This window comes from Rhipicephalus microplus, chromosome 3, assembly GCF_043290135.1.
Source record: "Rhipicephalus microplus isolate Deutch F79 chromosome 3, USDA_Rmic, whole genome shotgun sequence".
NCBI classification, from domain to species: domain Eukaryota; kingdom Metazoa; phylum Arthropoda; class Arachnida; order Ixodida; family Ixodidae; genus Rhipicephalus; species Rhipicephalus microplus.
Window position 1 is genome coordinate 135,049,703 of NC_134702.1, and position 72,089 is coordinate 135,121,791.

General features: G+C 45.3%; 1 protein-coding gene and 1 pseudogene across 2 annotated transcripts; both read left to right on the plus strand.

Annotated features, from left to right (window-relative positions):
* Positions 1–23,760: 23,760 nt before the first annotated feature.
* Positions 23,761–35,181, plus strand: LOC142803938 (uncharacterized). Of its 2 annotated transcripts, none has more exons than XM_075890273.1 (5): positions 23,761–24,125; positions 29,115–29,169; positions 31,324–31,412; positions 34,575–34,734; positions 34,832–35,181. In XM_075890273.1, the coding sequence occupies exons 1-5, from the start codon at positions 23,979–23,981 to the stop codon at positions 35,092–35,094; spliced, it is 714 nt and encodes a 237-aa protein (XP_075746388.1). In that variant the 5' UTR covers positions 23,761–23,978; the 3' UTR covers positions 35,095–35,181. The 2 variants fall into 2 exon arrangements, with proteins under 2 accessions (XP_075746388.1, XP_075746389.1); XM_075890274.1 differs by having other exon boundaries at positions 23,986–24,125; positions 29,107–29,169.
* A 14,450-nt stretch (positions 35,182–49,631) lies between these two features.
* On the plus strand, positions 49,632–66,456 carry LOC142802967 (techylectin-5A-like; annotated as a pseudogene).
* Positions 66,457–72,089: the final 5,633 nt, after the last annotated feature.

The window sequence follows — 72,089 nt, forward strand, 5'->3', positions numbered from 1 at the left end:
TGTGCCACGCACAAACACTCGCGTTGTCGCGCAGCAATGCCTTCCGCTTCCACGCCCTCTTCCACTATACGCGGCTTTATCTCGACATGCTCCTTTTCGCGGAACTCCTCGGATGCGCTTGTATCTTCTGCCCGCCGCTTGCGATCCATCGGGTGACGCGCGGCTGCCCTGGGGTTTGTCGTCGTCCCCGCTCCCTAGGACAACATGCGTGATCATACCCTTTATAGTCGCGGTTTACTCCTGACTCAGGGATCTCGGCTTCTAACTGCCGCACTTTGCCCGAGTTCAACGGGCCACTTTTCGGCGTCAGCTCTGTGCCACCCGTCTCATCCGCGCCTTTCAATATGCTCTCGGAAGCGCACTCATCTTAAAGCGATTTCCACGATTTTTCTGACAGCAGGCAACCCAACCCGCTCATGCTGTGAGTCGGTCAGTTAACGCGCAAAGCACGGGAACCGTCCCCTTTAGGTTAGCGCTATCGCCGCTTTCGCTTGACATCTTCAACGGCACCATCGCGAGCTTCGCTTTCACTCTACCACCGAACGCAGATGTTAAACTGATAGTGCCTTGCGGCTTCGCCATCTTTAGTGGGATCGCGCTCTCTCGCAACAGGGTGATGTCGGCCCCCATGTCCAAAACCACTCCGATATGTCTATTCTTACAGTCGAGTGACACGGGGATAAGGTCACCATGCGCTATCAGCGGCTCCCACATCGTAACGGGTGCCACTAAGCTCTCGCTCTGAGCGCCCGAAACCTCATCAGTCGGCTGTTTCTGACGCTGAGGGCAATTCCATTTTTGGTGTCCTGTGCTACCGCAACTGTAGCATGCCCTGGACTTACGGTTTCCTTCTGCGCCTAGGCTTTCTCCGACACTGCTACTCTTCGCTGTCTCATTCTTATCTCTAGCTTTGCTCGCGCCCTGCAATTCCACTAGCTTTTGATTCGCCTGTCTCGCAGCGCTGTTCGCACCCTGCGCTTCCTCAAACCTTCGCAGCAACGCGGATATCTCAGGGGTGCTCATCCACGTCCTCTCTTCTGGGAGTGTCACATACCGCACAGCCTCCTCCGACATTTTTTTTAATTGGTCGGCAACCAAAAGCTTGACCAAGCCCTCGAATGTCGACACCCCGCTCGCCTCAAGGTAATAGTGGAGATGGTTCCCTAAATGTGTCAAAAAAGGTCTTCACCCTTCGTTTGCATGCTCCTCTGACCCCAAGAATCTTCCTAAATACTCCTCAACCGGAAGTGTGAGCTCGTCTCGCACCGTTTGCTTGATTACCTGGTAATCTTTGTGCTCTGCCGGGCTTAGTCGTGTGGACAAAAAAGGGACTCTCTCCGTTACTAACGAGAAAACCAAATGCCCCCAAAACTCTCCGGGTACCTCGTACGCTTCTAGGGCACTCTCCACGGACTCAAACCACACCGGTGCTTCAGCCTCGGCTGGAACTTTGGGTAGCACCCCTGTGAGAGCTTTCGAGTAGCGTCTCAGTTGGCTACACAGATCCCGCCTCCCGAACTCAGGTCCACTCCACCGAGAGCTTCCTCCCATCATCTGCGACTGTCTCTCCATCTCCAACCGCAACTTCTCCAGTCTACGCTCCGGCGTGAGATTTCCGAACCGGCCATCTCTCTGGCTCTCCCGCGCACTACCCTCTTCCGGGTTTGCCACGTCGCTCCCGTCTCCCAACTCACGACTCATGACCTGCGATCACCTGTCCGAGCTTAAGAGGGCAAACCTCATGTTCATAGGACACCTTAAAACTCAAGACAGGCAGCGGCACTCCTGAGATGTAAGAACACCAGAGGATTCACCACTTGTGAAGTTGCTGCTCGCTGCTTTCTTGCCTTGCCCGCCGTCAGACGCTCGGCATCGCCCGATGTCGCCAGGGTTGTCGCCGGACCGATGAATTTAGGATGACAGTCGCTGGACCGCTGACTTCCTCGGGTCGATGGCTGCCGCACCGCAGCCTCTTCACTTCAGCTCAGTGGCTTGCTTCTCCGTTGGACAAGCCGATGTCTCGGCTTTCGTCTTCCGTGTCCTCCGCAACACGACAAACTCCTTGGTACGCAGAACGTTCCTTTTCGACGTTGTTTCGATCGTGTCTGACTGCGCAAGTAAAACCCAACCTTCTACTCACTCTCTCTGTTCCCTTGAGCAGAGCTCTCTCTGCTGCGTAGTGGCCGTTACTAAAAAGGATTGGACGGTTGGTTGCATGGTGTCCGTGTTGTCTTCTCTTAGCTTCTGCGGCTTGTAAAGGCTGGAGACCAGCGCCTTTCGATACGTTGTAACAACTCGACCTTGTATACAGGAACTTATGTACAAATTTACGAGACTCTTCACTGTTGGAACCGCCGCATGTTGCCTCGGCAGAGCGGATAGTTCAGAGCACTGCTTGCTGCAACCAGAATGACCATGAAGAAACGGGAGCCCGGTTTCAAGTCCTCGTTTGCCCCTCCTGATTCTCCTCACGGCCAACCAAAGCAATTCAGTCTGTTTATTGGACAGAACAAACACTTTTCGCCGTCCTCTCCCCTTGACCTTTTATTCAAGCACTTGACCTCTCGTTCAGAGCGAGAGAGATGAAAAGACCGGCCTGCACACTACGTATCGCGAACTGTGCGAACGCACGCAATGGTGGCGCCGTTGTGGCTGCGGGCCCATACCATTACTGCGAGATAACTACGCATTCCAGCGTGACAGCCGTCCCGCGGACGCTAATCCAGATGGATGGGTGTCTATACACCGGATGCCCTCACGTCGCCCGCCGGCACTCCACTGGTCGGGGACCACTTAAGGCCGTTACACGCGCTTCCCGCACAGCCGCAACGCACGTGCGGGACCCCTGCCGCACGCAAGCGGAACACAAATAAGCCAATTGGCGACGCTTTTTCACCCTGTGCAGCGTCACCTATTGGATTATGGGTCCCCCGCTTGCGTGCGGCAGGGGTCCCAGCACGTGCGTTGCGGCTGTGCGGGAAGCGCGTGTAACGGCCCTTAGCTGGAAGTTATAAGCGGCAACCGACCGCGGTCTTCTTGCCAGAACGGGCATTCTTGCCAGAACCGGTATTATCGTCTTCCGAGAATCGGCTCTTTGGGAAGCGCACCCTTTTGCGACAAAGAAGACTAACCCCCCCACCCCCCCCTGGCCTGCGACGCCGGACCTTACACCTGCTAGACGACTGTGCTCTGACGTTGCCAACAATGGCACGTGACATGACGGAAATGATTTAACATGACATGCGTAGTTTATGTATTTGTTGCTTGAAGATATTAAGAAATCTCTAGATAAATAATGAGACGCAGTAAGGGGATCCGAGCGTTTTTTTTTATTTTTCTCCCCATGAATCGCAACAATATGCGGGGCTAATGTGCTGGTGTTTCGCATTCGTTCTTTTGCCCACGGCTCCGCGGTCAGCACATCGAGCAGTTGACAGCCGTGAAGGAGGAGGAGAAAAAATTGGCGTATCTCACGTACAGTGGGAATCGATTATATGCGAAGCACGAATGAGAAATGTTGATATGTCACTTTAAAATCAGTAAACGTTTCGAGGTGGGGATCAATGATGCCGTACATAACTTCCGTGTCATGATTATCATGTTTGAATGTGTTGTTTACCTTTGTCTTCTATTCACGCCAAGTGATACTAAATTTGGTATATTTGGAGTTAGCAAAACGGCCGCAAGCACGCTATAAGCGTGGTATGCTGTTATGTTCTTACATGACACGCGTGTCAGGATTATCGTGTTTGTACCACTCATATATTTCATCATTCATTGACGTCACGTAGCACCAAATTTAGTATATCTGGAGCTAGCAAAATGGCCGCGAGCGCATCATGAAGGGTCCAATATACTCCAATGTAGCGCTGACGCGCGCGCACGCTGGACACAGCTACGCAACTTTAGCAAAACGCGAGCACTCTAGAGTCTTACGCCAGGCTCGACCATCGTCCTTCGGCGTGGCCCAACGGCAACCGGGGCGAAATGTGACATGCTGCATTTCCCGCCGATGCGTTACCCAAACAACATTGCGTCTACCTCTTTTCGTCACGGAGGGACGCCGGACACAATGAAAAGTGCATGCGTCAACGCAGCGTGGTGCGCGCCTGCAAGTATATGGCAGGACCGGAACCTGGCGTGGTAATGCTGGCGTGACACGACCAAAGGAACGCTGGCGAGAAGGCGCACCACGTCACGTCGAAATGTATTGGCGCCTTGACTGTGGCATGTAAAGTGATGTTCTCACATCACACGCATCATGTTTGCACCAGTCAGATATCTTCGTCATCTATTGGGGTCACGTAATACCAAATTCGGCACGTGAAGCTTGAGAAACTGGCACAAACGAACCATTCGAATCATCCGTGTGACATGTAGTCGTGTTGTTACATGACACGCATGTCGTGATTATCATGTTTAGATGTGTCATTTACTTATGTCGTCCAGTCGTGTCACGTAATACCGAGTTTGGTACATGTGAAGCCAGCGAAATGGCCGCGAGCGCATCATGAGCGTAACATGTAGTCATGTTGTTACATGACACGCATGTCATGATTTTCATGTTAGGGTCTGTCACTTGTGTTCGCCATGCAATCATGCCATAACATTCCAGTTATGCAACATGCCATGTGAACGAAACTACTGCAAGAGCTGCATGGCCCTGAAATGTAAATCATGGCATTCATTACATTCATGTCATGATTTTCATCTTATGAGTAGTCAAATATTTTCTTCATAGAGTCATGTTATGTCAAATGAAGTTTGGTGTCGATACCATTATCTAAACAGCCAGGAGAGCTATAAGTCGTAGGCCGATAGATTGATAGATAGATAGATAGATGGATAGATAGATAGATAGATAGAATGACAGATAGATAGATAGATAGATAGATAGATAGATAGATAGATAGATAGATAGATAGATAGATAGATAGATAGATAGATACGCTCAAAGTCGCCGAAGTTTGCTAAGAAATGCTTTGCATTTAAAACTATTTATCCAAAGAAGGAAAGGTGTGGTGGTGAAATATCACAGGAGCCTACCCAGCGTAGGTCTCCGCTACCCTCTTGGCCCAATCGCAGGTCTGGTGCTGAACCTCGGGCGCCAAGCTGCACTAAACAAAGCAGCCTCCCACTGCTTCTTACTGTTTACATGTAGAGAATTAGGTCGTAGGTTTCGAGTACACTCCCACTTGATATGGTCTAGGTCTTTGTTAACAGAAAATGCACAAGAGGGAGCGATATATCGCAGAGTGTATAAAATGGCGAAACAATGGGGTAGGAAACGTACGCGTCTGTAACTGGCGCCATAGTATTTCGTGGTAGCGCGAAGCTCTATGATGTAAGGAGGGTATATAGTGCGCTGTAGGTGGTAGTGATTTGTTATATCGTGGAAGGTCAAAAGACGATCTTTCATGCTGAAAAAGGCTGCGTAGTCTAAGACACCATCAGAGGCATGCGCTCGGGTGGTAATTCCTCGAGCACAGGTATCAGCCCGCTAAGTGCCACTCAACCCCGCATGCGCGGGCGTCCATATGAGAGCAACGTCTTGCGTGGGAGGATGTTTCTTAAGAATTGAAAGGGCAGTTGATGAGATGCGACCTGCACTGAAGTTACGTATGGCAGTTTTGGAGTCACAATCATAGTGATATTGAGGATGAATAGACCTAAAGCGATGGCAGCCTTTTCTGCCTCCTCCAAAGAGTTGACAGTGATGGATGCCGTTGTGAGCACCTTGCCGTTATAATCGGCAGCAGAGAGGGCATAGGATGAGGAGGATGGGTATCCTGCAGCATTGACATAAAGCAAGTCATTGGCTCCATGCAATTTTTTTTCTGAGTAGCTTTTGCTCTTTGGATTCGACGCTTAGTATGATACGTTGGATGCATGTTTTAAGGAAAGGGCGGTGTAAGTAATTGTGTATGTGATGGGGAATGTTATATTTAGCATTGGTGAGGGAAGTGAAGTTAATTCGGGTAGGCGATAAAATGTGGCGACCTGCGCTAGTGGTCGCGAACCTTGCGTATTGAGCTGTTAAATGGGCTTCACGGATTTCACATAGCGTATTTATGACTCCGGTGTGGTGGAGTCGTGCGTTAGAGGTATTGATTGCAAGGCCTAGTGCGTATTTGTAAACTCTGTGGAGGAGGGTGTTGACCAATTCTTCCTTTGCTAACTTAAGGAGAAGGTAAGATAGAGTATAGGTAATTTTACTAACCACAATAGATTGTGCTACACGAAGTAGCTCTGACTCTCAGAGCCCTCTATTTTAAAGACAATAGTCTTTCTTGGGGACCTTCGACGCAAAAATTTAGGTCTGTCTGTCTGTCTGTCTGTCTGTCTGTCTGTCTGTATGTATGTCTGTCTGACAGTCTGTCTGTACAATTGTCTGTTTGTCCACCCTTAACAGCATCGGGTACTTGAAACGGCCGACCCCATCCGCAGCGCCCACCTATGTTGCTCAAATTTAAGCATTCATGCTTGTGCAATTGTCGATTAAAAAGCAATTGTTGTGCATGTCTGAGGCACCATAACAGCAGGTATATATTCTGCACGTGCGTCTCTTACTACAAAAGGCGTACATAAGTAATGTTAAGGACCGTAGTGCTTATCACGCTGCGCTGACCATGCACGGAAAGGCGAGTGTTTCCAACGCTTTGCTAAAAGGAAATGGTGGTGGCACCTACCCGTCGCCTTGTGTTCTACACCTTATCACTTCTGAGATAGGTGTGCACACCTGTCTCTGAGCCACGCGCTTTATTTTCTAAGACAACTGCCAGATGGCGCTCATGTCTCACGTGTGGCGTGACTTGATGAGCTCATTCGCCTCCGCTGCAGGCTCGAGGCACTCTAACGCAGCGCCTCCAGAATACCATTCACCGATTTTCTTGCGCAGAACATCAAATAAATGTCTTGTTCACACTCCCCACACGCAAGACTATCGTGTTTAGACGACTTATGCAGATTACATTCAGATACGGGGCCAATTTTTAAAAACGATAGCCTTTCTTGTGGACCTTCGACGGAAAAATTTTGGTCTGTCTGTCTGTCTGTCTGTCTGTCTGTCTGTCTGTCTGTCTGTGTGTCTGTCTGTCTGTCTGTCTGTCTGTCTACATTTGTCTGTTTGTCCTCCATAACGATATCTCAAATGGCACCAAACGGCCAACCTCATCCGCAGCGACCACCAGTATTGCTCAAGGTTTTGCGTTCATAGTTGTGCGATTGTCAATTAAAAATTAGCCCGAATCTACATGTTACACTGTAAATGTCGTCGAAAGACGATAGTCTTGCGCCTAGAGAGAGTGAACAAAACGTTTATTTGATGTTCTGCGCAAAAAAACTGGTGAATAGTATTCTGAAGGTGCTGCGTTAGAGTGCTTTGAGCGTGTAACGGAGGCGAACAAGCGCATCTAGGCACGTTAGGCACGAGCACCATCTGGCAGTTATCTTCGAAAACGAAGGCGTGTGCGACTGCGGAGAAAGATGCGCGCCGGCCACAGAGGGGAGAAAGTGTAGAATGCAGAACGATGGCCAGGTGCCACTATCCTGCCGTCGTAGCAAAGCGTTGGAAACGTCTTCTTGAGCATCTCGTTGCACTGTCAGCGCAGGGCGTTAAACGCTATAGTCCTTAGAGTTACTTGTGTGTGGTTCTTCTAGTATAAAGGCAGCCATACAAAACATAGACATGCTGTTATAGTGCCTCAGATATTCGCAATATTTGCTTGTTAGATCGACAATCGCACAACGATGAACGCTTAACCTTGAGCAATATTGGTGGGCGCTGCGGATGGGGTTGACCGTTCGGTGCTGTTTGAGGAATCGTTAGGGCGGACGGACAGACAGACCGACAGACAGACAGACAGACAGACAGACAGACAGACAGACAGACAGACAGACAGACAGACCAAAAGACGCCGACTGCCTCTCCCGCTATCCCGTAGACCCACCTGACACCACCAAAACTTATTCAGACACAAGTATTTTGTCGCACGGCGATTTAGTACACTTCAACGACGAGCAGCGCCACTACCCCTATGTGCGATTCCTTGTACAACGCCTCACTTCAACATCACGGGACGGCTCCTACCGTATGTTTATTCTGCAGTACAGTACTTTATATCAACGCAATATGACACAACATGGTGCACAGCTGCTTCTCGTTGTTTCTCAGCAGTTGCGATCAACTATAGTCTGATAATTACGCTAAGCTCCCACCACTGACCATTTGGGTGTTTACCGAACTCACGATCATGTGCGCAGACGTTTATTCTGGCCTGGCCTATACCGCTCGGTTCGGCGCTACGTCGTTTCCTGCAAACTCTAGCAACGCCGCAAAAAGCCTTCTCTTTCTCCTGCTGGGTACCTATCCCCATAGCTATCCCCAGGGAACCATTCTTTTGTGTGGACTTGGACCTCCTTGGTGTTTTCCCGACGTCGTCTATCGGGTAACAAGTGGGTAGCCGCAGCGACAGATTATGCGACAAGTTATGTCATTACGCGAGCCCTTCGTATCAGCTGTGCAACGAATGTCCACAGCAAAACAGTTAAAACAGAACAAAACAGAACAGAATGTCATTGACTTTCTTCTCCATCAAGTCATCTTACACCATGACACCCCGCGTCAGCTGCTGGCTGATCGAGGTCGATCTTTCCTTTCGAAAATTGTCGATGACCTTCTCTTGTGCAACGCCTCGCAAGTTCAGCACCGCTAACCATCCGCAAACAAACGGACTTACTGAGCGTTTGAAGCGTGCACTCACGGACATGTTATCCATGTACGTGTATGAGGACCCCCTGGATTCGGACTGGACGTTACCATTTGTGACAATCACCTACAATTCGTCACGTCACGACGTTACTGGTTATTCCCTGTTTTGTCTGTTGTATTGCCGCAACCCACTCTTGCCTCTCTACTCACTACTTCCTTCTAAGGCAAACTCAATCACATTGTGCACTCACGACGCCATCATTCGCGCGGCTACGGCACATCGCGTGGCCCGTGATCGACTCCTGGCATCACAGGCCAACCAAAAGCGCCATTACGACAGTCACCACCGTCACGTGAGTTTCAGCCCTCGCTCCCTGGTCTTGCTCTGGCTGTCTTGCGTCGGGTTGGCTTGAGTGAAAAACTCCTGCCGTGCTACGTCGGGCCTTACCGAGTTCTTTGCTGAGTTACCGAAGTCACATACGAGATTTCGCTGCTAACCCCCAAACCATCGTCCACCTCACCAGTTACTGAGACTGAGCATGTGTCCCGCCTAAAGCCCTACGTCACGTTCGCTGATACGATGCACTGAGACGCATTGGTGGATTATGGAGGGTTCAAAAGATTCAAATTACTGGGCCTGCCAGTATTAGGTGGCCCTCTTAAGGTAAAAAAATTGCCCACTTCATTGTTTTGTTCAAAAAAGTTTAACCCTCCTACTTGATTATGTATTTATATATATTTCAACACTCAACATACATGATTCAAAGAGAATTTTTGTTGTACAGCTTGCATAATCTTGAGTCAGCTTACACTTTTGCAGTCTGTGGTAAAAGCCTTTTTTTTGCCCAATATTATGCATCGTGTTGAGGGAAGAAGCTGATATAGCGGGTGGACACATTTAGCAGCTGGACGAGGATTTTAGCAGCTACGGTTGATCACGCAACGAGAAGACACATGAAGAGTTGTTCCTGTTTGAAATATTTTTTAATGTGCTGAATGACAATAACTGCAATTACAGTTTATGCAATGCACCATGAAATACTTGCATGGTACGGAACTTTCTGATTGTGCAAGGTCTCTGAAAGAGTAATGGTTTGACTTTTTGCTTCTGGCATCACCGTTCTGTCTTAATTCCTGCTTGGTGGTTACATAGGAAAACCTATAGGAGCCCAGAATTTGGTAAAAGTTGTGCACAGAAAATTTCTACAATATATTGTAACGGGTGAAAAAGAGGAAAAGTCAAAAACTAGTTTATTATGGGCGAACTTGTGCCCTGAAAATTATGTGTGAAAAGATGGAAGAGTCCACTAGAGCGTTCCAAAAACAAAAACTGTTCCTGTGCCCACGCACCTTCTTCTTCTTCGCAGCTCCAACCCACACTGGCTCGTGCCTGTGAACAAGAGGCACGAGTCGTGCGGCCCCAAGCAAGAGTGCACACAAGACTGTGGACGCTGATTCTTCATAATGTCGGATATTGTAAACAGTCTCTGTGGCATTAGTCCCCCTTCGAAATACGCATCGTCCCGATGTGCGACGGAGGGAGGCAAACAGAAAAAGGGAGCGCTTTCATTCCCTCTCATAATAGGGCTTCATACGAACGACGTGTACGACTTCTGCGCTGTTTTGCCGCTTTAAACAGATGTGTCCATCGGCGAAGAATTCGTAGTTTAGGTCACTAATTCGTCGGAGAACCTTACAGAGGCCAAAGTGTCGACAAAGAAGCTTTTCTGATAGGCCGCGGCGTCGGAGTGGTGTCCATATCCACACTCGCTCACCTGGGTTGTACTGAACTTTTCTGCGGCGCAGGTTGTAGTTCCTTTCGTCCTTGTTTCGCTGTTGATGTATTCGATGTCGTGCCAACTGGCGTGCTTCTTCAGCCCTTTGCAGAAAGTCATCAAGTTCAGATGGCTCGTAATTGTCGTTGTCTAATGGCAACTTAGCATCTAGTGTCGTAGTGACAGTGCGACCGTAGACCAGCTGAAATGGTGCGACGCGGATGGTCTCCTGCACTGCCGTATTGTAGGCGAAAGTTGCGTATGGCAAGATTTCGTCCCACAATTTTTGCTCAATGTCAACGTACATCGATAGCATGTCAGCGATGGTGCGGTTCAGGCGTTCTGTCAACCCATTGGTTTGGGGATGGTATGCAGTGGTCCTCCTATGGCTGGTGCTAGTCATTGTCATTAAGGACTGCATCAAATCAGCCGTGAACGCTGCTCCTCGATCGGTAATCACGACGAGTGGGGCTCCATGGCGAAGAACAATATTCTGAATGAAAAACTTCGCGACTTCCGTTGCCGTTCCTCGCTCAAGGCAGCCGGTTTCAGCGTATCGTGACAAATAGTCAGTCGCAACTATTATCCACCTTTTTCCTGATGACGACATTGGAAACGGTCCGAGGAGGTCCATTCCAACCTGTTGAAATGGAGTCGCAGATGGCTCTATAGGCTTGAGAAGGCCGGCCGTCTTGAGGGGTGGTTTTTCGCCTTTGAAACTCGCGACATGTCTTGACGTAATGCTTCACGGACGCTAGCAACTTGGGCCAGTAGTGTTTCTGATGAATTTTTGCGAAAGTTCGACTCACGCCCAAGTGACCCGCAGACGGTTCATCATGGCAGGCTTCTAAGACTTCATGCCTCATGGCTGATGGTACAAAGAGTAAGAACTTCTCCTTGTTGTGTTCGAAATTCCTCTTGTAAAGTGCATTATCTCGCAGGCAGAATGAGGATAACCATCTCTTAAATACGCGAGGAACTTGTTCGTCGTGCCCTTCGAGATACTTTATTTATGGGAGCAGTTCCATGCCAGCCCGTTGATGTTCGGCGATTTCTGAGGTTTTTATCACACAAAGGAGTGGGAAGTCCTCTTCTTCTGAAAGAGTCGAGTGGACTGGTGAACGTGATAAGCAGTCAGCATCATCATGCTTTCTGCCAGACCTATTTACGACCGTAATGTCATACTCTTGGAACCTGAGACTCCATCCCGCAAGCCGTCCCGATGGGTCTTTTAAGCTCGCCAGCCAACAAAGTGAGTGGTGGTCGCTGACGGCACGAAACGGCCTGCCGTAGAGGTATGGCCTGAACTTGCTGATCGCCCATATGACTGCCAAGCACTCTTTTTCTGTTGCAGAGTAGTTTCTTTCTGCTTTTGAGAGGGTGCGGCTAGCATATGCTATTACTTTCTCTTCTCTATTCTGCCATTGCACCAGAACCGCACCTAGGCCAAGATTGCTGGCATCTGTATGAACTTCCGTATCTGCGGTTTCGTCAAAGTGGGCCAGGATAGGTGGAGCTTGCAAACGTTTATTTAGTTCGTTGAATGCACTGTCTTGTTCGGTGCAACAAATAAATGGCACGTCCTCTCTTGTAAGTCTTGTTAAAGGTTCGGCAATTTTCGCGACATTTTTCACAAACCGCCTATAATAAGCACATAAAACCAAAAATCGGCTTACCTCCTTCTTGTCTTTTGGCTTGGGAAACAGCCCCATGGCCACAGTCTTCTCCGGGTCCGGGCCAACACCTTGAGCGCTGATTATATGACCGAGGAAACGAAGCTTCTCGAATCCAAACTGGCATTTTTCCGGTTTAATCGTCAAGCTGGCTGACTGGATAGCCTGAAGTACCGAACGTAGTCGCTCTACGTGCTGTTCAAACGTTGCTGAAAACACCACAACGTCGTCCAGGTAGACTAAGCACGACTGCCATTTGAGGCCTGAAAGGACGCTGTCCATCATGCGCTGGAATGTTGCAGGCGCTCAACACAGGCCGAATGGGAGTGCTTTAAACTCAGATAGACCATCCGGGGTTACGAAAGCAGTCTTTTCCCGGTCCCTTTCGTCCACTTCAATTTGCTGATAACCGCCTTTTAATTCCAATGAAGAGAAATACCTTGCGTGCCGTAGCCGATCCAACGTATCATCAATACGCGGCAAAGGGTAGACATCCCAGTTGGTCACGCTGTTCAGCTTTCTGTAATCAACACAGAATCTCAGCGTGTTGTCCTTTTTCCTGACAAGGACTACAGGCGACGCCCACAGATTATTGGATGGCTGTATGACATCATCCTCCAGCATCTCTTTCACTTGGCTCTTTATGATCTCACGTTCCTTCGGTGATACTCTGTACGTATTTTGGTGTACCGGCCTTGTAGCTTCATCTGTTATTATTCGTTGTTTAACAACCTGGGTCCGCGGTACTTTTGACGAGGTAGAGAAACATCCGGTGAAGTCTCTTAGGAGGTCTTGAATGATTTTCTTCTCGGCTGGGGATAGATTTTGGCTGATTGCAACTCTTGCCACGACATCGGGCGCAGGTTCTGAAGTAGGTGGCCTTGACACCAGACCACACAAATCCGCCACTGTTTGAAAACCGTGCAGGAAGGCGATAGCAGTGTCCTTTGCAACGTGCTGAATTTCGTTTCCGAAATTCGTGAGCAATACATCGCCACATCCACCACGTAATTGAATAATGCCTCGAGCTACACAAATGCCTTTCTTGAGCAGTAGTCCAATGTTTGCATCCGCTATACCTTCAGAATCAACGAATGCTTCATTTCTTACACCGACTATTACGCTGCATCGAGGCGGCACGGTAACATCACAATCTATAACACGTAATGCAGTGTATTCTGGCTCAATTGTGTCTATGGCTCGTTTGGTCGAAAAAGAGACACTAGATTTCTGCAGGTCGATTACAGCTCCATTTGCTAGCAGAAAATTCCTTCCGAGTATTAAATGTCTAGAGCATTCCGGAAGTACGACAAAGTCAGCAACGTAAGTAGCGCCTTGAATTCCGATTCGTGCGGTACATCTTCCCACTGGTGTGATGAGATGACCCCCAGCCGTGCGTATCTGGGGTCCACTCCAAGGCGTAAAGACTTTTTTTAAATCATTTGCGGCAGCGTAACTGACAACCGAATAATCAGCACCCGTGTCAACTAAAACGGTAAATTCACACCCATCTACGGTAACGCGTAAGTCTGAAGAAATTTTGTCTTTACCTAACCGAGCTGTAGTGTTACGCTCGTCGTTGCTGCACTGGGACCTTGACGGAGGATTTTCAGTTGGTCGAACATTAGCGGCCTTGACTCCATAGGTCGCTGGCTTCAGTTTTCCTGATGGGGACTGCTTGAACGACGGTGTGTTGAGGTTGAGGGTGGAGAAGGTGAACTAAATCGTCGAGGACTTGGCGATCGATAGCGAGCAGGCGCTGGTGATCTAGACTGATGCTGGAAACCGGCGGTTGGAAACAGATGGCTGGACAAGTAATCTTCAATTTCAACGGGTCTTTCGCCATTTCGGGGGCATGGCGCGTTTGGAGAAAACCCACGGAGACCAACTCGTCGATTTGGGCACATTCTGTACAGGTGTTCAGCTTCGCCGCAGTGAAAACAGAGAGGTGCCCTGTCGGGTGTGCGCCACACGTCACTTTTTCGGGGCCTCGAGTTAGCTGGATATATTGAGCCACGCGAAGCCGGTCGGTAGCCACTGGGAGCTGCAAACGAAGCAGTATGCACGGCGGGCTGGCGCACAGCATCGGCGTAAATCGGTACGGGGCGTTCCTGCAATAGCTGTTCAAGTCGAACAGGTTGCGCCTCGGGTTCGGCTTGAAGAATGGCGTGGCGAACTTCATCTCTGATCAGGGTAGTCAGACACGAAACTGGCGTTGCGACTTGTCGGGGCAGCAGCTTCTGGAGCTCTTCCTTCACAACGGATCGCACCATTTCCCTCAATGCTTCGCTGCTGCTTCCCAGGTTTGCTGAGCGGGCATCCGCAGGAACACTACTCGTGTCATGATTGTAGTGACGGGAGCGCTGCTGCAATTCTTACTCAATGGAGGTGGCTTCGTTGCGGAATTCAGCAACTGTACGAGGTGGGTTGCGTACCAAACCGGCAAATAACTCCTGTTTGACACCTCGCATCAAGTGACGCAGCTTTTTCTCTTCGTTCATTTTTGGGTCAGCGCGCTTGAAAAGGCGGGACATGTCATGTCCTCAATATACATGCCAACGCTTTCGTTCGTGCGCTGGTTTCTGGACTGTAGAGCGTTCTCCGCCTTCTCCCGACGATCGGTGCTGGCATATGTAGCTACTATTTGTCGTCGGAATTGTTCCCATGTCAGTATGAACGCTTCGTGGTTTTCATACCATGTCCTCGCTGCATCCTCCAATGCGAAGTACACGCGACGCAGTTTCCTTACTTCATCCCAGCTGTTGGTTTTCGCAACCCGCTCGAGGTGTTCTAACCAATCCTCCACATCCTCGAACGTGTCGCCATGGAAGGGCTCAGGCAAGCATGGTGGGGACAGAATAAGTTCCGATGATGTCACCTAGTAAGCCATCGTTCCGTTGTGTGTGGACGCTGCTTGTGTTGCTGGAGCACTAGGGAGGGGTGCGAATTCAGGCGGCTCTCCTCGGAGGCGGCGGCTTGAACGCTGGTGTACGGGAGTCAGTTCGCCAGGTTCCACCCAGGCAGCACAGAAGGTTGGCCCAATATTGGGGATAGATCGGCATTGCCTGGCCCATGAACGGCCCAGTTTTCACAACGTACCGCCAAGATTGGCTATGCCAGCCAAATAGAACGGCGACGTTGGACCAGCGTTGACCGTTGACAACGTACCCCCAATATTGGTTCTGCCAGCCGAATAGAACGGCTATGTTGGACCAGCATTAACAACATTCCGCCAATGATGGCTGTGCCAGTCTATTAGATTGGTTATATTGGGCCAGCTTTCAGAACTTTCCGCCCATATAGGCTGTGCCGGCCAATTAGAACGGACACATCGGGCCAGGTTGTACAAGTAGCAGCCAATATGGGCGGAGCCATCCAATAAGACCGGCATTATTGGCCCGCCGTTTGAACGTTATTGCCGGCGTCAGCTGAAAAGTCAACATCACGATGTGATAATATTAGAATATGAGCCAATTTCTGCGTGTGCTGCTTTTTCGCGCTGTTCTGGCCCCAATTCACGCGCCGATTTTTCAAGTTAGAGAGAGAGTAATATATGTGTCGGGCACAATATTAGAACTATCTTTTCGTCATTAAACCATGCCCCGCCGCGGCGGTCTAGTGGCTGAGGTACTCGGCTGCTGACCCGCAGGTCGCAGGTTCAAATCCCGGCTGCGGCGGCTGCATTTCCGATGGAGGCGGAAATGTTGTAGGCCCGTGTGCTCAGATTTGGGTGCACGTTAAAGAACCCCAGGTGGTCGAAATTTCCGGAGCCCTCCACTACGGCGTCTCTCATAATCATATGGTGGTTTTGGGACGTTAAACCCCACATATCAATCAATCAATCATTAAACCATGCACAGCTCGTTGAAATGCATAATCGTTGGTTGAAGTTGTGCAAGGTAGACTTTTTAAGTGAGAAAAAATTACCGATCAAGTTTCTCTGTCAGACGTGACGTCCGATGCGGTGCTATCCGTACGTATGACGAAGCTGCTGCGGATACCGCTGTCTTACGCGTGCATGTAGACGTCGAATATCTGACGCAAATCTTATCGTATCATGTGTCGGGCTAGCTATCTACGCGACCTATTCGAATCTGTTTTGCGTTGACAGCACAGTACGGTTAACGGCACTTGCTGCTGCTTGACGTGTGGGAAGAGCGGGGGTCGTCAGTTGCGTTATGGTGACTGAATCATACAACATATGCAGTTGCCGTGATCTAACACACAGACGCGCGTGCGCACGCACGCACGCGCTATATTCATGCAACGACCACACGAATTCCCAACAACATCGCAGCGAACGGTTGGTAAGATGTTGCGGAGTGTGTGGGCGTCGTAGGGCACCCTGTCGGTGCCCAGCTCGTTGCGAACGCGAATTTCGGCGTGGAACGCATCTTTTTTATGTACTTTTTTTACGTGTGCCCAAAACGGTAGGCTGCGCGATACGAGAAGTACGACACACACACAAAAAAGAAGAAACGTGAATGCATAGGGCAAATCGTTAATAACAAAAAAAAAAAACACGCACGCTCACGCCACTGCAGTGGCGTGAGCGTGCGTGTTTTTTTGTTATTAACGAAGCACATGTGCTTCCATAAAACATGACAGCCAAGAATGATGAAGTATTCATTTACATACAAATTACTATGAGTTGCTGAAACTCACGCAAAAGAACATAATTTTCTTCCTTGGATATTGATCGAGTGCCTTGGAATTATGCTATGTGAATTTGACACATCAACAGTGCATTATGATTCCCACCATAAGGGGCCACAATCTTGGCAAGTAATAGAAGTACTCTTCCCACCTGATGTGCACCTAACGTAAAAAGGCCTTGTTTCTCAAGTTAGCAATATATATATATATATATATATATATATATATATATATATATATATATATATATATATATATATATATATATATATATATATATATATATATATATAACCACTGGAAAAATATACCAGGTGTAACCAGAAAAAGGTGCACCTGCAGTTTTAAAGTTTAAAAAAAGCAATGGCATGCCAACCATCCAAAATAGAACGCCCGAGAAAGGAGCATCAAGTATTACAGCAGCTAAAAGCCTGCTAACAGCTGAAGGTAGTCATGCTGCTCTTCCATTCAAGTATAGTGTACACTGAGAAAAGATACTGAAGATACACCATCAGCAAATGACAAAAGCAATACAGACAGAGCTTTCTCTTATAATACAAAAAGTCTTTAGCTGAGGAGGCAAATAAGTCATTGGCACACAATAAGTGCACAAAAAAAAAAGCTGTCGCACGAGGCTGTCAGCGCAAAAATACAGTAGACTGAAGAAGGGAAAACCCATAGCAAAAGTTACCATACTCCTGAGTTCTTGCTTTGCGTGCAAATGAAGCTAGCGTGAAGTTGAACACTAGATTAAAGCACCACAATCAAAATCTGGAAGTCAATGCTTTAGGAATAATACAAAGTACTGAAGAAGCATGCAAAGAGCATTCCTGTGAAGGCAAATATAAAAAAAGACTGAAAGCTTTGTGGCCCTGAACAAGACAACACCACAACCAATCGAAGAGCCGTTCGGACACACCAGCAGTTCTGGCCAACACTAAAAAGTCACAAAAACATACCTTTAATGCCTTTTTTACAAGAGAACTTCAAAAGAAATGTGCATACACCAATGCCAGAAGTATCGATAGAAGCTATTACTCATATTCAGCTCTTCATTGAAACACTGACAGAAGATACTTGTACCTGGATGCTTAATTACTTTGGCACAACTCAAGAGCGTCGACGCCAAGTGGCAAAAAAATTATGATGGAAGACTACAATGTGATCAAATGCACACGTCAACCACCAACCAAGGTCCTATGCTAGAGTGAATATCACAAAAAGTCTTGAACGCCTAATGTCACTGGCTCATACTCAGCGTTCTCAATCAAAATCTTGACCTCCCACACAGCATATTATTTACACAACCTGCCACCTCTCACCATGTCATGAAACAAGCTCGAGTATACACAAACCCTCCTCACTGTTAGGTAGTTAGATAGCTCCACTAGTGCTTCACTCTCGGAACACATAGACCAGGGCCGTAACTAGACGGGCAGTGAGGAGGTTCTGAGCCCCTGAAGTATTTTCATGCTCTGACTTTTCGTCAACAATAGCTTAATATGGGCAAGTTGGTTCATCGTGGTTGTGTTCTAGTAACAGTGAGAGAAGTTCAAGAAGAGACAAAAAGGACAGGAAAGAGCGCTGACTGCCAACTAAATTTTATTGAAGGTACTACGCCAACTTTTTTACAGAGTACAAGAACAGTGCTCATGCACAACGACACATGTGAGACCATAATAATATAATCTTAACTGAGGAAAGAATACTCTCTCTCCGAATGGATGAGTGAAGGTATACTGATGCACTGATCCATGGCCTTCCTGACAAGAAAATGCTTTCACAGTCTCTCTTTCATTTCTTGTTCTTGCTTTTTTCAAAAACAGTGTTTTATGAAACATAGAACTGCACTTACATTCTTTACAGTGTATGGCCATGCGACTACCATAGCCATTCTTAACATTTTAAGCATGCTGTCTTGCTCAAACATTGGGGCATTGCCCAGTTTGTCTTATGTTTGCGTTTCCACGTGTCAATAGTATCTCATACACAACATTAAATTGGCATTCAGTATACCTATTCTCGTGACGAATGGTGAAATAATGGCTATTCCTGTTGCTTCTTAGTACACACACTTTTGAAAACTTGCAAGGGATGGCAAATAACAAGATTGTGAAACACCTTATGTACGTACGGTATAGCATGCAAAGATCTTTGGTCATTCTGTTTTTATTTTGGTCCTGTTTTGTTTAACTTAACTTTCTGCAGGAGGGTTTAGCACACGGGTGCGATGGTGCTGTTGGGATATCCAGCATCCTTTAGTCTTTTAATCTGGTTTTTAAGGCTTACCTCATCCTTGTGCTCACATGACTTCTGAAGGGTGGCCTCAATGCATGTGGTGGCAATTCCTCTGTGTAAATTGTGTAAATGTGTAATTATGTGTTATGATGTACTAAAAAAGATGTCCCAAGAATCAGAATAAGTGACAGTAGTCAAAGTTTTTGTCACTGCCTTTATACAAATACCAGTTTATTTGTTGCCTCCTGCAGTATTTTAGGGCCTCTTATATAGATAGGAGGTTTTCTCACTTTTATTACATTTTTGTATTGATGATGCTAATGCTCAGGAGGTAGAATGTCGTTATGTTCTTTCTGATAACTTCTAGCTTCTGAGCAAAGATAATTTCCAAAACCACGATATATTAATGAGAAGCAAATTTTGAACATCTGGTGTTCTTTAACATCTTCACTTGTTTGCAGCGCAACACCAGAAACACAGGACAGGGAAGGAGCAAAAGAGAAAGAAAAGACGGCGCCGACTCTGAAAAAGATGGCACTGACATCATGACACGCACATGTCGTGATGTAAGCTGCCCAAAGAGTGGCCTCCCGTGAGAATAGTGAAGAATTGGGAATAGGATCTACCAGTAAGGGCTTTGTGTGCAATTCACAAACAGTGAAAAAGATCCACCAGGGGTGAACCACAGGTACATGGTGCACTCTGGTTGAGAGAGAGCAGAGTAAAACAGATGTGCCAGACAGGAGATTATAAATGGTTTTGTCTGGAGCTGGTGCCAGACCGAGCTCTGATTAAGCGTAAGGGAGTATTGAGCGCCAGGCCAATCTGATCCCATTCCTGTGATGGGGTGCAATGTGATGACAGGTGCGAATTCCATTTTCTTTTTTTTCCATGGGTTTAGGGAAATAATTTTTTAGGGATCAGATGAAAATACCTCCGACATACATAATAACATGCTTATTCCTGGGCGTAGTCATGCCTAGCCACCAGATTGGGAGAAAAAGGAATGTTTCCCGAAATATGCGATAAAGTGCTTGGTGCTACGCCTTGACGGAAGTATTGATAAGTGCTTTGGAAATCGGTACGCCATTTCTGTAATCGTTAAATATGCAACTGCATGTGCCACTGCTAGGGATAGCGTGACACTCCCAGCCATTTCGGGGTAAGCCGTTTCAATCTACATGAAGATGTTAATGAGCCCGTTCTCCATCACAGCAGTAGCTGTGGTCATTCCTTCAACTAGGCCTACTGCAGCGCCAACTAAACGTCTGCATGAATTTAGCGCTAGTACCGTACATAATAATCAGCACATGCCTTGGGTTCACTTCGATGGTGTTGTGAATTCATCTTGCGTGACAATGGTTTAAGTTGCATACGTGCCTTAATCATTATTGCAATAGGAGACCATGATTTATCGTCACGCATGGTGTTGCTTAGCTCGATCCTCAGTGTTCGAAGCAGGTTCCGCCTTGTGAGTGCATGAGAGAGGCACAAGAGTTGATTTCTGCTCTGTGTTTCTATAATTCCCTAGCCTGTATTATACAGGAAGCGGATAGTGCTGGTGTGCGTCAGCTGCCTCGGTGCGCTCTCAACCGCCTGCCTGGTAAGACTGATAGCTCATTCTATCAGCGCCTTGTCGTACTCCCTCCTCACACTGCGACATGTCCTCCACTTGGAGGACATGATGACGGAACAAGATGATACGAAGCCCAAAACCGCAATGTTTGCAAGCCACAACCCGAGCAAACAATTCAACGGTGAGGCCAGAAAATCTACCTGACTAGGCCTGGAGCAACAAGCCAGAGAGCATATTCTTGGCTGGATAAATGGATGGATGTGGCCGTACCCTTTAGATCGGGCGGCGGCTAACGTCACCTAGCCGTAATGCTTAGTGAGCTAACCACTAGAAGTTGGACGGGTACTTTGAAGTGAAGGGTTTAATTTTCAATCGTGCCTTGACTTTAGCCACCAATCAGATAACCTCCTTCTAGTTAAGTCTACCCGCTTAAAGTCTATTTTGCCCTCCCTGTCCCTAAACACCAGTGCTTTGAAAAACTCTGCGCCATCATCTTGAACTATAAGGTGAAGCCCTTTACAGAGCATTGTCAAGTGTTCGGCAGTTTTTTCTTTCTTTTCGCATGCACTGCATATTGTGTCTACCTCTTCATATTTGGCCCGATATGTCTTGGTTCGCAATACTCTCGTCCTGGCCTCAAACAGTAGAGAACTACCCTGAGTATTATCACAGATTCTTTCTTTGGCAATTTCCTGCTTAAAAGTTCGATAGATCTCTAGTGCGAACTTCTTAATCATGCCAATTCTCCACAGGTCAGTCTCCGTTTCCTGCAGTTCCTTTTTAACCGATAGTTCTTTCTGGTTTGGCCACCTGCTGTTTTCTAAGTATTTACCAGTCAATTTCCTGGTTCGCTTCCTCCATTTTGTATTGACATTCTTCATGTACAAGTAGCTGAAAACCTTCATAGCCCAATGCTCCTCCCCCATTTCTCTCAATCGCTTCTCAAATTTTATCTTGCTGCTAGCTTCCCTGCCATCAAATGATGTCCATCCCATATCACCTTGTACTCCCTGGTTTGGTGTATTCCCGTGAGCTCCTAAAGCAAGCCTACATATTTCACGTTGTCTAATTTCTAATCTTGCTTGAACTTCAGACCTCATGCACAAGACCGCGTTGAAGAACGTCAGCCCAGGAACCATGACCCCTTTCCATATTCCTCTCACAACATTAAACCTATTGTAATTCCACAGTGCCCTATTTTTCATCACTGCTGCATTCCTGTTATCTTTAGTCGTCACGCATATTTCGTGTTCCCTCAGGTACTCGGTCCCATTGCTTATCCATACGCCCAGTTATTTGTATTTATCTGTTATCTCTAGCGTGACTTCCTGTATTCTAAGCTCACTACCTTTGTTATCATTAAAAATCATGACTACTGATTTTTCCTAACTGAATCTAAAATCTAACCTATCTCCCTCATTACCGCAGATGTCCATCAACCTCTGCAAATCTTCCTTGTTGTCGGCCATTAGCACTATATCATCTGCGTAGATTAATGCTGGTAGTGCCTGATCAATGAGTTTTCCTTGTTTGACTAAAGATAGGTTGAAGCCAAGTCCCCTTGCCTCTAATTTGGCCTCTAATCTTTGTAGGTACATCATGAATAAGAAGGGTGACAGTGGGCACTCCTGCCTAAGTCCACGTTTCACCACTGTGGGCTTGGATACCTGTTTTTCCTACTTTTTAACTACCTTGTTAGTTTTATAGATTTCCTTTAAACGATTAGTGACTCCATCTTTTACACCCAGTGTGTCTAGTATTCCCCACAAGTCCTCTTGAACCACGCTATTGTACGCTCCCTTGAATTTCTGCAGGCCGGTAGGAAGCTTCACAGCGCAGCGCCTGATCTTGTGAAACGGCGCAGCCATGCAGGCAGGGCATTCAATTCCCTCCCTATTTTTTGTATACTACTGTCCTTGTGTACATCGTAGAACACATAACAGTAATGATAGCAAACAGATCATTGATTTGGGTAGGCTTGGTGTTTTTATTTAAAATGGAACAACAAGGAAGCTGCTGAAGCTCGTGCTTGTATACAGCTGCTTTATATGGAGATGAAAATTTAACGAAAAAAAAATGTAATGATAAACAGTAGGCTCATAACAAACAACATTTCTCTGAGGGTGCATGGAATATATGTCCCATGCAAGGCTATGCATTGCAGTCCTTACTGCATTAATTATACACACGTACTGCAGGGCATGCAAGTGTATGCAGACACACGCTGACGAAATGACATTTTTTGCTACATACAAACGTGCACCGCACCAATTAAGACGCACGTGTTTGTATAGCCAGGGAACACTCGTGAATATTGATGAAATCACACAGCTCGCTTACAGTATAAAACAAACACAATTGCGAACAATAAAATGCGACGCTGTTTAAAGAGGCGGACCCAGGTTACGAGGAGAATTATCAGTATGGCATACACACCACGTGTCAAGCTTTTGCAACATCTAAAGAGACTAAATATGGAAAGTTGCCTTTGTAAGTTAACATGACAGTACCAAATGGAGAAGCCACACGAGAGAACAATTCATCGTGGGCTAAAGAATCTGTTTTAAATATTATACACAGCTTTGCAAGATAATATCGACGAGTTTTACTCGTCTAGGTGTGGGAGGTGTAGGCCTGATAAAATGCGATGTTGCTTCAGAGCCTTTCTTTCGTAATATTGCAATTTAATTCAACTCTTTCAAACGCGGCACCGTAAATTTCTACTGGGTGCTCGAACACGCCAAGCAGGTCGCGGGGCAAAATCTTTGTAACATTCTATTACCGAAACAGCGATACTAGCAATGCTTGAGCTGCACTTGCTGTTTTCTAAATTGTAACCTCCTCAATCTCATCACTGTGATCAGGAAACAGAGAGGAAAAGTACAGCAGTAGTACGTAGAGAAAAATTCAATTTCAAGCCCTTTAGCAATATCATCTAAACAAACTGCCATTTCACTGTTGAATTCTCGATGGAAACAAACAGCTGATCAGGGACGCAAGCTTGGCTTGGCACTGGCTTGGCCGTTCATACAGAGCCAAAAGCCGCTGCAGGAAACTGAATTGCGGATCGTATTGAGACAAAATATTTTATACATTTTTGTTTTCTTTGTTTCATTTTTCTAATTGCTCTTGTGATGGCGTGGACCGCGCTTCGTGATCTAATGTACCGGCGCACTGTTTTTAAGTTTAGTATGGCGCACGATAATACATGATTGCGTGCTTTAATTTAAAAAGGTTCGCGAGTATGGCAGCAACACTGCAATGTCGGGAAGAGGCACGGGGAAGAGGATAGTAGTAGAACCAGTAGCAGCTGCATGCCCGGGTGGAGCGGCTGATGCCGGGATAGAGGAATGTCAACCCGATGCCTTTTGTGTTGGCCGTTCTGGCAGTTCCGCCGACTTTATAGAAAGAGACGACCCCGTCGCTTGTCCTCTTCTCTTTTCCTTCGGGCATCAGCGACAACATTGACGGACGACGTGTTCGACTTCACCGTGCACGTGAGTATAGGTTGGTTTTTCATTCGAGTGAATTCTTGTTCAGATTTGCAACTTGTCGACTTCATCCTGATCACCTGTCACCGGCAATAAGTCACATACGTGTGATATTTAGGTGAAATAAATGATAATGCACATTTTCTGCTCCATTTGCGTGACTTAGCTACACCAGGACATGAGGTAAAGCCTTTGTCGCCTAGCCACTAGCAGGCAAGATCGATCACTCGCATCCTTCAGTTCACGAATCAACGCGCCTGCCTTAAAATTAGCTAGCTGCTCGCAAAGAAATCATACCGAGGCAATTTTCTTTTCTGTGAACGATGCACCGTAGATTTGTCTTGAATAACAAAAAAAAAACTTGAAAAATAAATGTCGCGACCTTTTAGAAAGCGCCGTGCCTAAGAGCTAGACGCGGCATTTTGTAAAAAGGCTCATTAAATTCGGTATGTTTTCGTAGTTTCTGCTTGAAATTATTATTGTCTATGAATTTCATGGCCCAATCTTTTGCTTTGGCTGAAAATCTTGGCGGCAAAAACTTTGTTCAGTGTCCCTTTAAGGGCAGGTGTAGATGCCATCATTTCAGTCGCAAATCTTTTTGCTAGTCGGTCGGCTGGTTAACAATAAGGGTACTAACTAGAGTTACAGATTTCATCAGCAACACATCGTCATGGCTTCATCAGATGCTGCATTATATACATTCTATCCTCGTTTTTAAATAGGTGTACCGTATGGTCCACTGTTACAGGAAACAAGCGAGCTCATGGACAGTGAGCCATGTGGTGCTAACTGGCAGCGAGGCTTGTGAATGGGACGCATGCGCATAGAATCGGGGTGCGCCCAGTTTTGTCTGCGATTTCTCCGCCTGCACGCATGACAGCATTGGAAAGCGCATCCGTATTTTAGCTGCGCAATTTATCTAGCCCAGTGCCTCCTGCTTCAGGGATTTCCTGTGAGCACAAAAAATGCATGATTTTAATCGTTGCTGCAGTGTTTTGCAAGTTGTCACCGTAAAGCACATCATATTTTTCGCATAATGCTCGCTGCAACTAGCAAGTTTCGATGACTCAAAATGCTGTTCAGGTCTGATGTAGCAAACATTTTAAGCTCGTCCTCGTGACCATGAAATATTGGTTTATTAAATAATGGAAGGAAGAGTTGGTATCAGTTGATTTACAGTGTGAAAATGAAAAGTGCGAAGGACCGTGCCTCGCAAGTAAGCCCCGAGAGCATGAGCAGAGAAGTAGCAGATGAGGATGCTCATGCGCTGCATTTCCAAATCTCACCAGCACTAATGCTTGACGGACTGCTGGCCACGCACTAGCGTGTTCTTTCTGAAACAGGACTTTGGCCCTGTAAGCAAGTTCTCGAAGGGCATAAGTAAAACGTAGAATGGGCCCCCTAAATGCACCCATCCTTGAACCATTGGGCTTATGAATTAGTGCCCCTTTCAAAATACAACTATTCTGAGCTATGAATTGTGACAGAACAGTGCACGAAGTTTATAAATGGGAAAAAAGTCTTTAAATGTCCCCTTTATACATAGTGTTCTTGTGATGTCACTTCTGCCGTTGTCGCCCTCTCCCGCCATGCCCGGGTAACTCCCTGGGTACCTACGGCAGTTCACGTGCTGCAGTGCGGTTTGTTGGGGGCTCGTCATCTGTTGCTGTGAACGATGTGGAAGCATTGTGGTTTTTTGTTGTCTTACTTTAACGAGCTCATTGGATTAGGAAGGGCTCGCTCGTTCACTCGATACAAGACCAGATAATCAAGATGTGCGACACATATACCAGTCACGGCGTACACCGGCTGCCCGCCACAACCTATGAGGGCCTATTATCTTGCTTTCACTACAAATTGCCTGGCCCAAAAACAAGTGAACAAGTGAAAGCTCAGAATTTCTCGAGCCGCAATTTTAAGAGTGGATGTGCGAAGCGCAGCTGCTCCCATCGAAAACTAGTCGTGCAGAGCTAGGCAAGTTTACAAGAGATATAATATTATGAATATATTGTCACGGCCTATGCCACCAAAGTAGCAATGCCCCCCCCCCCCCCCCCCCAAAGTGTTTTAAACAGTGCTGATGTTGAGCTTGAGCCTCTTTGATTGCAATTTGTGGAAATAGTCGAGGAAAATATTATACAAGGCAGATAGCGACTTTGCGTGGTGTGTGCCGCGGTAATGCCAGTCATCACTTTATTTTTCGCGTATGCTTTAACACACTTTTCACTTTGTATTTTGCTTTTGTTGTACGCTAATGTACAGTGGAGTCACTGAACATGATAGAGACCGTGTATGGAATTAATTGACTAATTAAAAAAAATCGTGACGCCTAACTTGAACCGATCGGCTATACTTCAAGGTGAACTAATATTGTTTCCCATTCTTTATAGTTTGTTTGAATGAAATACCAAATCTCCTCGATCGCCATCACGATTTTAACCGCCTTCCTCGCCATCATGATTTTAACTGCGGACAAGTTTGTATGTACAGTATCTTGGTAAGCTATATCTGTTTGCAGGTAAATACTTGGCTATGGCACTTACCCGTAATGAAGTTGCACCTGAAGATGCAAATATTGCAAAGTTTCTTCAAGTAGCTTTTGTTAATCTGCACCAGCCAAATACGCTGGTACTTTTAGGAAAATCGGAATGTGCGTTCTCAATTTCAGGTTATAACTTTCAGCGAAGAAACACCCTAAGCTCTGCTCCCTCTGCGTGGACTACTAAATCAACTTGCCTCACTAGCAGCTCATAATTTCTCAAACTTGCATCGTGAGGCAAAACTAAACGGGTGCAAGCACGAGGAGACAACATGGCAGTTGTAGGCGATAGATTCGGTTGGTGCCCGGGCATGTTGGTGGCGCATTTCGGAAGTGACGAAAAGGCGCTGCGAGATGCACGTGCACACTTTGTATAGTTGCTGTATTGGACAGCAAACTTTTTTTCTTATCTGAGCAGTTTTACCAAAGGAAGCTTCATCATATGGCGTGATAAATGAAGCGAATCCACAGGTTGAACCACATCATAGCCTCGCTGTGCTTTTGTACTTTTTTTAGCTCGCAAAATTTATTTGTACATATAAGTGACAACTTGCCAGTAATAAGGCAGCACTTGTTTCTTTACCATATGATCATCTCCGGTGTGCTGCTGCCTCAATATTTCAAATTCTAAGCATTTACACCATTGTATGCTAACTTTTCCTTCAAAGTGAGACAAGCCACATGTGTATCGTAGATCAACAAGCATGCCAGTTTTACGTACTTGCAAGGTAAACATCAGAAATGCACAGTTGATCAAAAATACTAGTTTAATGGTGCATCTACATAGCAAAGCACCTGTGGCACCTCGGGAACAAGATAATGCCACGTATGTTACAAGAGATAATTAAAAAAGACAGGGGACGTTCCGTGAACAAATAGAAACAAAAATAAAATTGCACGTGGCAGCGAGCGAAGGCGGCAAGGGGGGGGGAGCCCGTGGGACTTCAGCGGATGAACGTAAGGTGTGTGTTTAATATGTGGAAGAAAAAAAAAATTCAAAATTTTGGCGACTGAAATGAGGGTGACTTAGTGAGTGCGCTCATGACGAGAGTAAACACGGTTATTATTATTTTTTTTTTAAATCTCTTTTGAAAGCCACAAAAAATCTGTATGTGGTGCAGCCTAACAGAAGGTCCGTGAAGGCAAATTATGAATTCGTCGTTGTACAAAGGCCTTTTTTTTTTTCATGCGCACCATTCCCGCCGCGGTGGTCTAGTGGCTAAGGTACTCGGCTGCTGACCCGCAGGGCGCGAGTTCGAATCACGGCTGCGGCGGCTGCATTTCCGATGGAGGCGGGAATGTTGTGGGCCCGTGTGCTCAGATTTAGGTGCACGTTAAAGAACCCCAGGTGGTCTAAATTTCCGGAGCCCTCCACTACGGCGTCTATCATAATCATATAGTGGTTTTGGGACGTTAAACCCCACATATCAATCAATCAATCATGCGCACCATAAATAGTGCTCAAAATTTAATTGCATATGTTGTTTTCATCCTCGCTGTATTCCGTGCTGTTTATGATGTAAAAAAAAAAAGTAGCACGCTGAAGTGGTGCTGTTTTTGGCAACAGTTGAAAATGGCGGGGTGCATGAATGCGGAATACTGCCGCTTACACTCAAATCACTCTTGTGGTCACCTCCCACTGTTTGCAGCATGTGTTGTGTATACACAGCTGCATATTTCCTAGCTAGAAAAATTTGATTTTAGGTGTTTCACGCCATTTTCCATGTAACTATTCCACAATTGCACACACTGATCAGCAGGCTTTCAATTGCGCTGAAGGACACAGGTGCCATAAAATTCATAGTCGATTCTTTCAAGAAACTGTATGTAAAGGCTGAAGCTTCATGCGTACATACACACACACATACCATATTGTTTTTTGTACTTTATGAAAGCTGCGAAGGTCTCATGTGCCTCCAAGCGTAACCTGTCTTATTTATTCTCCATCACCGCAAAAGTTTTGTGAGTTTCAAATAAAAGTAGTTTGCGCATGGCCACTTTTGGGTAATTTTTTTGTGTAGGTGTTATTTGAGCAGCCTACAGTGTTTACTTTATAAGCCTGTATGTATATGTTGCATTATAAGGATGCAGAATGTGTGTAGCTGTACAATATAGATGAAGTGTAAAAATTAAGTGTGTCTATTGTAGTGTTCTTGCAACCAATCTTACCCCCGTATTCTAGAACGTCCCTCCACTCAACGCTTCACCTTCACTTGAGATGGCTGATGGGAGCGCCGTCTCTAAGCAGAGAAAATTGCTGCATGTCAGCAATAATCTGCTGTGATTCTCGAGTAGCGCAGCGTCGCTTTCAAACGAGCAGCGGCACAGTGCTCAACTCTGTCAAGTGAAGGGTGAAAGTCGAGTCGGGGAGCGTTTATGAATATGGGGGTTAGTTTTGTTGTCTTGTTAACCTGCCATTAACACTGGATTGATGCTACTTTGCTCTAGCTGTACAGTGCTCTCCAAGGCTCAAGGAGGCACCGCACGGGGAAGGCTCGGAGCAAATCATGCGTGAGTTTCCTTTCATTGTTACACTATGCATGTATTAAGTGATAGACTTTAATGTATGCTATTTGTATTGTGCAAGTTTTTGGGGACATACAACTTCCAACACTTATATGTTCTGACGAAAATCACGCAAGAATGAGAGAAGCTTGTGCAAAAATTATGCAAGAGTGTAAGAAGCTTTTGCAGAAGTCTGTGAAATGAAGTTTTGAAGTTTTGTGGCAATGTGTCATTGTACAGTGGTCAACAGTCTTGCTCAGCATGCTTGACTGCAGGGCTCCCGGCTGCACAGGCGCATCTACGGAGTGCCTGATGCATGATGGGCCAAATGTCAGCCTGCACACTGGTGCCTCTTATCCCCGTTTGTCTGTTACATCAGTGTCTCTTGTAAAGGGGATCAACTGTGCTACCTTTTTTTTTTCGAATGTAATGAGTTCTTTTTCCAGATTATTGTTGTTTTAAGGTAGAGCCTCACATTTCTATCAAATACTGAAGATTCTATTTTTCCTTCTAGATGCTATAAAGTCACTCCTTGTGTTACAATAGAGTGAACACTGTTATGAGAAAAGCTACTTTATGGAGTTAACTCACTCCATATTGACTTAACACGCAGAATTGGTGAAAACTACACTCCATTCCAGCTGCATTAGGAATAATATTCATTTGCATACTTCTGTTTCTTTTGTTTGTTTGTTGGCTGGAGGTTTGGAGTATAGGGTGGCCAGAGGGCACTGTGTAGTCTTTCTTCATCTTCCCAATTTTGTGAACATCAATTGATAGCCGTATGGGAAGCAGCCAGCATGCTGAAACAGCGGTGCAAGCATGCAAGATGTTCACCATTGCATGCAGTCAGTTGCTGTGAGCAACCTACTGCATACAATTAACTGCGAGTGGTGAACTAACGCTGCACTATGTGTGCCTCCTGGAAAGCTGCAATGGTCAAGTGCCACAATCGTATAGTAACATGGATAATATCGCAATTTGTTTGTTGAATAATTTTGCAACAGAATCAATGGAGTTTTGGATAAATTTGTGTATCTGCCTGGTTCATCAAAGCTACAGAGTCAAATGCGGTATATACTCGCGTATTATGTGTACTTTTTTTGTCAATCCGGTCATGTGCGAAGCTAGTAGGAATCGCCGGCCTAAAAGCTCAACTGGGAATATATGTTGCAGGCGCTGTCACAGCTGTCTCAAAGCGGATTGTCATTTGTTTGCTAAGCCTGTTCAAATGCCCCCATTTTCTTGAAGTTCTTCCGAACAGTGCTCACAAAACCAGTTCCCACGACAGGGTTATACCAGAGAACATAAGTACTCTCCAATAATTGTCGGGAACCCAACGTAAAGTAAGATGCAGACAAGGAAGCGCGATGCCAACACAGTGCTGTGTGTGTCGCCCTTCATGTGTGTGTGTGTCCATTCCTTGTCCCAGTCTTCTATTGCGTTGTGTTCCCTCCGATATCTAACCAACACACCCAAGCTTCTATGCCAAGTCTTATTCAACGCACTCTTCTGCTGGCTCCCATACTGAATATTGCATGTCGAAGAACTCCACGCTGAGGTGCTTAGCGGTAGCACGGTTTCAGTTTTCTTCGGTAAGCTTTATAACAGCAATCTGCCTCTTATATAATTATATTAGCCTATCACAAGGAACGGTAAAAACGCAATGGCCGGATGGCGAAACCGAAAAAAAAAATGAGTGCGAAAACCTGCCTCATCTAGTTGATGTGACAGGTCCTTGCACGCGTTCAACATCTGTGCTGTGTCTCGGGAATACATTCTTGCCGTGGAAGAGGTGGGAAGATAGGAGGCAAACCTTTAGGCATTTCGGACTACACATAAACAGGTTTCAGTTTTCAAGTTCGATATTCTAGGGAAAGCATAAAAGTTCATGGAAGAAGGGACCTTGCACTCAGTCCATTTTGTGTAAGACTGCACTCGCCTGCTCGACAAGAGATGTGCCTGACCAGAGCATCATGAAGTCAAATGTGTCTGTGTGTGTGCTGGCAAGGTGGCTCGGACTGGTTGGGGAGGGCAAAGTATGCGAGCAAAAAGTTTCTTGCATGTAGTAAAGCAGGCTGGCTAATTATACTGGTGAGCAAATTATGTGAGGATGCAAATTGTGCGAGTAAATATGGTATGTACTCTTGTATGTTTCAGCTCTATTGCTACGGATCCTGCGGATCCAACTTGGCATCCGGCAGCAACAAAGACAGGTTCTGCAGGAGGTGCGACAGCTGAAGCACAAGGTACGGCTCTTGTCCGTGCCTCAGCACGCCCAGCCAGCACAGCGCCCCTCTGACCTTCCCGGCTGCCTGCTGGTACAATTGGAGAAATGGAGGCAGCAGAGGCAGCTACGCAGAGTAAAGCTGTGGCTGCGGCTTTGGTGTATATTTCTTGATTTTTAATATGCCTATGTAACATGCAGAAATTTAGTACTGCTTTAAGATACTGTGTTTCGGGAAACAAACTAGTCAGGTTATCTCATGAGCCACTGTACTACAGTCGAATATGAATAATTCGTACTCAAAGATGCCAGAAAATTTGTTCAAATTAAAAGTAGTTCAAAATAATGAAAGTTACCGTAATTACTTGAATCTAACACGCACCTTTTTTCCGGTTAAGAGAGTTCATAAATCGCATGTGCGTTAGAATCGAGTACCAAAAAAAAATGAATATGGTCATTCTATATCCATCGCCACTTACAAAATGGCCGCCCCCTACGTGCGTCGGTATGGCGCGTCGGTCATCTCTGCCTATGTGTTTCCCTTGCGCGGCACTTCATACGTGTGCTGAGGAGTTCATCATCTTGTAGTACATTAGCATCGACCGCATGGTAGGGCCGACTCCAAAAACTCGATGAGTGCACCACAATGCTGCTTCTAAAAGAAAAGTCGTCGCGTGTGCCGGAACGGACTGAAATCGGGCCGCATCGCGGTCATTCGGAGTTCCCGAAACGTGCGTGCGGGACTGGCGGAAACAAAAGCAGAATATTGTCGACAGCAAAGATTCACGCAAAGGCTTCAGTGGACCACAGCAGGGTCGGTTTCCACAAATTGAACAGCTGCTCGGCGAGTATGTGAATAAGCAGTGAGCGGCACAGCGGCCCGTGACGACAGAACTGCTCCAAGTGCAGGCTATGCAGTTAGCCTTAGAAAAAGGGCTAATGCAGAGCCATTTTTAAGCGAGCAGGTGCTGGCTAACGAACTTTATGAAGAGAAAAGGCTTTTCCCTCCGAAGGCGAACGGGCATTTGCCGGAAGTTGCCGGAGGAGTACGAAGAAAAGCTTCAGAGTCTTCAGAGGTTCCTCCTAAACTTGCGGCACAACAACGGCTACCTGCTTGGGCAAATCGGGAATGCCGATCACACGCCTCTTTACTTCGACATGCCTGGTACCACAACCGTCTAGGAGAAGGGGGCGAAGCAAGTTTGTGTACTGACATCGGGCCACGGTAAAACTAGAGTGACAGCAATGCTCTGTTGCACGTCAGATAGGCATAAGCTTCCCCCGTTTCATATTTAAACAGAAGACGCTCTCAAAAAGAGTCGCTTTCGCGAGTGGTGTGATCAAGCGGGCCAACGAGAAAAAAGGGTGTGATTGTCAACCGATGTCTTAGTTTTTTTTTTTTGTCGTGGAAACCGGGCGCGCGTTACAATCGAGGGCGCGATAGAATAGAGTAAATACGGTAAACGAGCGGAGGGCTCACCATGCAGTGATGCATGTGCATGGAGAAGTTTTATTCACAAATTACAGGACATCCGTCATTAATTAAAGTAGTCAATACATGTCTGTACACGTTGGCCTTGCAACGAGTCAACAAGTTTTGCGTGCAGTTTGCAAAGCATTTGTACTTCGGCTTCAGTATTCTCCTGGCAAAAGAAGTTGCGCGCGGCAATGTCCAGTGCTGACACTCTTCGAAGACAACTGTGTTTCCACTGTTACCATCTGCGCTGCAGCCGGAGCGTGGCCAGCGCATGATGAGAATGGAGGAGCGTCTCCACCTGGAGAAAAGCAGATCGGCATTCGAGAAAGAAACACTCCACGGCAGCTTTTTTTTTTTTTCTCTCTTCATGCGCGGTGTTGAAAGGAGAAGAGTCTCTACATAGCAGGAACGAAAAACAGGGAAGCGTGACACCGGCGCGTTGCAGATCGGCATGAGAGAGCCAACTCTCTGCGACAGCTTTTTTTCCCCTCTTTCTCTTCATGCGCAGTGTTAAGAGGAGAAGGGTCTCTACGTGGCAGGGACGGAAAAAGCCGAAGCGGGGCACAGGAATGTCGCAGATTGGCATTTGGCAAACATTCCACCGCAGTCTTTTCTTTCCTTTTCTTCATTTTCTTCTTCAAGCACAGCGATGAGGTGTCTGAAGTGCCACCGCAGGATTGGGCGGGGTGCTGAGAGCGTTTTCGGAGCGCGGTATATGTTTGATAGGACCACAGCGTCAGTTCGAATTAAGTGTGTTGGAATTAATGAGATTCGACTGTATTTACTATAGTCTGTGAAGTCCGAGTGAACTGTCCTAAGCTAGCAGACGATGTAGGCGGCATCGTGTGTTTGATGGGCAGTGACTAGCAATAGCCTGCTTAAAACAGACATTCAGTAATTTTGTTCATTTATCACCCTATTTCGTGTCCGCTGCGGCTCTCTCTACTTTGAGCTACAGTTCACCCTGCCTTGTGTTAGCCGATTACTTACTTTTTTAAAAATCTAACATGCACCCAATTTCGCAGTGTGAAGAAAAATGCACCTTTGTTTATTGTAATGAGATTTCTATAGCGACATGCCTCTTTGTTGGCTATCACAGAAAAATATAAACAGCAAATGGTGCGACCATCTAGTGCGACCTTTATTTTTCTATCAGTTTCATCTATGACCAAGATTTGGTCGCTCTAAGGTTGCCTCTTAGTACACCTTGATCATGTTCATTTATCTTGTTGTTCTCTGCTTACAATGCATTGATTAAAAACATGTCCAAGCTTCTTTTTGAATTCCACATATTTTATCGTTTTTCACCTGTAGAAGCTACTCCTGGTCAACATTCAGGCAAAGACATTGTAACCTCGAAGAAACGTGTATTGGAATTTGAGCACTGTACAAAGTAATTACACTATTTCATAGCTAGAATCAATATTTATTAAGGGTTATAACAGTGTTGTATTTGATTTCATAACAGCGAAACTGCATTCAGAGAAGGACTCTGAAAGGTTCTCACACTGAGTGTGAGAGGGCTGATGTGGAAACCATTTTAGGTCAAGTGAGTTGAAGTTAGCGTAAAAAAAACAATGAAATGTTGTGATGCCCAAAAATTCAAGTTGTTGTTTTCAGTGTCCTCTTCTTGCAGATTTTTATCATGAAAACATTTCGATGTGCTGTTGCATTCACCCCATCTATGCTTCTTGCATTTTTTTACAGTGCAAGCACCTCCTGCAGATTGGGGGACGTGGCCTCCGAGAAATTGGTGTGAATGCCATGAAGGCTGTATTGGCACATGACGTGCAAGTGCTGTACAGCCTTCATGGCATAAAAGGGAAAAGGGCCTTTGTGAACCTGAGGCTCTGTAGATTAGTGACAGGTTAGACTTGTTCATTGTTTTATGTGTGTGTACCCTTGTGTATTCTCTGTACTGCAGTGCTTCATGTGTACTATGGTATTTCTGTTCTTGTATACAGATGTCATCTGCCAAAAAGCAGGGTGTGACCAGGCGGAGGCCCTCAACTTTATTAAGAGGTGGCTGCCAGGGTCTGGTGATCGCTGTGGGAGCAGGAAGCGGCGCTTCAGAGAAGCATTTGTTGTGGAGCAGCCCGATGATCCCCACTCTCAGAGTGCAGATTATCGGCTGCTCGCGGCAGCTGGCTTCCTGCCCAGCCACAGCAGCCAGGGCCTTGACAGCACCACTGTCACTGTGCCCCCAACGCAACCTGACCTGCAGTAGAGCGGGCCTTTTTTAGTTGTGTATATATATTTTTCAATGTATACATTTTTTGTTGTACCAAATAAATAAAAAAAAACAAAGAATAAATACTCTGCAGACTGTCGGTGGTGCACTGTTCGGCTAGCTTATGCTGATTCGGAAGCACCATCACCATGTTTTAGTTACAAAAAAATGCTCTAAACTATGAATATTCTCGATTACCATGTGGGGGACATATGTGGGGATTGCAAGTGGGGGACATACGCTTTCAACATTTACTTCCTAACGACTTTTTTCGATCTGCTGTACCAAATACCAGTACCAAATAAAGCACTCGCTATTGCAAAAGATACATTGGTAAAAAAATAAACTACACTTCTAGTGTTAGCAAAGGGAATGAGGTATAAAAGATAAAATAGATCGAGTAACTGCTTTCAGTTCTCAGCATTCAATTTTCTGTTGACCCAAGTATACAGGGCTGCAAAGCTACAAGAGCGGGTCATCGAGGCATATTGTTTAAATCTTCCGGTAAGAAAAATTCCCTACTAATAATGGTTACATAATGGCAAGCCAATCAGTAGCCAATATTCGTCGTGCAGGAAACATCGGTGTAATAACGGCATTTGATTGGCTGCAATGTGGCCCTGGATTGGTCCAATGTCGGTCGTACATCCGTAGCCAATGTTCGTCGTGCAGCAAACATCGGCGTAAAAATGGCATGTGATTGGCTGAAATATGGCCCAATGTTGGCCGAACATTGGCAGCTTTGTCGGCAATACGATGGGCCTTCGTCGGCCCAATGTTGGTTGCATACTGGCTAAAACATCGGCAAAACGTCGGCCCATCATTGGCTTGAACGTCGGCCCGACATTGGAAGAAGTTGCACTTCCGACGTCGGTGCCGATGTTAGCCGATGTTGGTCCAAGATTGGTCCAACGGCGGCGTGCTGCCTGGGCAATCGTTGAGGATCGGGGCTTCGCTCTCTTGCGCAAAGGGGGCTTCCAATCAAACCCAGCACCTCCACCAGAATGTAACGGGTGCAAGAGAGGAAAAGTCAAAAACTAGTTTATTATGGGCGAACTTGTGCCCTGAAAATTATGTGCGAAAAGATGGAAGAGTCCGCTAGAGCGTTCCAAAAACAAAAACTGTTCCTCTGCCCACGCACCTTCTTCTTCTTCGCAGCTCCAACCCACACTGGTTCGTGCCTGTGAACAAGAGGCATGAGTCGTGCGGCCCCAAGCAAGAGGGCACACAAGACTGTGGACGCTGATTCTTCATAATGTCGGATATTGTAAACAGTCTCTGTGGCAATATATCCATTATCTGGCCGCCAGATTGTGGATACCCCCTTCCCACATTGAATGAATGAAGGAATGGATAAACTTTATTTGAAGTCCGGCAGCTTTATCGATCAGGTGGGACAGGGGTGAATCCCCTCTTTCCATAATAAATATATTTTAATTTTAAACCATCTGTGATCAGTAGTTATATACAATGTGCATAATAACACTTTATCGAAATTCGGCTTTAGAATAGCTTTATTGCGTGTTCTATGAAATTAAAAGCAGATGGACGATTGTTTGCGCATTTACTGCAAGTACGTGCAAACAGTTTCTGAAAGGAGCCCACCTGTCAACCTCGGCAGGGCTCGCACGCAGGCAACCAAAGCGTGAGCTACCGAACTAGTGAAACTGAAGCTGATAGAGTAATCTATTTTCACAAAGGCATTCACTAATTTTCGAGGGAAGACGTTCTTTCATGAAATAAGTGTTAAGAAACGCAATAGGCTAAGACGAACGTAAGAAACACACATGGCGCTTGAACTGCACTTCCAAGTGTCGTACGAATTCCTTCTGTTCGTCGTGACTTCTCGCACAGTTTGGTCTTCTTTCAGTATGATCCAACTCACCAGACAAATCATAATGTGATCCATGTGTCTTCGGCTCCTGATATGGTTAATCATTATACGGTGACAATCTCTCCACGTGCTCCGCAAGAAAGAAAACGCCTAGGTGATATCAACGGGGCACTAAAGTCAAATAACATTTTACGCCAGAGTAAGAACTCAATGTACGACAACATCTAAAATGACAATATGTGACGTATGAAGGTAGCGATTGTTGGTAGAAGCAGAGGAGGAAGAAGTAAGAGTAGAAAAAACATGGCGTATGAGCCAGGCCACGTCACCCAGTCATCATAGCGTCACATATATAACTGCCGCTAATGTTGCACCATAGTGGTAAAAAAACATATATATATATCCACTTTTCACGGGAATCAATATTTTAAATAGTAACTTGGTAGTACTAGTGGCAGACTTAGCAACGAAACGCGACAGAAAGTACCGCCCACGACGGTACCCGTCTTGCAAATGTTACTCAATGAAGTATCTCGCTTGCTCATGAAATTCAGAAATAGCTGTGTGCCTGGTATTTAACAAACATTTAGCGTTTATTTGCGGTCTTTGCACATCAGAGATATGTATGTTATGTAAATGTTGACACACGGTTGAACAACTGGAGACCCTGTTATTGATATTGTGTGTGGGCTGTGTTATGTGCTGCCTTCCTCTCTCCTCTCTTTCGATCTCCCCCATCACGTTTTTAGGTGTAGGGTGACTAACCGGTTTTCCTGGACTGATTAACCTCACTACCTTTCTTTCTCTGCCATTTTTTCTCTCTCTTGCAATCGACAAAATATGTACCTCAACGCTCGCTTTTTCTCGTACTGTAGTCTTGAGCCTCCACAATAATGTTTGTTTCGTTTGTGCTTCTTGACTAATAAACTGACATACCGGACTATACTGATACGCGTAGAGTTGCAGTTGCAGCAGCAGACGCCCTAAGGCAAGTGCGACACATTCGGTTCTGAGCCGACGCACTTTAACCTCTTCTGTGGCTAGAAGCGTCCTCAAGCCGACACTGACACCAACACCTACGTAACATTAACTCCCGGCGGCGAAAGCACCGTCTCGGCAGGGCCGGACTAGCAGTAAGAATTTCTTGATTAAAAAAAAATGCGGGACCCTCCCCCCCACACCACCCCCCTCTTTCCCACTTTGCCATCTGGTCATGGTCTAAACTTGACGCTTCTTTAGATTTATTTACAAAGAACACGAGTTACATTTGCTTTAAGCCTCTCTGAAGTGTTTAAAGGGGCACTAAGGGCAGTTATTATCTTGACGTTCATTGTTGAAATGTATTTCCAGAAACCTCTTAGTGCTACTTTTGTGCCAAAGAAGGGCGTAATTTGAAATAAAATCACGTTTTATTGGTCCGCACCGGGTTAGTGCACTTCAAGTTACCCGCCTCAAGAAGCGGACCGACTCACGTAACTGTTGCCGTACACAATGTTGCCCGGCTTTACTGCGCTAGTAGCAGCAGACCGAAAGCAGCACGAGCCACAACAGCAACAACGGCCATTTATCAATTTCCCGCCATTGGCTCTGAGATTAGAGACGTTTTTTAGTTCAACTGCGCCCCGCTAGATGGCAACACCTGTCTAATGTAACTGCGCGAAAATTTAATATTTGTACCACTCACGTCATTCCCCATAGTAACGTCCGGTGGTTGTTTTTTCCTTGAATCAAAGAAGAACGAACAACCTGCACTTTATTGTGTCTTTTTATGCACGCAAGATTCTTTATTTAGTGCAGCTAGAACAATTACTAGTGATTATTTCTAGGTGGTCCAACTGATGTCATCGGGATCATTTTGAATATGTCAAACTGGGGTGAATGTGCTCTTGTGCATTTGCCTTAATTTCTGGGTGAGTAGGACATTGTTGTTGATAATATTTGTGACGCTGTGATGACTGGGTGACATGGCCTGGCTCATACGCCATGTTTTTTCTACTCTCACTTCTTCCTCCTCTGCTTCTACCAATCATCGCTACCTTCATACGTCACATGATTCCCCCTCCTCCCGAAAGAAGGCATGAGTTACAACTTACAAACAAGAAAAAGTAAACAAGGAGTGGCTTGGAAGTCACCAATGTCAAAATAAAGAGGTAGTCTCACAAATTTTAAAATGCACGTGTTGTCTTCTTCGTCGCTAAGACTTGAAGCGAGAGTGTGACAGTCCGGTCATATCAATAAGAGACCTGGCGGGCGAGTCTGATGGTTGCGTGCTGGATAACACAAGAATGCTTTGGACGTGGAGACTGATGAAATAGCTAGAATTATTGCGAAGAGTGGACGCTGTTTGAAAGCGTTGCAGTAGATCGGTCTTCGGCGTCGCTTTCTTAGCTGCGTGCGTGCTCGTTGTCGTAAACTAATGGGATGGTGTCTGAACCCTTGCGTGGTGGAACTGGTGACTTCTTGTATTGTTTGGTGTTTCCTGAGGTTTCGGAGCTGTAATCTAAGGCGCAGTCTTGATCTTTTGTGCCAAATGCGTTTCTGGCGCCGACCCCTCATGCGAAGATGCCTCTCTTCTTGAACTTGTTTTAAGACGCTTGCTTTGCGTCGTCGTCCTTGTTGGTGTGTCCATTGTAGTTCCTGGAGTTTGTGGAATTGCCTTTGTTAAATTGCTCGTCTATTTGCGAAAGTTGGTCAGATGGGCATTATTCAGGAACATTCGTCTGCTTTTCTTTGCATGGTGATTTGATCAGTAAATAGTCGATACTTGTTAGGGTGTCACGATTCGTGTCATGCCATGGAGATAGTGTGCCAGAATTGACAGAAAAATCTGCTGAGGCTTTTGCAACGACATTCCTAATGGACGTTCCTGGCACAGGGAAGTGCTTGAAAGTTGATCCTTCCGAGCCTCCTGTGTCGATTGGGCTCTTAGGTGGCTGGGAACTTGACGGCGACCCTGCGAGAGGATTGGTTTGGTCAGATTTTACTTGGGGCTGTTTCTCTGTGTCCGCACCTTGGGAGATAAGCTGTTCTGATGCATGAATGAGGAAGGTTGGCCCTAGGCTTGGCTGAGTATATTCGGAGTTCCGCAGCTCTCTCCCGACCGTAGTGGGCGAGTGAGGCGTGAGGTGAGCGTTGTGAGCGATGAAACAGCGAAGTGAGGGATAACCAGGATGCGGGCCAAGTCTGCGAGATGGGGAGTAAGCTGCTCCAATGCGTGGAGACTGATTTTCACTCTTTGAGTCATCTTGGTGTTGTTTGGTATTTTCCCCATGTGTCAGCTGGTCTACCATGAACAAGGCGTCCTTATGACACGAATAGTGACCGTTAGGAGCCTTTGAAGAGCTGCGTCGTAGAAAACCAGGTGGTGGACCATGTATGCGAGACGAAGCATGCAAGGCATCAGTAGAGTGAGCGACGGCTCGTGTCGTATGTTGGTGCCACGACTTTGGAAATGCCGACTTTCGTGCACAAGGGAGCTGCGCTTGACCATTGCGTTTTTTTCCAATATACGTATGGCCTTCTGTAAGTAAACGCATGTGCCACTTCGTCTTGAGGCACTTGTCGATTCGCGCTGGACTTTCGAATGCTTGAGGACTGCTTAGGAAATTGACAATAGTGTGCAGTTGTCTCTAGATGGTTGGCAATGAGTAAGTCTTGGTCATAGTCATTAAAACGGGTAATCATTTCCTCTTTGATTTTTTTGCCATTACTCGTCGTTCTCAAATATGCGAATTAGATAAAATTTGAATGCCTCACTGGTGACGTAGTCGCTGAAGTTCGTAACCATCTCCCGTTCCGACCAAGATGCAGTGGTAGCGTGGAGTTCGAACAGGTTGAACCAGTCCTGCACGGGTCCGTCGTCCACTGATCCGGTGTACTTGGGGATGTCGAGGTCAGCCGATGGTTCTGTCATGGTGCTGATCGTTGTCCTCCTAGGCGATGATTCGGTAGTCAATGTACGGTCAGGGCGTTTTTTGGGGAACTGCGATGATGAGTGACTGATGAAGGGGCAGGCAGGTCTCCATCCTGTCGACTCGTGTGACGCTATGATGACTGGGTGACGTGGCTTGGCTCATACTGATGCTGATGCTGAGGACCTCTGATGGATGGCGCTTACCCACAAAAGGGGATGGGCCAAGAACTGGGCGGCAGGATACTTACATTAAACTAAAATGAAAATGAAGCCAATCTGAAAAAGTAGCTTAAAATAATACTACCAAAAAACAAAAATGTTTGCTGAGCAAGCGGTCAAACCATCTTTTGTTTTTGAACGACATAACTACGAATTATAAACTAAAGATCTCAAAAGGTAGGGGTTCACTAGCACGGTAATTTTTTAGTTGCGTTGATGTAATCAAACACAGCGGAGCATACATCCCTGTGGTAGTAACCAAATGAAGTTCCGCCAAGTGATAAAATTACTGGTAGATTTACTTGTATTCCTAGCTTTTGTAATGGGGTTACTAAAAATCTTTTTCTCTGATAAGAATGAAGATGACAGAATAAAAAGAAATGTTTAATTGTTTCAATTTCGTTGCACCAAATGCATAGCGGTGACGCCTTGAGCCGAGCTTTGTTAAGGTAATAATTTAGTTGTGGAACTGCACAGCGCAATCTGGCATAAGTGACCTCTAACTGGGGAGATACACACCACTGTTTATTCCAGCAATAGCTCAAATGCTCGAAATCTTTGAATTTATTCAAATTACCTTTACCCCATTGCAGGCAAGCATTTCGAAACCTTAGCGCTGTTACGTAAGCCGTATCTGGCAAAACTGGGATGGTGGGCCCACCCAGAGATACTGCTGCTAAAGAGTCCGCCATTTCGTTCAAATATATACTGCGGTGGCCTGGTACTCATAGCAAATCCAGTTTTTTTACGTTTTTTGGTACTAAATGCTGAAACGTATTCATCAGCTCTGAATTTACTGCCGCAGAAAGTGCATTACAAACTGATAACGAATCTGTAATGATAACTGCTAATGATTCGCTTGAGGGCAATTTGCGTAGGGCAAGAACAATGTCCAATAACTCTGCAATGAATACCGGGGTATAATCTGGGAGTCAAATCGAAAAGGACCAGTCCAAAGAAGGAGAGAAGATGCCAACCCCAGCCTTTTCTTTTGACACAGATGCATCAGTCGCCATGATATTGCTTATCTCTAGGTGAGCTAGATAATCTGCTAACTGGTCATTTAAATACCTATATGCCAATTGTTTCGCGTTATGAGAAAATATATCATGGAATTGTATGCTAAGCATTGACTTTAGTTTTTGTATTGGACCAATATGTCTAATTTTTACATTCAGTTGCTTTAGTAGCGCTTGTGCAAATACTATTTGCGAGGTGTGTAGTCGCGACCAATGGGTTTCGAAAAATAAAGTCGTTTCTTGAATGAAAGCGTAAAATGAGAGTCTTTGGTGTGAACTGTATATCCTTAAGAATGCTTGCGCAGTAAGAATTTTAAACCTAATTAGCAGAGAAGGTAGGCGAGCTTCCATATACAACACGTTATTTGCAACAAACTTTGGTAGACCCAGACACAAACGCAACGCTTCTCTTTCCAGCAGTATTAGGGGTCTCATTTTATAAGCTGCGCTGCCAGAAAATAATACACATCCGAATTCCATGATGGGCCGCACATAAAGTTTATATATCATTATTAGCGCATCTCTTCTTAAACCCGCTTTACGGTTTGCAAGCTTCCGTAGCCACCCCATGGCCCGTGTTGCCTTGGAGTACACATCATCAACGTGACTTCTCCAATTTAATGTGTCATTATATATGATGCCGAAATATTTAAGGGAATTCGCCTGCGGAATAAGCTCATTACTGTACATTAATGAGATGTTGATAGGCTGCCGAAAAGAGAATGCAAGAAGCACACTTTTCTTTACGTTAAGGGTCATATGAATATTTTTAAGCCATCTTTCTATCATATCGAGATAATTTTGTAGACTCTGGTATAATGATTGAAGGTCGGTATTACTTGCAAAGAAAGCAATATCGTCCGCGTACACATATAACTGAATATCCTTAGTTGATGGAATAGAGCTTAAGAAAATGTTAAATAAAACTGGCGACAGGACAGCCCCCTGTGGTACGCCACGTGTTTACTTATATCTATTCGATGAGTATCCATCTTTAAAGCAGTAATATTCTCTCCCTCTTAAAACTCCGACACCCACGCAGTGATGTAGTTGGAAAAGTGGTGATATTCCATCTGTTTTAATAAAATTGAATGCTCAACCCTATCCTACGCTTTAGCCAAATCCAGAGTAACTAAAGCACAGTATTGGCGCCGACGCCGAGCCAGTTGTATTCCGCTCTCCAAATCAACATGCGCACACCATATTGAGCAACCGGATCTAAAACCAATTTGACTGGGGTTTAGTATTGCATTATTAATAATATTGTTACGGATGTGATGGGTTTATTTACAATGAAAAATGTCAGCGCTCTACCGTCACTGCCGAATCACCATCGCTCGAGCGCGTCCGATCTCTTCTTCTTCCTCGCTCTTTCAGTCCGCGTTACATTTCCCTCCGGGCCAGACGAAGCTCACCGAGCGAGTAGAAGCGATTGGTTAATGTAGGGCTTCAATCGGGCAATGTGCACAATTTGCGTCTTGCGCGAACGCCGGTTCTGAGCTGTCACTCTCGCGACAGTGTAAGTGATGTCACTTAAGCACTGAGTAATGACAAACGGTCCTGAGTACTTAAAAAGAAACTTCTGGCAAAGTCCCTTTTTTCGAACAGGCGTCCACAGCCAGACCAAATCACCTGTAGCGAAAGTCACGGGCGGGTGTTTTGCGTCGTAACGGTCTTTCGCGCGAGCGTGTCCGATCTCTTCTTCTTCCTCGCTCTTTCAGTCCGCGTTACAATATATTTCATTACCCGGGCATTCAAAACTCTTTCAATTAGCTTAACCAGATTTGACGTGAGTAATATCGGCCTTACATTGTCCAAGTCGAACCCTTTTTCCTGCTTTTTAAGAAGTGGAATCACTTTAGACAGCTTCCATTCCGCAGGCATTCAAGCTTTTGTCAAAGAAAAATTCACCAGATTAAGTACTTCAGTTGGACAAATCTAGAATATTACTTTTATCATTGCATTTGTTACCCCGTCTGGTCCAGGTGCCGAAGGAGATAAGTGCCTTGTTATCTCTGCCAGCTCATCTAATAACCTCCTCAAAATCCTCGCCTGCCATTGGGTTCACAATGTGCAGTGGTTTAGTTGACATAAATATATCTTGGAGCCCTTTCGCAATATTTTCTACTAAATCAGAGAGTTCACGGGGGGAAAGAACAGAAGAGTCAATATTTTCAGCGGGTGGTAACATCTTTTGAGATCTTAAAAATCTGAAGAGCGCTTTTTTGTTTTTAGCCCTAGAAAGATACTCATGTCGTTTCATATTATAACCATAGTTTTCTGTACTTACTGTGCGTTTGAAGTCTGCTGCTGCGACTTTATAATCACATCAATTTTTTTTTGCATTGGTTGACCAGCAGTTGTTTCCATGCAGCTTTCCGTTTTCTATAGCTCCTCATGCACTCTTCAGTCCACCATGGACTAAAAGAACCTCTTGTGGCCGAGTCTAATTTAAACGCTGCGTCTTTTACTGATCTTTTTAACACTGCACACAGACTCATGGCCCTAATGTCACCTTGTATGTCCTTGCGGTGATCAAAAGTAGCCCTCAAGTCTTTTTCTAATTTTCTATAGTTGAGGAATGAGCAGGCCTTTTCGGCGACATGTATTCTTGGAAATTTCAGTACAAAAATAATAGGCAAGTGGTCACTGTTAGTAGCACCGTCTAAAGTTTTCCACGAACATATATTTAGAGATGAGCTTGAAAATGTCAAGTCAATTACATATTTAGAGAGACCTCGGACAAAAGTAGCAGATTACGAATTTAAACAAGATAAATTCTTGTCAATAGCCCATTCCCACAAGCGTTTTTCGCTTAAATCTGTTTTAAAACCCCAGGCCACATGATGTGAATTGAAGTCTCCAGTGATTAATATATACTTTCTGCAGGCAGAGAACATATCGTCTAGACTTCGTGTGTCTTGCACCCCGGCTGGGAAATACGCATTTACAAACGACAAGGGAGAAGCGTCTGGTAATATTATGTCTAGTATCAAAATTTCACATTCTGGAGTCACACAACGATAAGAGATCGTAGCTTTGTGACTAAACTTAGTTGCTATCAAGACAGCAAGCCCACCACCTCTGCTAGGTCGGTCCAATCGAAATAGCCGATAATGTTTTAGGTAAAACTTCTGGCAGGTTGAAAGCAAGGTTTCTTGCAGTGATATAATATCCGGGGAAAGTTGTGAAGAAAGGTATGATAGGTCTGTGGCTGCGGAAAATATAGATCTGCAATTTTACTGTAATATGGTTAGTGAACCTATTTTGACGACAGAACCGTCGCAGAAACTGCTTGGTCCAAAATGTCATTTCGCAAAAAGTCTTTCTTAGACATGTTCTCAAGGAATTCTTTTTTGGATAGATACTTTTTAGATTTCGAATTACGCGAAGAGTTTTTTTATTGGGGAGATCGGGTTCGCTTTAGAGCCTTATGAGAGTCCTTATCCATATCTGCACATGCTTCCGAATCATCCGTAAGATCACCGTCTTCCGTTGTTTTGACAGTCCCTGCCTCAGGAGAAACCGCTCGCTGACGTGTTGTCGCACTTTCTGTTTCCGTACGCTGCGATACCAATGATGTCTGAGGAGCCCAATCGTTCGTAGATGCTACACCTAGAATTTGAGATAGTTGATTGGAAACCAATTGTGCCAAGCTTTCAAAAATGTTGTTTGCGAGGCGTTCCATTGCCTTTTACATAGCCTTTTCTACGGCCTCTGCGATAGATGTTGCGAGAGATGCATTCATGGCGGTGGTATTACGTGCTGCAACACCTGCATATTCTTTGGATCTCTCCTGCATTTCTGCAACGGCTTCTCTCCGAGAGCACCGCTTGCGTTCTACAATATCCAATGTGGCAAGCTCCCTTTCTTTTGCTTTGTGTCCGCTAGCGTGCCTTCTTCACGGTTACAAGCGGACAGCTGACCAAGAAGGCTCTTGCTTGCTTGTTCCTTACTTTTGTGGCTCTCACCCACTAAGGGGGATTGGCCAAGAAGCCGGTGGTTAATGCAAGTAAATACCTATAGATTTTCTAGATTAGCGGAATATGATTACTGTGTTTTGACTGTGAAATTAATTTGGCGCAATGTCAGAAAAAAAAAGAAAAAAAGGAAAGGCTCTTCCGCCATGTTTTTCTACTCTCACTTCTTCCTCCTCTGCTTCTACCAACCATCGCTACCTTCATACGTCACATGTACAGTCATTAGGCCAATTATTTGTCTTTTGCACGCAGAAGTCCTCTGATTCATGCAGTGTATGGTCAGGACTAGCAAAAATTCCTTTCTGTAACGTATTCCTGGAACGTATTGATTTCTGTAACATATTAAATCATGCTGTTCGTTATGACGTTACCTCTTGCAACAGTCATAAGTGATCGTGCCAAGTGTGTGTATTTAGACTTCATTGAATATCGTGAATTGAGGCGACTAGTGTTGTTGCGTTCAGCGGCAGATCTTCAGGCGGCAACTTGAATTGCCGGTTACGGCGGTCACATTTGCTCATCTTTGAATAAGCAGTCGGTGGTTATAAAACTTCTTCAGCATTGTCCGCTGGTGTTTGTTGCGCTTATGGTAGTTACATGATTTTTGGACGTTGAAATGGTCGCGCGTAACAATAGGCGAAGGCTTGTTATTACCATAAATCATTGAAAAGTTGAAAAGCACAGGATGCCTCCGCGACCAAACTGGCGGACCTCAGTGATCTCCTGGAGGTGAGAAGTGGCTTTTCGAAGCTCCACTTGAATTGCCTTTAGGTTCTTCATCGGAATACTGCCCCCATCTGTAGGTACCAGCGCCACAGGGACACTTGTCGCTCCACTGCGTAACAAATAGTCTATCGGAAAATCCTTGGCGGGTGTGGAAGCTAACCAAGGGGAGTGCCCTTGGCCGGGGGAAGAAAATGACATCAAGATCGAATGACTCGCTTCAGCTGAGAAAGACCAATACAGTTACGGAAAAATAACTAACTCTCAAAGAACAATAAGAATACTGCCGCCCGATCCTGAGCCCGGGCAGCTTCTTCACAGTCGAGCCTTACAGTCGAAGCGCAGGCCTTTGTGTCCGCTAGCGCGCCTTCTTCACGGTTACAAGCGGACAGCTGGCAAGAAGGCTCATACGTCATGTTTTTCTACTCTCACTTCTTCCTCTTCTGCTTCTACCAACCATCGCCACCTACATACGTCAAATGTACAGTCATTAGGCCAATTATTTGTCTTTTGCACGCAGAAGTCATCTGATCCATGCAGTGTATGGTCTGGACTAGCAAAAATTTCTTTCTGTAACGTATTCCTGGAAGGTATTGATTTCTGTAACGTAATAAATCATGCTGTTCGTTATGACGTTACCTCTTGCAACAGTCATAAGTGATCGTGCCAAGTGTGTGTATTTAGACTTCATTGAATATCGTGAATTGAGGCGACTAGTGTTGTTGCGTTCAGCGGCAGATCTTCAGGCGGCAACTTGAATTGACGGTTACGGTGGTCACATTTGCTTATCTTTGAATAAGCAGTTGGTGGTTCTAAAGCTTCTTCAGCATTGTCCGCTGGTGTTTGTTGCGCTTATGGTAGTTACATGATTTTTGGACGTTGAAATGGTCGCGCGTAACAATAGGTGAAGACTTGTTATCACCATAAATCACTGAAAAGTTGAAATTGGAGCTTACTAGCATGCATAGGAAGGAAAGCGTCTTAAAAAAAGAATAACGTATGTTGTCGAGGAACGTTGCCCTTATTTGTTGTGCGAATCACTTCTACAATTTTCCCGCGTTAGCACCTGGCAATAAGAGAATGAAAATAATCAAGAAAGCAGTAGTCACTGAGAGGACAGGTGATTATGTAGTTGCAATTTTTTGTCGACTGCATGTTTTTCTTACCATCCGGTCATCTACAAAATTGAAGTTTATGTTTTTTAATTTGTGTTGTCTTTATTTTTAAAACATACAGAGCAATTCTATGCTACATGAAATTATTTTTTTTGGGGTTTTCTTGATAGCTTTCTTCGCTGACTTCAGACAAGAGGCTTCTGCAAGAAAACTTAAGCCCACGCTGAGTACTTCTTTCAGCTTAAGAGGTTTAGATATCGAGCCTCTCCGGTGTTTCAGGAGGTCTGTTTTGACTCGGGTAGTTCATTGAACTGTTTGTACTGCAGGGTTTAGATAAGCGTTGATGCAAGACACATGGCGCTGCCTCGTCAGCTAATGTTTGAAAGAAAAAGAGGCACGGAAATGCAACACCGTATCCCCATGAGTATCAGCTTGGCGTGCCATATTTATGACGTTCGCTTTGCTGCTGTTGGCATGAATATTGTTTGCACGTGCACTCCATGTGACGTTCCTTCCCAATACCCACTTTGTACAAAGTTTTTATGCACACATTATGAACAAAGCATTGATGTAGATCAGTTATCGTTTGGATCAGTGACTTCTACGTAAGAAAACATTAGCGCTAACTGAGCACTCTAATGCCATAAGCTTAGCGGTCGTAAGTTCATTATTAGCGAAGAAACTCCACGTTGAAGTTTCAGGTTTAAATTGTGCGCAAAAATCGCCGCGTGTATCGTCAAAACGGGAAAATGTATTTTTCAAATTTTTGCTACAATGGCTGATTGAATTTTCTTAAACTTTGTGTGCAAGGTTTATGGCATTGACAGATGATATTGTACTTCAATTTCATCGATTAGAAGCTACGCAGGACCCAGTAGACGCCATCGAAATTTGTGACGTCAAGGTGTTTGGTGTGGGAATGTCAGTATATGGCGTCTTCACCCGTATTTTCTTTTCACGTTTTTTCTCTCTTACTGGTCGTCGTGTAGCGGTAAGGGTGGTGTTTTCGGGATTGGAAATAGTACATTGCTAATACGCTAAAAACTGTTTCGCTCTTCAATGTTCCTTTGACGCGCTTGCTTTATTTGCCAGAACCTGCACGTTAAAACACCTGGGGCATTCATAATAAATCCGTTTCTGTTGGAGATGTACTGTCACAACCTTTCTGTGTCTTAGGAAGCCTACCTTATTTTACAGGAGTACAAGCGTATTTCTAACAAAGAAGACAAACAATATGATACCCAGAGAACGAAGTTCATTCGACTTCTTTTTCCTGTGTTGATAAGGCTTAATTGCCTGTTATTTTGAAATATCTCGAAAATATTCATTTAGCAGCGCGTTCACAAGGTTGCGCGCCTGCTCCTTGCACAGAAATGTACATGTACCTCACCTTGGGTTGTGAAGAAGCTTCGGAAAGTCCACGTACGCATATTTAACTGAATTTTAACCATTTAAAGTTTTAACCGTTTGACCATTTAATGTAAAGTCATGATCGACTTTAATGGTGTGTTTGTCATTGTTTGTCATAATCTCGAGTGTGGTGCGAGCTGTGAAAGGAACTATAGTGCCGCAGTGTTCCCGGGATTAGCTAAAATACGCTTTGTATAAAATTTGAATGATCTCAGCGTGAAATGCTGAATGAAAAAAAAAACGCTTTGGATTAACTCTATTACAAAGCAAACCGAAGTGCTTAAGTGAAGGCAACGTTATCCCTCTACTTCGCAGGCACAAAATGGCCGCCGGGATACTCCGCTGCCGGCTGACGATGCTTGTCTGGATCGCCATCTTGTACACGGTTTCCATGGTAGCTGGGGTAGCTGCCCGGAGGGCGACCGACATCCGTCCGACAATCGAGGAAGCCCAACAGCATGCGCAAGAACTGGCCATTATGCTGGCCAAACTGAAGAGTAACCTTCTTGTTTCTGTCACCGACGATCTCTAGTTGTACGCGAGAATCACGAATGACTCTCTGTCGTCTGTCGCAGTGCTACCACTACAGTATTAGCTAACCCATCTTTCCATTTCGGTGGCTTGTAATCTTGTCTTGAGTACTCATTTTCTTGAATAAAAGGAATGCTAACCATGTAAATGGAGAGCCCTCTGCATTATTAAAAGATGGCACGCTGCTGGCTCGCTCGGCTTGACCCGCTTCCTAACCTGAACGACACGTGCCACTTGCACTGTTATAACTTCAGGAACGTAGATGTTACTACGTCAAGGTGCAGGTAATCTACAGATGAAGTTGTGTGAACTAGAACTCTAGCATTATTTATTTTCGGTTCTTAGTTGGGGGTATTTGCCCATGACTGCATCTCAATACAGTCAAGATGGGTTCTAGAGAGCAATGAGTACGATGACATTAGTGATAAAGAGGCTTCAAAGTAAAGATAGAATCTAGGCTACTGTCGAAAAACAGTGCATTTTTAGCATGTCTCTTAATGCAGTATATGAGGCAGCTTACAATTCCTCGTTGGGAGAAATTCACAAAGGGGACTTCTTAAACAGCAGTTGTAGGAGATAGGTCTCATTCTGAAACGCAAGCAAAGCAAAGAACTGCTGGACATGACCAATAGAATGACGTTACGTAAAGGGTATGGAAAGGACAACAATGATAAACAGCGGGTTCATGAAAATGATATTGCAAGTTAGGAAACATACATAGTTGAGTACGGGGGCAATCGTTAGGCTGTTTAACGTGCTGTTTTGAAAATGGCGCCTCCAATCAACTGTATGTTTAAAAATCTGTTGGACCTATAAAAGACTGCTTATGTGCTTGCCCTTGTTGTACTGTGCTTACTAAAAAATTACACTTAAACGTTTATGAGCCACTTGCATTTAGGCTGCGGCTATAGTATAATTGGTTATTCATAAATAAAGGAACCATTTCAATGGTAAAGCTACCAAGCTGTCTCACCTGGTTTATTAGAGGGCATAATATTTTGCCGTTACAGTCATTATAAAATATTCCTTCCTCACTTTTTGATTTTTTCTAGTGAAATAAAATAATGATGGTAGACGGCTTGAACGAGCACTTTTTTGGCGTTCTCACCGTGTATTTAAAGTGCCTATATGCGACACACCTTTATCAACAATCTGTTTAGCTGCTATGATGACCCGGGAAAGTTTACGCGTGTCAGAACGGCCCTGTTATTATTTTTTTGTTTTCTTCGTGATCGCTTTCTGTGCAGCCACTATCCTCCCTCGACACTGCATGCACTGATCTCCTTGGCGCTGGACAGCGTTCAAGCGGAGTGTACACCGTGTTCCACAAGGATGCCGGACCTTCGGGACAGAGCGTCTACTGCGATATGGACACTGACGGTGGCGGATGGACGGTGAGTGATCCGGCATGGCTCGCGGCATAGAGTTTTCTAAAATTCACGACAGGAGACTGTGGCGCTGCGATCGTTTAACGAGCATGGGTAAAGTCAGCGTTACTAGACTAACATAGTCTAGTAACGTTGGGTAGACTGACCTAGAATATAGGCCACTCTAACCAGGGGAACGGTGGGTAGTACACATATTTGCCTAGTTTTGTATTGTCCTCGTACTTGCGTGCCTCGCATGCACTTGTGGCTTTGCTTATTGCTGTGTTTTTGTTTCGTTTCAAACGAGAGAACGGGCCGTTGTGAACTTCGTGACATGATTCGAATTTGTGAGCATAAACAAATCAACGTGGTGACGAGTAACTAAACCTTTGCTGAATTTCAAATTGCGGCAAGGCAGATTCAGGTGACCCAGAGCCAAAAAAAAATCAAGACTAGAAAAGACTAGACAAATACGTGTACTATACACATCATTTCCATGGTGGCGGAAGTGCCATGCATTGCATTTACCATAAACACTAGTGCCAGAGTTCCCTCTAGTGTACTTATGGGAAACTTATGGCTCGCGGTAGACTTTTAGAGAAATTTTGTGTGTGCGCTTGTTTTCTTCAAACGGCCTCGCTTTAAGCTATATTTTTAACTTCGGAGTTGTTATTTATTGGGCCGAATGTTGGAGTTTCCTATAATATCTACTACAGGAAAGTCTGACGCTGTGGTTATTCTGCCATCATGGGAACGATTCGCGGTACACAGATTTGCTTTGTGTTCGCGGCTTCAAACACACTTGTGGCTTTGTTTATTTTGCGCTTTTGGGTTTCGGAATAAAGAGCGGGCCGTTGTGAACTTCGCGAGCGAATTAGTTAGCCTAGAAAGGCCAAAGTAGTGAAGAGACTCTTCTGAACGTTGGATGAACTTCGTCTTGCAACAAGCCGTATGCAGGCCATACGGAGCCGAAAGAATAAAGTTTAAACAAATCCTAGCACTATACCCATCATTCTCAGGCTAGTTAAAACGCTGTGCGTTGCAGTTACCATAGACACTAGCACCAGAATTTGCTGCTGTACTTGTAGAAAACTGTAGGAGTCGGACAACACATGAAGGTGCAAGGCATAATGACGCTCCGGTCACGGCTTTGGTCACGGACGAAGTCGCAGCCGCAATGAAAATGTGAAGCGCGGCTTCAGCGTAAAGCGCGGCTCAAGCGTCTTAGGTCACCGTAGCAGAGGCAGGTGCGGCAGCCGCCGCCACACGTCCTTTCCCGTTGATCTTAGGGAGTTTTAGAATAGCGTTTGCAAGCGCTGCGGGCGTAGCAGGCGCCATATGAGTTTAAGAATAGCGTTTGCCCTGCTGCGATCCGCAACGAACGATCGCAGTGACACCGTAGCCTCGAAACCAGCGCTTGCGGGCCACATGCGGGCCGCCATCACCGCCCGTAGCCTCGAAACCAGCGCTTGCGGGCTCCATGCGGGCTGCCATCACCGCACGCAATTACGGATTTTTTGCGTGCGGTCCGCGAACGCGAACGCCTATTCACGTTACGACGCACGCGCAGTAGCAGCAACCGCACCGCAAGTGCTCGCGGTGCGCTATTCTAAAACTCCCTCTTATCTCTACAAATAACGCAATCGCAAACAACTACGCAAAATCAGGAAATATCCCAGACAATCTCACAAAATCACAAAGGTAATAGCAAACCACATTTCCACTGTTCCGGCTGATGTCATGCCGGGTGGAACTGCAGAGTAAGTTTTTAAAGAGTGAAAGGCCTGCACTCCGCCGTCGCCATCGAAACTCGCAGCGCCGTGCAAGCGCGCCGAGTAAAACAACCGGAGCGCCCGCAGATGGCTCGCACTGTGCCGCACCCTCGCTCTCTCAGTCATTCTCGCCACCGAGGCAGCAACGCTAGGCTAGCAACGGTCTCCCTTTACTCTCCCCATTCTACCGCCTTCATGAAAGCAAGCAGCGCGTCGCAGTCGTTTGAGTCCCACTTATAAGGAGCTTCGCTCGTCCGTTATATTCGTACACGGAACAACTGCTACTTTTTATTCGCAGAGTGCAGTACCCAAAGGAGCAAATAAAATTTGGGCATGTTTTCGGTTTTGCCTTTGCGCAACGCTACAGATTAGAAATGCGTTGTCATAGATGCCATGCATCTTGGGTGTCATAGGACGACGTTTTCAAAGAAAGGTGCAGTGGTGACCACAGCCCTATTGTGTTGTCTGTTTGTGATGTGGAAGAATAAATAAATAAATAAATAAATAAGTACTGCTGGTGCGATAAAGTACATCCTCGCACGCACGCTTGTGCATGCGTGCCAAAGCGTCACAGAAGTCTTGCAATGAGAAACAGTCACCGAGAGTGAAAGAGAGATAATTTTATTTAGCAGTCATCGAAGAATTAGGGACTGTTGTTGTAGAGAAATTCTGGACAAAGGGAGTTGCTGTTTTCTGAGAAGTAAACTGTTTCTCTGAGCCTCATTTTAGAACGCGAAGCCGACGGTACACCTATATATGCTCCCAGAATAATGAATGAGAGCATACACAAGTGTGAGGGAGACTTATATGCTTTACTACAGGAAGGAAACAGGGGTGAGTTGGGGCTTATAACAAGAACAGTGCAGATGGGTATACTCTATAATAAAAACATGACATTGCAAACAAAGGAGACAGAAAAAATGGGCGAAGCTTGGGCTAAGCCGCGCAAGCCTTAAGACAGTGAAATTAGAAACTTATAAATGCCAATTCGGTTTTTTTATTACAAGTATCTGCAGCGCCATGAGGGCATTATTGCAGGGGATAATACGAGAAAAAATAATCACGTAAAAGAATGTATGTTTACATAAAGACAAAGATAAAAAATGAGCTAATAACAAAGCGGTGTATGTAACAATAAAAAGTGACGACATAATTCAGGCACAATGTTAATCAAAAGAAGAAAATAAAAAAAATAAAACACAGCACAAGCAAAAGCAAAGGGACAGCTAGCTTACAGCTCTCGGGAAATTTGAATGTAAAAACGACTGGAACTGGGAGAGTGTTTTACAATATGCTATTCCTTTAGGAAGTCTGTTCGAAAGCGTTGCGGTGTGAGGAAAAAATGAATAATGGGACTCATTTGTGCGGCACAGCGTTTCAAGAACTTTGCAGTCATGATCACAACGCGTAGAGATGAAGTGAGGGGGAAAATGTACAAGTTTTTGTTAACACCGGTGAGATATCAAAGTAAATACAAAAATAGTTCCAATTTGTGTTTAGAGAAATTTATTCTCACGGACAGTGAACATCAGTTACAATGCAGCAGAACATTGCGACAGAACACAACATCCACACACACATCAAAAGTTGTTACAAAAAGATATGTTTACATATGTACACGGGACACAACATACACAGATACATAACAATCACAAAAAGATATGTCTACATATTCACAATACATGGTAAACGAAGAAGACACAAATTAAATGTAAAGATCTCTATGTCAGACATTTACGTAGTATTTACAAGGTTGAATTATTGAAATGCTGCTTTTATAATTACCAGAGACAAACCTGGCTACGCGATCCTGGATACGCTCAAGTTTATTTACAATACATAAGGTGTTTGGGTCCCACGCTGCGCAAGCGTACTCGAGTAATGGGTGAACGTTCGTATTATAAAAGTATTCTTTAACCCTCTTAGGGGCTTTGTAAAAATTGCGTCTAATGAAGTTACGCATTCGGGAAGATTTTAAAGTAACATGTTCAGTATGCATAGTCCATGACAGATTTTCTGAAAAATAAACGCCAAGGTATTTGTAATGCTGTACCCGTTCAAGTGATATGTCGCCCAAATGATAATCCGATCTCACAGGCAAACGTTTGCGGGCAAGAGAGATAAATTGACATTTAGAACTATTCAAAGACATACACCATGTGGAGCATCAAGTTTGAATTGTGTTTAAATCGGTTTATAGTCTAATGACGTCGTGTTCGTTTATTATGTTCCCACAAATGACGCAGTCATCTGCATATAGTCTGGCATTGCAGTGAAGACACTGCACAATATCGATGACATAAATCGAAAATTGCTTGTAGGAATAGGTCTTAGCTAGGTGAGTAAGGTTGTTTTTGGGTTGTTTCTGGGTCGTTGCTCGGCTCCAGCCAGATGATGCCACGTAGTTTTCGCGTTGATTCTCAGCACAGAGAGCTTTAGTTAAACCACAAACAGCCCCAGAGATGACATGGACACGTCATCATTCGAGTATATATAGGGCCTTCCATCGTTTCGGGGTTCCTGTGACACACACCCGTTAGTTGTGCTAGCTGCGGCCTTCTTGGTTCTTATTGAATCAATGATAAGCAGCGGCTTGTATTCAGTTTTTGAGGCGCACACTCGTTTATGATGATGATAGTATCTTGGTATGGGGTGAACAAGTATTTTTCTTTAATTAAATGTATATAAGGAGAGGTTGGTGCCAATGCGTGGCGCCGGCTACTCCTCTTCTCTTGCACAAACGTCGACATCGCACATTTTGTAGCAAGCACAAGGCTATACACATGTACATTGCACAACAATTACACAATGAGTTCACGCTTTTCAACACTGAGTGTCCACACCACACAGAAATGTGTCCGCACCACACTGAGGTTGTAAAAACACGAGTAATCATGCCAATTTAAGTGCTCACACAAAACGTGAAAGTTCAATAAAATGTTTAAGGTGATCTTCTCGCTTAAATATGATATGCGAGGGCAGTGGCCTGCTGTCCATCATGGTTGATGGCTCTTAATCTAAACACTGCGAAATCACAGTCATATCGTGATGGGCAGAGACTGTGCCACTATCTTGCCTGTTTCAAGGAATGCTTTTGAAGCCGATATATAGTTACGAAACCGTTGGTTTCATTAGATATATTAGGTGCAGATTCTCCAGTCAGTCTCTAATCATTTTAAAGGATGGAGATATAGCTATCAAGTCACATTCCCGTTATCTTCTCCTTTTTTTTGCCCACCTCTATCACTCTTTTGCTTCTCAACTGCTTTAAAAGATTCTTAGAAGGAATGACCCCTTACAAGGTTGAGTACCACCAGGGAACATCTTGCGGTTTAATGTGCGTCAAACGTCTACCTTTAAGGATTGTAATATCCCTCTGAATCTAAACAGCTTAAAATACTCATTGTGTGTGTTTTCACACTTGCAGGTTATCCAGAGGCGAGGGCAGTTTGGCAACAGAGTCTACCACTTCTACCGCAACTGGACCGAATACGCTCATGGTTTCGGTGATCCGTCTGAGGAATACTGGATTGGTAAGACCTGGCGTCGAGTTTTGTGGCGGCACAATGTCTTCTACGGAAGAAATAAGGCATAAACAAGACAAACACAAGAAGAAAAATGGATGAACGCCTACAAGCAACAGATCCTATTCGAAGAAAAAGGGGGATACAAATAGGAAAGCATTTCGACAGCGCTAATCAGATGTTGTTCTTAAAAGCGATAAAAGTTGTACGTGATGGCATATATTTAACAAAAATAGAAATGTGTCAACGACACGTGGTGTAGAGCAAAGTAGCATAAAAATGAAATAAATATTGTAACGATTACAGCAACAAAACCTTCAAACTGATAAAACAGTGCCAGCCGTTAAAAAAGAGCACCTCTTCATTTTTTAGGCCATGCGCAGTAGGAATTTTACCTAATACGAGATGTTATTGCAACCAAATGCTTCTAAAAACGACGTTTCGCATTCGTATGCCACTTTTGATGGTTTGCGTACAGAGGCTGGGCTCTTATTTTTTTATACAGAAGGCCCCTTTTAGCTCGCGTGCGGCTTCCTCCCGACTTGTACCGAGAACCAAGGTTTGTTTCAAACGAGGAACTCGTCCGCAGGCTTTAGAATGGATTGCGAAATTGAATCCGGTCGCTTTATAGAATGAATACACGTGTTCCTTTAGCCGTTCACAATATATGCTATAGATCAGAAGCTCATGATTCATCAGGGCATTATTTGCCACTTATAGCCTCGGCGAGCGATTGCCATGGAGCTGCGGCAGCACATTGCTGGAGCGACTATCGCAAAAAGTAGGAGACTCTTAGCAACATGCAACCGAAGTCATCTAAAGGTCCTTGATGCGCTTCATGCTGCGTGATCTCCTACAACGGCAATGCAGTGGACATGAAGCTATCATCTTATGGAGAGCACCAGCATCAATTTCACTGTCACCATCATTTACATATTTTGGTTTCGAAGCTTCGAATATTTTTTAAGAATTCAGATGTCAACAGCACAATCAGCAGGAACTCGACAATATTGGCCAGTGTAAGCCATTTGCGTAACAGTGTCGTTTACTTGTCGGCTGTGACATCTAGATTACAAAACACGACAAGAAGCTGTTCCCGTCTATCATTCACCGCTTTGAATTGAGGGCATGCAAAGCATAATTCAACACGCAGCGAATTCCACGCGGCTGCCACATTTTGGCAATTGGCAGTGTAGCTATGTACAAAAATTGGGAGACGGCAAGGAACTACGACTTGTGTGACATGTCAAAATATACGTTTTCTGACTTATTTAAGCAGAATATTGGTCTTGAAGAAGTTATCAGATACTCAATTTAAACTTTCATTTATTGATTTGTGGGGTTTAACGTCCCAAAACCACCATATGATTATGAGAGACGCCGTAGTGGAGGGCTCCGGAAATTTAGAAAACCTGGGGTTGTTTAACGTGCACCCAAATCTGAGTACACGGGCCTACAACATTTCCGCCTCCATAGGAAATGCAGCCGCCACAGCCGGGATTTGATCCCGCGACCTGCGGGTCACCAGCCGAGTACCTTAGCCACTAGACTACCGAGGCGGGGCTCAATTGAAAATTTACGCATTTGTTTTTATGTACCATAGCAAAATAATTTTCATGTCTGCCTAATGTTCCCATAAATTCACGTACATTAATTCTAAAGCACTTTCCGGAAACTCTATATTGATTGATATGTAAGGTTTAACGTCCCAAAACCACCATATGATTATGAGAGACGCCGTAGTGGAGGGCTCCGGAAATTTCGACTACCTGGGGTTCTTTAACGTGCACCCAAATCTGAGTACACGGGCCTACAACATTTCCGCCTCCATCGGAAATGCAGCCGCCGCAGCCGGGATTCGAACCCGCGACGTGCGGGTCAGCAGCCGAGTACCTTAGCCACTAGACCACCGCGGCGGGGCAACTCTATATACAAGGAGAGATATATACAAGGAGAGATTTAGTAGCCTCACTAGTGTAGTCATTGTGTATTGCGTAATTCCGACTCCACGATTTACAGTTAACAGAAGAACAGTCAATTTTTCTGCTGTCGGACGGTGTAATTGCTTGGTGTAACACAGAACCAACCACGTATAAAAGCAGAAAAGAAAAGAAAGAAAGCGAAAAGAGACAAAGAGAGAGAGCGAAAGAAAAAAAAGTAGAAAGAAACTTTAAATATCATAGAAATAACGAGATTACAGAAACACAGAAAAATTGGAAGAAAAATAGAAAAATAAAAGAAAATAGGAAAGAAGAGAAAACCGCAGCGAAACACAGTAACATTTTTCAAATAAGCATTTAAATTTTCCACAACGCATTCTTCGCCGATTCTTCAGAGTGGGCACCTGCCATAGGTTTGAAGGAAGAACAAACAGCTCCGCACTTCCGTGAGGCTTTGTACCACGATAAGCTGCCTCAATTTTTTTGAACATACAACTGCATTTCGGAGAGTTTGAGTATTATAAAACAGCCCTGATATATCTATGTAATTTTACCTTTGCGCCATATTCTTCTTCATTGTTGCAGGCAAGAACGCGCTGAATGCGCTTACATCAGGCGACGAGGCGATGGTTCTTCGCGTGGTACTCAGCAACAGCACCGACGACAGCGCTTCGCTCGGCTACGATAGCATCCGCGTGGATACCGAAGACCAGCTCTACAGGTTGCATCTAGGACGGTTCTCGGGACCAGAAGGTGAGAGAAACGAGACAAACGACCACACTGATATTTACTACACTTAAAACTGGTTAACAGGTTCCTATACTATTTCATAAATTGCTATTGTCGCGCTGCGGCGCAATATGCTGAGATGACATCACCACAGCTTGAATAAAGAGAGAGAGAGAGAGAGAAACTAGAAAAAAGGAAGGCAGAGAGGTTAACCAGATGCTAGTATCCGTTATGCTACCCTACACTGGGGTTGGGGAATAGGGGGTTGGAAGAGAAAGGGAGAGTTAAAAAATAAAGAAGAGAAAAACACCGACACGCACGCACACACAAAAATCAGTTTACTCAGAGGCGTTCCGACGGCTAGTAGTTCACAAGAAGCCCAGTAGCACTTGCACGGCTTTCTTCTGTGACGATGAGTCATGACGATGGCGCAGTATACTTTATTCTGACAGCGGCTGGTCATCTAACCTGTTTAGATTATTAAAAAGTGTTGTCTTTCCAGGTTGTATTCGGGCAGTCACACAGGATATGTCGAATTGTTTCTTCATCTCCGCAGTGTGCACAGTCAGCGGTGTCGACCATACCTATGCGGAACGCATACGCACGAGTAAACGCAACTCCCAACCATAGTCTGAACAGAGCAGTAGCGTCGCCTCATCGAATTTTTATTGGAAGCTGTATGCTTAACGTTAGATCAAGGGATCGTAATCTTACATGCGTAAAGAGAGGCTCATTCCAAAGAGCCATGGAGCGTTGGCGAGCAAGCATGCGGAGCCTCCTAGTAGCGTCCGTCCTTGAAAGAGGTATTGATTGGTTGATGTCTTCTGTATGGGCTGAACGGGCAGCTTGATCAGCTCGTTCGTTACCGATAATACCACAGTGGCTTGGCAACCACTGAAATATAACGTGGTGCCCTTTCTCTGTTATATAGTGTAGCATTTATACTGTTTCAAATACCAACTGCTGGTGTGGACCACGGCGTAGATTTGACAGAAGTGACGGCAGTGCCGCCTTGCAGTCGCAGAAAATCGTCCACCGTTGCGTGCTTTGGTCGTTTATAAAACGCAGCGCAGCGCGAAGCGCTGATAGCTCTGCTGCCGTTGTTGTGGTTGCATGAGCTGTCTTGAGTTTGATGGTTGTGGCGTGCATTGGAATAACGACCACCGCAGTTGAGCTGTTTGGCAGGACGGAGCCGTCGGTGTGGACGTGGGTGCAGTCTTGGTACTTCTCGTACAGCAGAAGTAAGGCGAGCTGCTTGAGGGCTGGTATTGAGAAATCTCGTTTTTTATGAATGCCTGGTATTTCCAGGTTGATGACTGGCTGTTTGAGGCACCATGGAGGAATTGAAGGTCTCGCCGCCGGCGTAAAACCAGTTGGTAGGGAGTCAGCATGTGTAGTTATTGTTCGACAAAAGAAAGTATGAGGTCTATCCGCTGGTAGAGAGGCTAGGTGGCGATGGGGAGTACAGCCCACATGCCTTATGTGTGTCCTCAAAGCTTCAATTTCAATATGGGTCTGCACGAGGTGGTTTTGGCTATAGCTATAGTCGCCATTGTTGAGGCACCTTGAGGCAGACCTAGACATATTCGAAGCGCATGTGCCTGGACGGTTTGTATCAGGCGTCGATTTGTTTTGCTGGCGTTTGATAATGCAGGCAGACTGTATCGTAAAAAGCCAAGGAAAAGCACCCTGTACAGTCGTAACATAGCATTAGGCTGCATTTTCCAAGTCTTTACAGCGAGAAACTTGAAAAGATGGCATATGTCTGTCAATCTCTTTTTTCAAATACGACACATGAGGGCTTCATGATATGTCTCTGTCGACTATGACACCCAGAAATTTGTGAGATCGACGATATGGTATATTTTGACCGTTAATTGACACTCTGTAAATCTACATGGGTTTGCGCGTAAATGCCAGAAGAGCGTACTTTCCGGAGGAAATTTCCAGGCCTCGATTGCGCAGATACAAAGCAGTTGCAGTAGCAGCTCTCTGTATTCTCGCTCGTAACTGCAGGCGAGTTACCACAGATGTCCAGATGCAGATGTCATCAGCGTATGTTGATAGATAAATATTGTTTGGTAGGTGTGTATGGAGAGCAATTAGTGTTATATTGAGTAGCACGGGGCTCAGTACACCACCCCGAGGGACGCCACGACAACTGAAATGTGCAGACGTGTTCCCGGTCTCTGTACTCACAAAATAGGATCGCATTTAGAGATAACTGCGTATCCACTTAAACATTCGGCCACCCACTCCATTCTCTACTAGTGCGGTAAGGACGGCTCTATGTGTAACGTTATCATAGGCTCCTTTGACGTCAAGGAACAGAGACGTGCAAAGACGCTTATGGCCTTTCTCGTTCGGGTTCAACGTACGTGGTAAGGTCGATGACGCTATCGATCGATGATCGACCACGTCGAAAGCCAGCCATGGCATTTGGGTAGATCTCATGATACTCCAAGTACCACTCGAGTCGGCCGAGAATCATTCTCTCCATCACTTTACCCATGCAACTAGCCAATGCGATTGGGCGATAGGAGGAGAGTTCCAATGGTGATTTGCCAGGTTTAAGCAGTGGTACTAGACGACTAGTTTTCCAACTTAAGGGGACAGTGCCCTCAACCAACAATCATTATATAGCTGAAGTAGAGCTATTCTTGCACGCTCACCCAGATGATACAGGGCTCTGTAGGAGATTCCGCCAGGTCCTGGTGCAGAGGTACGTTTGCATGAAGCGAGTGCTGCCTTGAGCTCCTGAATGGTGAACGGGAAGTCCATACAGGAATCACGTGGTGGCGGACAACTGCTCGAAAGTGGTGAACTGCTAAGTGCTGTAGTTTGCCCTGATAATCCGGTGCATAACTCTTCAGCAACGTTCACATCTGGTCGATTTTGGTAAAGGGCTAAGGCCTTGAATGGTGACTTCTGAATGAGGGATGACCACAAGCCTCTTACCGTCCTCCATATCTGCGATAAAGGCTTACGAGGGTCGAGTGACTCGCAAAAAGTAATCCAGCGTTGGAATTCTAGCTTGTCCAGCCGACGTTTTATCTTCCTCTGCATACGTCTAGCAGTCCGTAAATCTTCTATGTCCTTCGTGTGCCGGTACCTTCTTTCAGCTCGTCGTCGCAAGGCTCGAAGCCGCTCTGGCTCTATGTCGATGTCCATGATTCTTACAGGGCATGGGATAGTACACACAGTCTCTTTTACAGTGCTCTTGATGGCCTCTTGTAAATCGGATATGTGTTCTTGGCATTGGTCTTCCATACGAGACTGAAATTTTTTCCAGTCCACTCTTTCAACCATGTCGCGCACTTTAGGAGGCGACAATTCTCTGATCTTGACATATGTTGGAATGTGATCACTCCCATGCGTTTCTATATCCGTAAACCATTCAGTATGTTTCACTAGGCTTCGCGAAACAAAAGCCAAGTCGAGACAGCTACTGTATGTGGAGCCACGTAAAAATGTAGGACTGCCATCGTTCAGTAACCAAAGTTTGTTGTCAGAGGCAAAAGACACCAAGTTTCTGCCCTTCATGTTTGTATTCTGACTTCTCCATAATGTATGATGAGCGTTAAAATCCCCAATGATAACACACGGGTCAGGAGTTAACGCTATGATGTCTCGTAGTCTTTATTGATCGAACCGGCTTGATGGTGATAGGTATGCGCCAACCATCGTGATGTTGAGCCTCCTCTTTTTCACTCTTAAGCATACGTATTGGTTTCCGTCATGAGGTGGTACAGGTTGAAGGATGTAAGTGAGGGCTCGGTGAATACATCAGAACATTGCTGCTTTCAGTAACAGTGGACGACATAAAAGGTTCGTATCCCGAGAGACGTATTGCACTCGATAAGTTCGGCTCACAGATGACGATTATGGGAAACATACTGACGTACAAAAATCGAAAAAAGTCACCAATGCATGATCTCAGTCCCCTGGCATTCCACTGCAGTATTGCTGCTTTACGAACCTCATACCTGAAAGACAGTGGTGGGTTTGCCATGGTCTACTCTAGGGCTGCTAGCACTGGACTAAGCGCGTCCAGTACTTGAAGGGCACTTTTGGCTTACGGTGTATTCATGTCGCTTAAAAACACGCAAATGGTGTCCAGTAACGATCTTAGCACCCCCGTCACGTGATGATCTGGCTTCCCGGCCGTTGCAGCATGTTGTGCTTGTTTTTGAGGCGGCTTCTGTTTAGGCTCAACAGATCGTCTAGGCTGAAGGGGTGGCCATTCCTTTGGAGAGAGAAATCTCCCAGCATCTTCTTTTTCAGCGCAGGTGTTTGCCGTGCTAGGAGCCACGCCTATCGATTTCACTTGAGTTTCTGACTTTCTCGTCAGATTTTGAACTGTCCTTCGTGAGGACCTTCGACGATGACAGCGCCTTTGTCTTACTTTTTGCGCAACTTCTCTGTGAGTCGAGTTGTCTCGCACCATTTGCCTCAGAATATGAACCTCTTTCTTAATCTGAGGACAGTCCTTGGAGTAAGCACTGTGAGCTCCTTGGCAGTTGGGGCATTTCAACGTAGTTGCATCACAGTCGTCTTCTGAGTGGTGTTCAGCGCATCGGGGGCACACTGCGGAATTTCTGCAAACGCCCTTCACGTGGCCAATCTTCTGGCACTTGAAACACTGCATAGGCTTCGGAATAAATGGGCGAACCTGGTGACGGAAATGGCCAACTTTCACGTAAGAGGGAAGACAGTCACCCTTGAATGTTATTCGCACACAACGAGAGTTGCCTAGGCGACCAGCATGCACATTGACGTTGTTTTCACTCACTGGTTTTATCAGTACAGGAAAATCTTCATTGGCGATTTCAGTGTCTATGACATAGATAACTCCTGTTACGATGTCATCATTCGCTGGTATGATGGATCGGACTTTGTTGTTTCCCAGCTCCGACACATGCTGTAGCGTGTTCAGCGCACTCGGGTTTCTCACGTCGATTGCCAAGATATTCTTCCTCGTGTTTATCCTGATGTTCTTGATCTCGTTAGGCACAACGTTTTCAAGGTACAAGGACAGTGCTTGCCTGTTGAGGATGCGTAGATTGGCAGCAGTATTCTGCGGCACAAACAGAATGGAGTGAGGCCATCGCTGAGGCGCTGTCCTCACAGTGGCTGTACTTGATGCCGATGATGCGTTCATGATTCTTCGTTTGGCCTTGTGGTAGAGCACAGGTTCAGAGCCGTCTTCCGAGGACTCGTAGTCTGATGCAGAGTACAGCTCGGTGTCCTCGCTCTCACTAGATGGATTAACACGCTTTGTTGAAGCAATGCCCGTGGATGAACTGGTACTGAGCGGGATCTCCAGGGATTGTACATTCATCACCACGATGTAGGGAGCTGGAGACCCCGCTGTCGCGCTGTGGAACGCATAAAATACAGCACAGACCGCAAGATGTGTTCCACAAGAGAATCATTTCGTCTTCCTCTCTCTTGAATAGAGAGAACGGGAGAAGTTTACACTAGTCATGCAAAGCTTAAGAAGTGGCAAAGCTGGTTGATCTTAGGAGCTTAACATGATTTTCTTGGTTGGTGGTCTTTCCTTGGCACGCACAAAGTAGAGTCAAGTCGCAGAGTGTCACATAGCTTGCAAGAATGTCCAAACTCCTGCGCCAGGTCTCATCTGCGAAGCTGGCTGTGGTACCCCTTGTAGAAGCGCCGTCCTTTTGTCACTCGTATTCAGCTTACGTTGGCGGGAAAACTTGGAGCTGCGGCTACGGTCACTGCCTCCGTTGATGAGCGCGGCTCATGAGAAAGTGCTTTTAGTTTTTTTTGTTTTTTTTTCACACATCCGACCTTTCATCTCGAGCTGGAATGTTGAATTCGAATGGTGGAGTCAGAGCAAGTTTTTATGCTCATTTTGGAGCGATTGTGTTGCAATGACACAGTGAGGGTGAGAGTCAAGCGTTCGAAGGGGAGAGCCGGAGTGAATTTGGAGCGGGAGTTGGAGTGCACCGGAACTTGGCATGGGGTAGCTTCTTTAGCACACTTGCCTGCGTGGGGAACTTCCCTGTAGTTATGGGGCGCCGCCTATCGTGGCTTGTTTTGGTGGCAATGGCAGACGACATGAATTGCTTTCCTTGCTAGATAGTGATAGTTCCGAGTCAGAAAGCTGTTCCTGCACGACTGGTTCTCGAATAGTGTCAAAGACGCTCAAACTGACGTGCACCAGTGCATGGGGATTCAATTCGTGTTAGCGGAATGGAACAGCTGTGTACATGGTACTCGGCAACTCGCCTCGCGAAGGATAGATCTTCCGCTTACACCTTGTTCCAGCGGCACATGTTGTGTTCCAGTCGCAGATCTGGAGCCGTTGCTCTACGCCGAAGACAAGTGCTCTCTTACGGAGTCCGTGAGCTACTTGGAGAACTTCGTTGCCGTCGCCCGTACTACGCTGAATACGCTTAAAGTTTCGCTCTTAAAAACGACGAACGCTATGTAGTATCGTACTAAAGACTGTTTACGTTCATACAAGACGTGGATGTGAATGGCACGGAAGATGACAAAAGTCGTTAGTAAGCGTGTCACTGCGTGTGTCTTTTTTCCATTGTCCTTTTCAGGTTCTTGACAGCGCGAAGTGATGACAGCAATGTTGCCAACTGCACACGAGAACTAAAAGCTGAAAGCTGATCATTGTCACAACATAGTAGCGCAAAGAAACGGAATAAAGGGCACCAACAATCACAGATTGATGCTTGGGTTTAATCCTAGCAGAAATATATGAAGAAAAAAAACGAGGAAGACAGAGGTTACACGAGGAAGGATCAACCTCTGTTCCTTGCCCATGTAATCTCTTTGCCTCGTCGTTTTATTCTGTACATACTTCTGCTACGATTAACCCCAAGTTGCAGTCTGCGCTTGTTGGTGTCCTTTGCACCGTTCTCGTTTGTTTGTGGTACGCCAAGTTGTCATAATGAATCTATACCAACTGCCCGCCTTTCAACTCTTCTAGAAAGCTGATTTTCCCGATTATTGATCACGCAGGTTGGGACTCGATGGCAGTACCTAACGGGCACAACTTCTCCACGTTCGACCGCGACAACGACATGTGGCCCCAGAACTGCGCCGCCACTTTCCGGGGCGCCTGGTGGTACAACAGTTGCCACTCAGCTAACTTGAACGGGCCGCACCAGAGCTTCGCCGACGGAATCGAGTGGAGCCTGCGAGGATCACCGGTGCCCCTTCACTATCATTCCTACCCCAGGGTTCGGATGATGATACGACCAGCGGACACGGAGCGCTTATTAAAGCGTCTATCATCCTGAATGCGGTGGCAACTTTACGAGCGGAGGCACCCCTCTGTCATCCGGAAACCGTAGATCTCGTTTTGATCTTAACATCGCTACACCCTGTAATGCCCCAAACGGGATTGCGCATCAAAGCGAATCAAAGCAAATTGTTTCCACTTATTTATGATCACTGAGAGAATATGAGCACGAAAAACACAAACGTCATCCGACTTACAACGTCAATACTGCAATAATTATTCACTTTTGAGAAAGCGTCTAAAATGGCAAAACTATCTGATTTATGAAAATTGCTGCTTCGAAGAATATAGGCATTACGTTACCCCTGTGTGCCTTTGAATTGTGAGCATCTGAAAAGATCAGCATAGATTACGCATCGGGCATTGTAGGGCTAAGATACACGCTGTTAAGCGTTCCCGTAATTAGAAACCACTTGCTACAAGAAACCGTTAGTGCTCACTTGAAAACGGAGAGAGCACTCAATAACTAAGAACAGATGGTGGCAACTCTTCGAGCTGTAAGCCATGCAAGTTCACCGTGCATTTGTTTAGATAAAACTATACGTGCAGCTCCAGCGTCGAGCTTGTTTTTTTATTTCTTGTAAATAAACAATAACGAAACTCAAATAGAGCACTTAAGGTCGCATACGTGAAAGGGGCGCATTTGTGCTGGTCGGATAATAAGAAATAAGTTTTCACCGAAAAAAAAAACAAGACACATTCAAAATGAGTACACATGCGAAGAGCGCTGCAAGATGCACCTTTATATACCTTTGAGCAATACGCGGAGCCACATTTTGTTATCATCACACTGCCTTCTCAAATACCTAAGTAATTGTAAACAAATGGGCCGAAACAAATGCCTAGCTTTCATAGAGGTAGTCAATGAAGGGTGAAGTGTGGAGAATGGCGGAATTAGCGTATTTATTTACGCAGCGACCAGCAGCTGCACAGGTCCGCGCCATCTTGTAGTGGTCTTTAGCAGGCCCCGTAAATTCAACGCTATAGTTTCGGTTTCAAAGAACGCGCACACTGGTAGCGGTTGCCGGGCATGCTAAGATCCAGTTGAATGGAGTGAGGTTGATGTGAATGTTCACATTTATTGGCTTTCACAATTTTTTACGAAAAAAAAACGATAGCCCTGTAAAGAACTTCACTTTAGTATACATGTCTTTTTTTATTCCTTTTGTCGTAAATTTTAACTCGGGTGAATCGCGGGAAGTTATTGACTAGCGTTCGTAGCGCTTGCCTCCACTCCTTTTCGCCCCTTGCTCAGCAATATTAAAAGTTAGATCGCGCTCAGTTATCTCGCTTGGTTCGCGTGTCACTTACGGGAAAGATAAATAGAGTAAGTTGGGGCGGACCGAGAATGGAAGTTGAAGGAAGCGACGCCGAGCAAGTCGACCATGCATTCGCCCAAGAAGGCTTAATTGGGCAACACATGTATTCCGCGGCTATGCGGTGTGCTAACCCGCAACAGGTGATCACAAAAATTTGGACCCATTATTGGAGCAGGTATACATTTTGAATGATACGTACATTTGAGTAAACCCAGATCTCTGCAAGCCTGACTGGACTAACAGAAGTGCAGTGTCGCTTAACTATTTGGTGAAAACGACAGCGAAGTACTGTCGGGAAAATCTGTTTATTAAGACGCTTGAATTCGGTTCGGCTCGGCTACATAGTTTTAGTTTTATTTACTTTTGGCGCGTAGCTCAAATGAAGTCAAGTAATTATAGGCTGCTTCCTGCCCATGAAATTCTTGTAGCCGTGGTTTCAAAATTTGAGTCTTTATTTCTAATAGCGTTGCTCAGATACACGTGATGTACTAAATGCTTTTAAAAATTGCAGAGAATGTCGATGGAGCCAACATTATGACAAGTTACCTTTTCTTCGTCAAGGCAAAGCTGTCGCCCTGACGAATACAAGTCAACTTGCCGAAACACCGTCTCCAGCGACGTTATTTTTCGACAAACTTTGGTCGTTTCAAGTTTCTCCGTGCCTCTGAAATTCAGCCTCATTGTATTCAAGTTCTGTAAGAAAACTACGCGCGCCGTCGATAACAAGTGTGATTGAGTCAAATACGACGTGCCCTACTCGCGATTGTTGATAATTTTTCCATTGGTTCGAATATTATAGGTTCAACGTATGCTCCTTATGTCCATATGTAAGGTGTAAATTAAATGTGCGTTTATAGACTGAAACATTTATACAATGCGTGTATCTGTGTTTTTATACAGAACATGCAATAAAAAGTGCATTTCATTTGTGTTGATCAAATTTCATCTTACTGAACGATCAGTCAGCTTTACTTTCAGAAAACATAAACAAAATTTACAAAAAAGAGTAACTAAACTTGATGGCCGCATTTCCCAAGCGGCCAGCGGACCTGAAAGAAAGAAGGCACGAGCGCAGTACGTTTGTATGTGAAGTGGGAAAGAAGGCCTTCCGCGGCAAGTCCTCAGTTTTTCAGTCGTTTCCCCCTATTTGGGAAACTCACTATTGATGCCACGGTAGAAATTTTCATAATTTATTTCTATAGAATGCCCGGCAACCGCCAGTGGTAAAAGCAGCGCTGCCACTGCCGAGAGCGAATGCATGGGAGGTATAAGGAGCTTCCACCCCCTGTTTTTAGTTTGAAGAAGACCCCTCTCGAAATAGGACTTGAATGTACGGTACACCACCAGTCATGTTTCTTCGAGCGAAAGAAATATTTTCAGTACACTCACGCCGCAACCCTCGTTCTGCATCTGAGTGAATGCTGAGGCCCGCGTCCGGAAAATTTGCTTTAGCGATAACGTGAAGGCACAAGAGACCAGCAAAAGCAATTGCATCGAGTAATGTACGAGTGGCAGTGACATGTTTGTTTGGATTCGTTTATGCGAAAACCTACTTGTCTCGAACCAATGCGTACCGTATACTGCAAAAACGCGCTTTCGTGTTCATACCTACCATATTGTACACAAGTGTGGCAGGAAATGTGCATTTAGACGTGCGCTATCGCAAGTACGTTTCTCGCCACGCACACTCGCTTTCTCACACTTGTCAATGGCGATTACTTTCTTGAACTGTCGTGGCAGTGAACCCACTCAGAGTGCCAACAACGGAAATAGTTTTTTTTGTTTGCGCAAACTTCTGCTATAGCTGCAACATGAACACGTTGTTTTTTAGCAGTTCCTTACTGAATAAAAGTTGCATTCAGAATGACATGTCTTCTCAATGGCAATATAAATTCCAGCAATTTACAGCTAAGTTGGTTAATGGTGATCCGCTAGCCACCTGTTCATAAATACTGAAGTAGTAGCCCGAGATAGATGTATTCGAATGCAGGGATCAAAATGATTCTGTGAAGTGTGAATTAATTTCTTCAATTCGAAACTGCTTTGCATGTCTCAGACAACTTGGCATGTTCAAGATAGGGGTTTTCTGGGAACAAGAGAACTACAAAATACTTTCCACCGTTGCCTGTCGAGATTATCGAGGTGTCACTGTATATGTCATTGTGCTTGGCGAGCTGTAGATAGGTCAGATGGTGAAATCCCGGCTGCGGCGGCTGCATTTCCGATGGAGGCGGAAATGTCGAGGCCCGTGTGCTCAGATTTGGGTGCACGTTAAAGAACCCCATGTGGTCAAAATTTCCGGAGCCCTCCACTACGGCGTCTCTCATAATCATATAGTGGTTTTGGGACGTTAAACCCCACAAATCAATCAATCAATCAGGTCAGATGGTGATTTCGTCCTCTTGTATTTCCTCTCTTCCCGGTGACGGATTGCACGAAGGTATTCATATTGTGCGTCAAGGTGTGGTCTTGGTAGTGATACATTCACAAGTATTGTATTCGGAAGTTGTATTGGGAAGTCGTATTAAGAACTTTGAATATATAAAGGGGCAGCAGCAGGCATAGGATTGAGTTGAGTGGTGGAACATGGAAGAGGCTTCTGTCCTGCAGTGGGTATAGTCGGGCTGATGATGATGATGATATCAGAAATCATTTACAGTGGATCTGTATATGATACGCTAACTTTCAGTGGATCACTACTTGATAAAGGCATGAAGCCCCATGCTGCACGACTTATGGAGCTCTGGTATGTTCTGAAGCACTAAAGCGTATAACATTCTGCGCCCTCCATTGAGCAGTGATAAAAAACGCATTAAAAACACACTTGGGGAATAAAAGAATAAAAACTGAAGAAACAAATAAACGCAGTAAAATAACCTGCCTTCACGCTGGTTGACCTAGACAAGCTCCCAAAGCTAGCCTTGTAAGCACTGAACCAAACAGCCACTTCTTTCTCAATGATAATGATAAGTCTTGCCGCACTTTTTAAAGTAATTGCTGTATTGCTTTATTAAAAGAGCCTATTACTTCTAGTATAGATTACCGAAGGAAATGTTTAGAATTAATCAAGTACTCACGGAGTTGGAGGGATTTGTCGCACGCTTCAAACGATTTAACCCTCCTTTCGTACTAACTAGCACGCCCAAAATTATACAGAATGGAGAATATGGGGTACGATGCGTCTCATCGTCAGTGCACGTCATGACTACGTGCACCTTTTCTTTTTTTTCGCCGAACGCGTGGGTTACTTTAGATGCTATGGTGAACACGTACTGGACACGTGGCGGCACCCCACGCTAGCTACGGTAACTATACAGCTCAAGGTGCTCTAATTAGCCAATTACCGTGGTGTTTGGGTTCATGGCGCTGTCGTAGGAGCTTATGGCAGCATTTTTAGAGGGAAAAGGGAACGATTTATAGCTCACGGTGAATTCATTGTGAATTCCAGCCCACGTGCTGCAATGTAATTCTTGGCTCGCGTGCATTTCGCTTCTGTTTAACGACGCTCCCCTGAAATGGTTGGGAAAGGCGCAGCTCGCAGAAATGCAAATGGGTAGCCAACTGGTGATCCTTGATTAGGCCCGCTGATCTGTTGTAGCCAGTCGGGCCCTGGAAGAGGGGCAACAGCCACCATACCCATACAAAGCTAGCGCTGATATGAATGTTTCTTTTGTCTCTTTCACCTCAAGATGGAGAGAGACATAACTTTATTGAGTTGAAAAGGAAATCGTTTAGGAGATAGATTGATGGGGCCCCGTGTACAAGGCTACACTGGCTTGCGCCACCAGTCGGACGTGGTCCAGGAGTGCTATAGTTGCACCTCCGGGTCGCCAGAAGGCGCCAAGCAGTGAAGACGCGCTCACACTTCTCCTCAAGAGAATAGCGGTTAGCGTGGAGAAGCGGGTGAACCGTCCTCTATATGCGGTAGTACTTCAGTTTGTATGTGTGCCTGTGTGTGTAAAGATGTCAAATGTGAACATTTAGTGGACGAAGGAAGAGGTTGAAACTCTTCCTCTTCCCCTCTCCCCACAGCTACGCTAAGGTGGCAGTAGTACCAAATCGCCTGTTATTTTCAGTTATCCAGCAAATCTATCGACGCGGACTCAAGTTTCTGCACGAATAACAGTTGACATGTCATGATGTTGTGGACTCACGCCCCTTTGCACAAAAAGAATGTTTCACGGTAACAAAGATGCTTTGACGCGACGCAGGACGGGACTGAAGAACACGTTGAACAAGCACAGACACATACAACACACTCGTGTCTGGCATTTACTCCGTAATATCTATCGGCATACCTACGTTACGACTC

Excerpts from the sequence above, each read along its gene's own strand:
- LOC142803938 (XM_075890273.1), top strand. The coding sequence starts at position 23,979 with ATGTCAACCCGATGCCTTTTGTGTTGGCCGTTCTGGCAGTTCCGCCGA. Across the intron at positions 29,170-31,323 it reads AGGCTCGGAGCAAATCATGC|CTCTATTGCTACGGATCCTG; the intron begins GTGAGTTTCCTT and ends TGTATGTTTCAG. Across the intron at positions 31,413-34,574 it reads TGCGACAGCTGAAGCACAAG|TGCAAGCACCTCCTGCAGAT; the intron begins GTACGGCTCTTG and ends ATTTTTTTACAG.